The following is a 71215-nucleotide window of genomic DNA, read 5'->3' as shown; positions in this document are numbered from 1 at the left end:
AGGACTGCATTCTAGACTGTCCTTGGATTTCACCGGATTCTCCCATCCCAGATCCAGCCACGGCAGGGACCCAGCTCTAACCACCCAGCAGCATGGCTTGGGCCCCGGCGGGTGCTGGGCCTCTGAGCCCTGATGTGGCAGGACCAAAGCCCCCAGCCCTCCGCCCTGCCCCGGGGGCCCATCTGATTCTGGGTCTGTTCCTGCCATCCACTGCCCCAGGGTCCCCTGGGTGCAGAGTCTGGTGGGAGGTGGGCAGGCGCGACCGAGGCGAGGCACAGGAGGGCAGCCCCCCGAGGTCGGGAAGGTCGAGGCAACAGCGGGCACAGGGACCTGAGTCAGGACAGGCCCCAGACCCCGGCGGGGCCAGAGCAGAGGCAGCGCAGGGAAGGCAGCCTCGGGCCAGGGAGCAGGAGACAGACCAGCTGGTGTGGCTGAGGCACCAGGCGGATGGCAGAAGCAAGTGAGGTGGGCCGGGAGACCGCTGCAGAGGAGGGCACGCGTCCCCTGCAGAGCGGAGGTGGCACATCAGCACTGTCCACAGCACCAGAGCTTTCCATTGCTTTTAGAGAAGCTTGGAATCCATTTTAAAAAGGGACATGGAGCTCGGTGGCGTGGTGGCACACACCTGAAAGCCCCAGAGCTCGGGAGGCTGAGGCAGGAGGATCGAAAGTTCCAGGCAGCCTCAACAACTTAGCAAGGCCCGAAGCAACTCAGTGAGACCCTGTCTCAAAAGATAAAAAGGGCAGGTGGAGTCAAACCTACGGGGTGCGAGGGGTGAGGGGAGTTGAGGCTGGCCCCAGTGGCTGGCCGGGACCCTCTGGGTACACAGAGGTAAAACGTGACAGTGGCCGGGTCTGCAGAGTCTTGGCTTCCTCATTTGTAAAAGGCTCTGTGACACCTGCAGATCTGGGTCTTTGGAACAGGGTGCTCCACAAAAAATCTAGGCATGTAATGACACGGGATCACACAGTTACAGTCTGGGCCCGACAGTGAGAGGTGACATCCAGGCACCTTGAGGCCCCACAGGGTGACACAAACCATCAGCTGCAGGAGGGGTGAGAGTCCAGGAGTGGGTGCGGGGTGGGGATCAAGCACAGACAGCACCGTCCCTCAACCTAGGTCAGGCTCTGGGTCAGAGCAGGTGCCCCAGGGAGCCCTGGTCCTGGGTGCTGGGGGCCTGTGACCCGCCTCCCCGCAGGCTGTCTCTGTGGGAGCCTGGATTGGCGGCCAGCGTCCTGGCAGAACTTCCTCCGGATCCTCCTCTGCCGGTTTCCATGTTGACACTCCTTCCCTCCAGCTGAAAGCAGGGTCCGTGGGGATCCAGGAACCTTCCAGATCTGTTGCCAAGGGCTGGCATGGCCTTCGTGAGGCTGCCCAGCTCATCCTGACTGCGGGGCCACCTGCCACCGGCTGCCACTCTGGGAGCCCCCGGCCCCATGCTTCCGTCACTAGGGCCTCTGTGGCTCCACTTCCACTCGCTGCTGTGGTCACTGGGTCAGGCCAGGCTGGGCCAGAGGGCTCGGGCGGAAGGGGGCTGGCTCTGGGAAGCTGGCCAGCCCAGCCCTGGGGCAGGATTGGACACGCTGGGGCTGCTTAGGGAGAAAGGGGAGGGCTCTGCTCACAGCTGTCAGCGAGCTGGAGGACGTGGGCCCTGGCGGGGAGGCTGCAGGCAGGACAGGCGGGCACCGCCGAGGTACAGAGAGCCCTGAGCCAGGATGGGGAAGTGAGGCCAGCCCCGGGGAAAGCCCTGTGCACTGGCCAGGGCAGTGGCTGCAGCCAAGCCTCAGAGGAGCTGGTTTGAGTCCAGCCCAGCCATTACTGGCTGCGTGACCCTGGCCCCTCCACGCCTGCTCTCTATGAAGGGGGCGTTGTCACAGCCCGTGGCTCCCGGGCTCCTGTGAGCACCAGATGAGACAGTGGGGTGAGGGCAGCAGTCACTTGGTGTGGTGGTTGGTGGTGGCCCCCAGCTGCACCGCCCACGCTCACAGGGCCCAGGGTTCAGCCTTGGAAGCAAAGGCCTTGCATGTCCTGCATCCTCTAGGCCTGAGGGAGCACCATGGGCCTGCAGCCACCCCCAGCCCAGTGCTCAGGGTCCGCAGGGCCTTTGGGTGAGAGAGCCAGGCCAGGCGGGGACCGTGGCTCACTGGATGGTGCATGTTCTATCCAAGGGCCATCTCTCTCCACCCTGCAGGAACGTGGGCCTGCCGTAGCTGAACAGCTCATTTTTTTTTTCTTTAAGAGAAATGGGCACTTTATATCTATCTGAAATACCCCAGTTCTTAGTGTTGGCAATGAACTCAGTTTTAAATGTGTGTGCAGTCAGCTGCTGACCAGGGTCACCAGGCTGAAGGGACATTGGGCCCTGCCGAGGGCTCACCCAGTCCCGCTCAGCGCTAGGCTCGGTGCTGGGCAGCACAGATGCTGGAGCTGGGTGGGCCTGGGGTTCAAATCCCAGCTCTGTCAATTCTTAGGGGGGGGGTTGTGACCAAGTGACTCTCTGTCTCAGTTTCCTCTTTTGCAAGATGGGATTAAGGACTTCCGCCTCTCAGGGCTGGGAGGCTGTGGGTGGTCAGGGATGACCTGGGACCCTCGGGAGCAGGCCTTTGGGCTGCAGTGCAGTCTGTTTCCTTTGGGGCACAGGGTGCTGGGGCCAGTGGCCTGCAGTGTGCACCTCCTGTCTGCTCGGAGTGAGCCCTGACAGGCTGGGCTCACAATGGTGACCCAAGAGCCACCAGCCAAATGAAATCAGGCCCAAGGACACAAGGCAGACCTGGCCGCACACCTGGCAGCCTAGGGCTGGTGGCCAGCTATGCAGTGTCCTCTGTACGGGAAATGTGGGCAAGAGTTTGTCACTTCTGTTTGGGAGGACAGCTTTAGTTCAGAAGTTTGGGGTCAGATCTGGCTGCCGTTATTTGTGTGGATAGTTTTATCTGAATGGCACGTGTCCTCGGTCCATGTGTTGTTCAGGCTGCTCTGGTGCCACCGAGCAGAGCGGGGTAGTCGCAGCAGTCCGAGGGGTCCACAGCCTAGAATATCGACAGTCTGGTTCTTTACAGAGAAGCTACTGACCCTGGTCTGTACCAGTCCAGGGCTGGGATGCGCACGCGGGCTTCGCTGCGGGTAGATCCAGGGAAGGGACAGGACTTGCGAAGGGCCGCGAAGGGCTTCTGCAAGCAGGTGTGGGCGCCGCACAGGGCAATCCAGGCCCCTGACTTCGGTGGGCTTGGCTTCAGGGCAGATGGTGTTCTAACAGGGGCTTCAGAAGAGGGGCTCTAGCCCAGCTGGGGCGTGAGGTTTCACCTTGTGACGTGCTGTGACAGTCATTAGGGGTCTTTGTCAGTAAGAAGCTGCTTGGTGGTGCAGACTGCCAGGGGAGAGGGAGGAGGGGCTCGGACATCTGCCAGAAGCAGCAGGTTACAGACATGGGGAAGGTCTCAGGGCAGCTGTTCCTCAGCGACCTTGGGCCACCAGGGACTATGGGTCCCAAGCTGCCAGATGATTTTCCAGGAGAAATCTGCAGTCTAGTTTTCATGGAAAATCTGATTTTTTTACAGTTGGCAACTGGTTTGACTAGATCACCAGGCAGACTAAGCATGCGTGACCCTGGCTTGCAGCTGCAGACTGGGAGCTGGGGTTTCCAGGGCAGAGGGGGAAGTGACATGGGAATGGCAGAGGGTCCAGCGAGCCTCTTGCAGAAGACGGCAGGCGGGCTTCAGGCCCCTAACAGAGGACAGGAGGGGCTCTGGGCCTGGTGCAGGCTGGGGAGGAGGTCAGGGAGCAGGGCCCAGGCTTCCTGTCTTGACCTCCATCCCTGAGCAGTGGAGCATCCCTGCCTGCAGGCCGGGAGGTGGGGGTGGGGAGCCAGATTCTGGGGTACCTCTGCTTACCTGGCTGACCTCAGGGGGCCTAGTGACCTCTTGGAGGACTCTGAGGGTTCCTCTGAGGTTCTCAGGGGTGCAAAGTGCAGGCAAGACTGTTTGGGGCTGAGTGTGCTGCTCTGTCCTCAAGGAGCCTGTGGGTTGATGGGCAGAGGCTTGGCCTGGAGCTGGGCCCAGCTGCCTAGTCCCCTTGCTCCTGGGACCTCTGAGACACGGAGAGACCTTGTCTTGCAGGTTGCCATGGCATCCAAGAGCAAATGGGCGTGGTTTCCGGTGGCATCTGGTGTGCGAGTGACTGGGGTCTTGCTCCCCACCCCGGGAAGCTGTGTGCACCTCCGCAGCTTCAGAGGGGTCTGCCTGACTTTCAGCCTCACCGTCCTGCCCCACCTGCAGACTCGGGAGGCTGCCCCCGGTCCCCGGCTGGCATCGTTAGGGATGGCTATGGTTGTGGCAGGATTCGAGGTTTCAGTGACGGCAACCTGGTCAACAGGGCCGAAGCGAGGAAGAAGATGCCCTGGCTCCTGAGCAGAAGCCCCGGGTTATTTCAGCCTCAGGCAGCACGGGTGCCCCATCGCCCCTGTGTTGGCTTCGCGCACAGCCGGGGCCCAGGGCGTGGGGGGGGCAGGAAGAGGCCTGGGGCAGGTTCGCGGCCCTTCGCAGGACCCTGGAGGAGAGTGACTTCCACCGCAAAAACTCCCAGGGGCGGTTCTCATTGGCTGCTTGGGTCACGTGCGTGGGCCTGGCCCAATCGTTGTGGGCGGGGGGCGGGCCTTGGCTGGGTGGGTCCTGCTGCTGGCCCTGTAGCGGGGCACCCCCTTCCAGAGCCTCCCCTCGATGTCAGCGCTTGGTCCTGGGTTGAAGGGAGCGGTGCCGGCCTCCGGGGCCTTTCTTGAGTGTTCCAGGCGGCGACCCATTCGAAAAAGGAGACCCAGCTCGTCTGGAGTGGCTTCTCTCCTGGAGGCCCCGTGGGTGCCTCGAGGTCACACCAGAGAAGCGGCTCTGTCATGACCTGACCGGTGCCCCGCGCTCACCTCTCCAGCGTCCCCCTTTCCTGGCTCCCCTCCTTCTCCAGGACAGATGCCTCGGGGACTCTTGCACCAGGCCTCAGGGCCTAGGATTGCATCCTAAGCTCCAGGGCCTCCCCTTCCCCTTGGCTCCTTCATAATCATATTGATTTTCCTCCTGTTTTCAAAGCCGTCTTCTTTAGAAGATCCATTTCCAAAGGAACAGGGGGTTTCCTGGAGAGGCCACTTGGTAGGACTGAGACAGTGGCTCAGGCCTGGCCTGGACACTGACGCTTGATGGACTCTTTGCCATTCCTGGGTCCTAGAGGTTAGGAGGAGATAGGCCATGTCTTTTCAGGATTGCAGAATGCTGTTGGCTCAAGTTCTACACCTGGATGAAGACTGACATACCAGTTACCTTTCCCAGAACCGCCTCGGCCAGGGCCAGGGCCAGGAGGAAGGGGTGCAGACACCCTCAAACTCGGGTCCCCACCGCTGCCCCACTAGGGCTGCACATGGTCCTTGAGGGCTCACTCCCCAGGTGCTGCAGGGATACCTGTGTCCACTGATTCACCAGGGCAGGAAGTAGCCAGGGAAGTTTCTGGGAGAAGAGGGGCAGGTGGAGATGGGCCCTGCCCTCCTACCCACAAGCAGCCCACGAATGGCTGACTGAGGATTGGCTGAATGGAGTGTTCTTTTTGCCTCCTGTGAGGCTGACCCTTGGCCAAGGTGGATGGCTTGTCCTGGTGTTTCAGAGGTCAAGGTGTTGACACAGGCAGATGTGAGGTCCCTAGACACCAGGGTATGTTCTCCCTTCTTTAGAATCCTTGGATGGGTCACGTGCCTGGGCCTGGCCCAATCATTGTGGGCAGGGGGCGGGCCTTGGCTGGGGTGGGTTAGAGGCAGAACCTGGTCACACTCAACTTACAGGACACCTTTGACAGCCTCCTCTCTCCCCTGCTGCCTGTTCTCATTCTTCTCTTTGTAAAACATACCTAAGTGTATACACACACACACACACACACACACACCATCTTGCTTGGTAGCTTCCACCGCTGAGTTATATCCCAGCCCTTGTGTAGTCCTTGCGAAGTCTCCCTGGGGCTCGTGGGTCAAGTTCTCTGCGTGGCCGCCAGGAGCCCGTGTGATCTGCCTGCACGGCCCACTCTAGCCAGAGGGGCCGCCTCCCCTGCCCCCTCCATGCCCCCCTTGCTGCGCTGTTCCCCAGCCTGGAGTGGACCACCCACTGCTCCTGCTACCTTCCTCTAATTCCCGGTGCATTTCTGCTGCTGTCATCCTAGATGACTCAGCCTCAAGGACCCCCAGCCCCTCCAGGGAGCCGTTCTGGCCCCTTTCCTGGTCCCCAGGCCTTTGTGCCTTGTCATGTACTCGTGAGATGGGGGAGGGGATGGGCCTGGATGAGAGGAGACTTGGGTCATCCCGAGTCTGGGTTTGCCTGCTGTCCTGCTGTCTGTGTGGGGCACAGTGAGGGCACAGCCATCGGTCACTGTGGGCTGGCTGCGTCTTTGCCCTGGCATCTCTGGCTGCAGCTGCAGGCTGGAGGGTGCAGAGGTGACCAGGAGCTGGAATGGCCCGGAGCTTTGGGGCAGGGAGAGGGTGGCGAAGGGGTCTGCTGCCTCTGTCCCCCTTGACCTTACATGCCTGCCCGTCTGCTGGGCCCCAGGGAGCAGAGCCTGGTCCCACGAAGACGCTCCTTTCCTTCCTGGCAAGCCTCAGTCATCGGGGTCAGCCTCATTCTTCATGAGAAACACAGGAGCCTCGGACACCCCAAGGCCCAGGCCTCACCCAGATCAGTGGTCCCAGGCGCGGGTGTGGAGCCCAGGCCCCAGGACTTCATGAAACTCCGGGAGAGTCCAGTGTCTGGCCTAGTCTGACCCCCAGTTGGGGGTGGTCCTGCCCGATCCTGGCTTTCCCTGGGTCCCTCCAGCTGGTTGGGGGCAAGTTGCTCAATGGGACCCTCCCTTCCCAGCCTTGGCTCTGCACAAGTGCCCCCCAGGAACCAGGCCATGAGCTCGTGAGAGGCACTGGCATGTCGGCACAAGGTCCAGGTGGTGTGGATGGGCACGGGACTGGCGAGCAGCCCGTCTCCACTGGTTACGCTGCGTGGGCTCTGGGCAGGCCCCGTGGAGCTGTCTCCCTTATGGGCCCACGGGTCCCATGGTCACCACGGCAGCGCTGGCCCACAGCTGCCAGCTTGCTCTCGAGGGTCTTCCCTACAGGGTCTCCTGAGCCTGATCTCAGGACCACAGCGGCCTCTGCTGTGGAGATGGCGCCCCCCTGGTGGACTGGGTCCCCTTCAGGCGGTGGCTTTGGCTGTCACAGGCAGTGCTGCCAGAGGGCAGGGACACCTGGCATGGGAGGCTCCCCTGGGGGGGTGACTGGAGTTCCCAGGTCTCCAGGGATGGCTGCCAGGCGCGACAGAGCCTCTGCGTTTTGTCATTGCAGGCATCACCCGCGCCAGGGCCCCCTGCGTCCGAGCTGCCCACGCTCTACAGGACTGAGGACTATGTTCCCGTGGACGCCCGGGAGGCGGAGCGCCAATCCCGCTGAGCCTGTCACAGTCCCCCCGAGGGGGTGAGGCTGGGTCCCAGCACTTAGGTTTCCTCTGCTTTTGTTGTTATTGATTTTTTGCATTTCTCCCTGAGGGGCCTGGGGCAGCCATGTCTCGGTGGCAAGGGTGTCGCCTGCTGCCTGCTATTTTAAGGGATGAGGTGCTGGGTGGGGCAGGCTGTGCCGGGAACCGTGGGCTGCAGTGCGGGCATGTGGCCTGCAGACCCCATGTCCCTGGCCCTACCCGGCATCCCAGAAAGGTGTGGGCGCTCACTTGTGGTCAGCTGGGAGGACAGTGGGGATGTCAGTTTCTTTGTCGCCCCTGTGAATTTTCTTGGAAGCTGCCCCTGCGCCTCACCCTCGAGGCCTGTCGCAGTCGCTAGCTCTAAGCCCCTGGCTGAGGGGAGGCTGCAGAACCAGAGGCCAGGGGACGGCCAGGCCCCTGAAGCTGCGTTTCTTTTCCTTTCTTCAAAAGACAGCTTCCTGCTGTTGTCTGAGTTCTCCAGGTTCTGAAATCCTCAGGGCCCAGCAGACACCGCACCCCTCACACTGCAGTGCAGAGTCAGAATGCCAAGGAAGTGTGAATCTGACAAGATGGCCCTGGACAAGCAGGAACGAGTTGGGTGGTGCTAATGTTTGGGAAATCTCTGGAATTAAAAGATAGAGGTGGGTCCTGTGTTTCAGGAAGAGTCAACATTTTTCTCTTGGGACCACCTTTATGGAAGCATAACACACATTATAGAAAGGGGCCCCTGTGCCAGGCACTGTGGTGCAGGCCTGTACTCTCAGCGACTTGGGAGGCTGAGGCAGGAGGATCACAAGTTCAAGGCCAGCCTCAGCAAATTATCAAGACCCAGTCTCTAAACAGTCTCTAAATAAAAAAATAAAAAGGGCTGGGGATGTGGCTCAGTGGTTAAGCATCTCTGGGTTGCACACACCCACCCACCCACACACACACACATACACACGAGAAAAAAGAACAAGGCACCTGAGTGTGGAGCACTAGCTGCCCACACGTGGAACACATTTGTGCAGCCCAGCCAATGCTGCCAGCACCCAGAGCCCCCTGGGGCCCCTTCCTGAAAGTGCTCCCTGCAGGCTGGGTGTCCTCCTGTGCTGGCCTGGAGGCTGGAGGGCACATGCACCCAGCAAGTTGGCTTTGTCACTGGACCTGGATCTGCAGGACTGTCCCTGCTGCCCCGGGTGGCTGCAGTGGCCATGTATGCACTCTCCGCACCCCATCTGCCCAGGGACAGTGGATTGGATGGGAAGCTAATGTTTCAGACAAGCAGTTAGACACCACTCTCGAAGGCTAAGTACAGACACCAGCCTTCTTTCCCCTTCCAGGGCCTGACCCAGGGACCAGGGAGGGCTGGAAGGGATGCCATGTGACTGAGCCATAGCAGTAGAAGGTCCTAAAACAGAGACGGGCAGGGCCTGGCAGGAGGGGATCCTGCGGGTGGCGCCTTGCTCTGTGCGCAGCTCAGCGGTTGGCCCGAGCCTGGCTGCTTCCTTCCTGGCCACAGCCTCCTCTTCAGGAAGACCCATGATAGTGGCTCCTGCCCGCTGGCTGTGTGTGCTCGCCCAGCGCCAGCAAGGGTGGCTGTTGTGGTCAGTGGGCGCGGCAGCGAGGACTGTGTGCTGTTTCTCAGGTGAGCAGTGGCACCCAAGGGTCTCAACAGCGAGTGGCTTAGGGACTGCCCTTAAAGGCCACAGAACAAGTAGTGGAAGGGTGAGGTGCTAAGATGCACCAGTTTTCCCGGAGTCCCCGAGGACTTTCCGCAGTCAGCGAGGAGGGTGAGGTCACGTGAGAACGTCTGTGTGGAAGAGGCCACCAATGACCTGAGGTGGCTGTTCCAGTTTCCTGGTGTTGAATGGCAAAAGGACGCCTGGGGAGAGGGAAGCCAGGACATGGAGCCCGCCAGGAATCCCAGCCCAGTCCCTCCAGCTCCAGGGGCCCTGGCCTGGTGCAGGCCCCTGGTGTGTCCACTGTCAAGTGAGTGGAGTCCTTGACTGCCCACTTCCACAGGCCCCCTCCCAGAGCAAGGGCCATTGCAGCCCGGGACAGGTGACTTTGTTTGTGGCTCTTCCTGCACAAGATCACCAGTAGAAAGGTCACTGCAGATTTTCACAAGAGCAAGGCTCCTGGGTCAGCCACCTGTCCACCCTCCTAGGGTGTGGACTTCATGTCCACCCAAGTAAGAGGTGTCCGGAAGGCCGCTCACAGGGTCGGATCTGGTGGACAGAAATGTGGGGTTGGCTCTGAACTGTTTTAGAGTGTTTTTCTGCTGGGACAACTGGATAACCATCTGGAAAAAATAAAGTGAGCTCCGCACCTTACTCAGCACGGCTGGCACAGTTCCAGAATCCCAAATGGATCCAGGAGCTGAATGTATAAAAGGCATCTAATTAGGAAGTAGGCAGATACACTGGAGAGGGGACAAAACCCAGAAGCCATAAAGGAGAAAATCTTGATTATACGTATAAAATCAAAACTTTTGCCTAGCAACACAAAAAGAAAACAACCAAATAAATCCACATAGAAAACAACAAAAATACCCAGTAAAATTTAAGACAAATGACAAATTGGGAAAAATGTTTGCAACTCAGTTGTAAAGGAATAATCTCCCTAATATGTAAATAGCACTTAGAGATAAATAAGAAAAAATGGGCAAAGGGTATGAACAAGCATTTCATAGAAAAGAAAATGTAGGTGTTTAAACATGAAAAGACACTCAACCTCAATGTATTCCAGTAAGTAGGAGAGAATATTGGAACTACTCTGAGGGGATGTGGGTGCAGCTCAGTGGTACAGTGCTTGCCTAGCCCGTGCAAGGCCCCCCATGGGTTTGTTTCCCAGTCCTGCCAAAAAGGAAAAAAAATAATTATTTTTCTGGAAATTTCTTCACATATCAGGTTGCATTAGAATCTTTAATGAATGACACTGCTGGTAAACTTTTAGACAAACATGCTTTCTTAGGCCTCAATGCTGGGACACCATTCTCCTATCAAAATAAGATGTGTACTCAGACCCAGTACCTGCAGCTGTCAGAACCCAGCTTCTACTGAGAAAGACATGATAAAGCATGACGATGGCCCCTGCATTGAAACAGCACACGACTGGGCAGAACTCGAGCATTCCTCAGGCGTTGGCTTTGCATGTCCCCACTGTGGAACAGGAGCAGGTTGTAAAGACGGATCGATCGGGAGTTCTTGTGAGTCGGCATGGAGACGTCACCAAGATATGAAAGCCAAATGCAGAGAAATGTCCATAATATGCTACCATCTGTGCAAAAATGAGAGGCATGAAAATTCTCAGGATAAATAAAAACTGGAGAACAGGGCATGTGGGGCGAGAGTGTCTTTCCACTGTACTTCTTTTTCCCTTTGGTGTTTACCTATTGAGAAAATCCCCTTAAGACCCACTGCCAGCCGCTGGAAATCAGGACAGCCATGGAAACAAGTGGCTCCTCCTCTTCTGACACTTGGGGCGTCTGGCAGCCCTGGGCTCATGTGGCAGCAAGGAGCTGGAGCCTCTGAGGGGCTGAGACCCTGAGAGCCAGAGACCCCGGGCTTGGGGACTTCCAAGGATATGGGTGGCGAGGAGATGCCTGCGGGTGGCATGTCCATGGTGGGGGATGGCAGCTGCACTGCAGCTCCAGCCATTGGCAGTCTAGGCCACCTCTGTGCCCAGCTCCCAAGTCCCCAGGGATAGGTGGGTCCCATCATAGAGGTGCCTGCTGTCAAGGCTCTTCCTCTGGGGGATGGGAACCAAACCAGACCTACAAGAGGGCTCCACAGCAACAGCCCTCAAGACCGGAGGCAAACCGCGCAGCCGCAGAGGCAGCAACCTAGAAAAGGACCATACACCTGACCAGGCAGATTTCTCCCAGGAATGCAAGGTTGGCTGGTTTAACGTTTGAAAAATTAGTATAACAGACAATAAAGGACAGAGCACTTGATCATCTCAGTGGATGAGCATAAAAGCTGACCAAGATCCTGTCTCTAGTCCTGAGAAAGCTCTCCTGGAAAGGGGTTACGTCTGGGCAGACACCTTTCCCCATTCTGTTACAGGGTTCCGCAGGCCCCTGGACATGTTTCGTGGGCCTACGCAGCTCCAGATCTCTCCCTACCCATCTGCAGCAGCAGCCCTTGGCCTGGTCAGGCACGCAGGCATCCTGGGCTGGGGGACCTCAGGGAGTTCTGATTGCAGGCAGCTGTCACAGAACCTCCCTGGGAAAGCACTGAGAGTTGGATGGGCAATTGTCAACTGATGGGTGGAGGCAGTGGGTCTGTGGGTCTCCTAGGTTTGCTGGGACTTCTGGTGCAGGGTGAGACTGGTGGCTTCCTGTGGGGGAGGAGTTAGGGAAAACGTAGGGGACATGTATTTGTCAGGATGAACACACGGTTCCTCTGAAGAACCGAACCAGCAAAGCCTGTCTCACCTTGCCCACTGGGAGGATCTTGCCAATTCTTCTAGAAGACTCTCTGTTATGGATTTTACAGGAAGTCATCTTCCTGGAGCCAGGTCAGGGGCCCAAGAGCAGAGGTGGAAGAGTGGCCCAGGAGCATGGTGGTGTCCCCAGGAGCCCACGGCTGCTGTAGCAGTGACCTCCAGGGGCAGGAGTTCTTGGGGTAGGCCAGAGCATCCAGGACACGTTGGGATGCTACTTTGCACAGCCAACAATGTGTTCTACACAGAAGCACCAGGGCCAGTGCCGTCACGTGGCCCTGTGCTTTAGAATCAGCTGGGCAGCACCCCAGACCAATTATGTCAGACCTCTGGAGGGAGGTGACTTCAAGCTGCAGCTGGGGCTGGGTCCATTTTCAGGGATACCAGTGGAGAGGTTTCCCAGGACCAGCCCCCCTTCCCCTCTGGTTCACCTGGGACACAGGTTCCCTTTAAGAAGTGTCCTGTCCTCACCATCCCTCCCATGCCTTCTTGAGTGCAGCAGGAAGTTGGATTTGAACTGGTTTCTGGTTTGGGTTGAGGGGATCCATCTCAGCTGCTGGGTGTCAGAGCAGCCTTGTGCCTGGCCAAGGAGCTGGTGAAGCGAGCAGGTAACCTCTGCTAAAGAAAGCAGATGTCCCTGGAAAAGCACCTGGCGCCTGAGGCCAGGCTGGGTTAGGAACTGTCTCTCAACTCTCAGGTCAGTGCCCCCAGCATGTGGGAGGTGACAAGAGGCACACCAAGACCAAGCTGCTGATTCAGCTGACGAGTCTCACGTGGCGCTGTGCCCAGGATCCAGCTCCGAGTTTCCCTCAACAAACAGCAAGTCTCAGCCTACAGCTGAGACTGTCCTTAGTTTTATCTTCATTAATGGCAAACTGTGCTGGCTCTCCTCTTCTGTAGCGGGTTTCCGTCATTTAAAAAGCGGGGACAGAGCAGCTGCTGAACTGATGTGGCAGAAATGACAATGCTGGCTGTGGCCTTGGGGATCCTGGTCCCAGACGGCACCAGGTGGCACCTTCCCCAAGCCTTCAGGTCAGCACCTGAACCCTGAGGGGTTAATTCCTCTGCAGGGTCGCCGTCTTCTGTGAGGGCTGGGGCAAGGCAGGCTGTTCCAGTGCCCAGCGAGTCCCAGGCATGGCTGCTGCGAGGTTCTGAAGACGTGTTCAGTACACATGGGTTCTGGTGGGTCTAGGCAGGTGGTGGTCCAGCCCTTGCTCAGAGGCCCTCCCCAGCAACAGGTGCTCTCCTCCTGGAGACGCCAACACAGCTTCGCCTGCCACAGAGCGTCGCCAGGCAGGTCCGCAGCTGTCCTCTTCTTGCTCCCAGACGCTGCCTGGCGCACACAGCGGTCCCAGCCTGCACACTGGGAAAGCCGTTTGTTCCCAACTGCTTTATCAGTCTTCTTTAAAAGGGCTCCAGTCTGCTGTCAGGAGGTCCATTTCACGTCACTTACAGTAACAAGACTAAAGGTACAGCAAGACTTTTATTGCAAAAAAACAGTCGAGGTTTACATGGCCTTAGGCCTTAAGGCCAGATGGTGGCCTGGAGCGGGAAAGGACAGGAACACTGTATTCTGAACACAACACAAACACACAAGGAAACTACAACAGTGGGGAATTCTGCCCGATTCCATTCAGTGCCTCTGTTCTGGCACGGACCACGGACCTTCCTGCTGGGTCCTCGTCTTGGACAGGGCATTTGAAAGCAGGACTTGAGGATTTTCAGGTGGTAATTTTGACTACATGCAACTTTCATCTCAGACATTGACTTCTGAGCACAAGCCCACCGAAGTCGTGGGATTTCAAGTCCCACTGGGTACTCAGTATTCAGGCTGTAGCAGGCTGATGGTGCAGTAGCAGCATGCAGACAATCACCACAAAGCGGCTGTCCTGTGCCACAAGTTTGGATTTGATTTTGAGCCAAACTCCCAGCAGACTGCTTGATGAGCCCAGGGTATCGGCTGCAATGGTCTCTCCTGGTGACCAGTTGGTGATTGTCATGTTGGAAATATCACCTCAGGATAATGAGAGCAGACTTTTCCTTCCTGTGGTCTTTTTAGAGATTTGTCCGGGTGAGATGTCCATGTCAACATTTAGGTGAGCCAATCTTGCAACCAACCCTTACCATCTTGGTGAGCCGCGGGGTGGTTAAGAAACGCGGGGCACAGCAGGTAGAAAACCCAGTGCCTCACTTTGCTTTATAAAGCTGACACAGTGCGTTCTATTTAACTTCATTAGGTATAGATTCTCCATCATGCAGGCTAAGAGGCACAGTCACATGGAAATGACCTTGGGCCCTATCCTGAGAGGTCAGAGCTGGCAGTTTGAGATGTAAGTATAGGAAGACTCCTCAGCACCGCAGCCACCACCTGGCCAGCAGCAGTGGGTGACAACTAGTCAAGTGTTTTAGATGAGGCATTTCAGTCTTTAACAGAGGGGTTTTGAAAAGCAGACCTTTATTTGGTCCATTTCTGAAATGGGCACCTTAGTAAATGGGCAGGCATTTGGATCACATAGGCACAATCACAGGCAGTTAGAGGGACAAGTCCATTTCTACTCAGATCTTAAGAGGGGACCCAAAGATGTTGGATATACTCCTCCCCATACCGGCCCAATGACACAGAACCAAAGATGGGATTTTAAATAAACTGGTTTGTGCTGAAGAGGGAGGGAAACCATAGTCCTGAGTCTGACTCTGGGACTCATTGCTACAAGAAAATTTGAAGTGCAAAAAAGCAAAGCTCTCTGGGATGAGTAATTAGGTTTCTTTATTAGAAATCTGCAGAATTGTTCTGCCTACAGTTCCAGGTATTCTAATTGCAAGGTGGTTTTAAAATTAAATGATTACCAGATTATTCCAAAAACAAACAGCCGCAACAACATTCTTTTAAATGGCTTTTATTGAGACAACTTTTAGGGCTTCTGCAACAATTCCAGTTGGGAGTCTGTTTATTTTCAACTTTTTAAGTGGCTGAAACCATTCTCTCAGTGGCAGAAGCCCCTTCCACCACCAAAGCAAAGAGGCAGCCTCATCTGCTCAATGTCCAACCAGCAGAGACCCTGGGCCACTCACACCCATGCTACTGATCAAGTGTCTAGTTCTGCATGCAGGACACCCACCCAGTATCAGTTCTTCCCACGTTTAAATCAGGCAGATTTAAATCAACATGAGATGGCTTCAATTCAGCTGCTATTTCTGACTTGGTAATCTAAAGCACCTTAAATTTTGGGGCTACCCTGCCCTCAATGTTGGCTGCACACAATTTTCTAACATAGGCGGTAAAACAGATCTAGGAATTCCGTGCTGGCCCCACAAACCCTACATGCTTTAGTTCACTCTTAAACTTCTGCCCGCATTGTTTTTGAGAAGCATTAATAATCTTTAGGGAGCATCTCAGGCAACAAGAATACTTCTTGGGAGAGAGTGTTAGAAAGTTATGGAAGTCATACTTTAGACCTCTTTAAGTCAATGTCCCCAGGGGTGACCGACTTGCCACGATATGGACTAGAGCATCCCATCGTTTTTGCAAGGATGGAAATGCTGAACTAGTCCTGCTCTTAGCCCAAGTTGCTCTGGAGAATCTGCACAGCAAACATACCAGCTCTCTGCACCTCAAGGCCCTGAATGTGGCTCTCCAAAGCCTGTTAAGAGTCAAAGGCCTGTTTAGCACAACTGTTCCCATGATGAAGTGAAAAGTAACACTTCATTCGTTTAGAAGAAAAAACTAATTGGGCATTAAGATTCTGCTTGCAGATTAATGCCAATTTTTGCTTACATCCTTTTGTGACATTCATATATGTGTGTGTATGTGTGTGTGTGTGTGAGCACAGGCTTTGTCCCTTAACAAAAGGGGAACTGAAGAACTAACAGGTGTTTATACTTTTACAGCTAAAAACACAAAACCAAAATAATCTGTAACAAGTGCCTTGAGAGAAAGCATTCTCTGTGTAAATGGCAGATCTCAGTTTTCCACAAGTTTCCCTGGTGAATGTGGCTTCTGTCTCTGATGAAAGAGTGCCATAGCATCAAATGGCACAATATATAATGGACACACAGGTCTGTTGTGGTAATAAAGCAAATATTTACATTAAGCACAATACAGCAATTTATTTAGATGCTTAAAATGAATACAAAGGGAAAAAAAAGATCACAAAATTATACATACTACAACAGTGTGTCATATATTAGATGGTATAAATGAACGCACCAGGGTGGTGCTTAACTAAAGATAAACTAAATATCCAAAAGGCAGCACTCATTGGTCTGCTGCTGTAACACAACACACTTTTATACAGATCTAAAAGGTGTCAAAATTAGTAGCTGCAAAGTCAATTCTTGATGTGATTTTTAGCTTAAAAGGTTTCAGAAACAGATCTGAAATACCAGTTTTTGTTTTTGACAGCTGTAATGTCAAGGATATTCAGAACAAGAAAAATTCTATAATACAAGAGAGTCCAGATATATATCTTACGTGGCTGGCCTCTGTTGCAAGATTGTACAAGGTTATGTGCAAAAACTAAGTCTGTCCAAAGGTCCATACTAGCGCAGGTTCAAGCTTTTGCTAGGTAAACTAGATATAGCATTTATTACACAGCAAGGGCAACACTAAAAAAAAGAAACAAATCTATGATGGGGCACACAATAACAATATCATAAGCATCACTTGAATAGGTCTAAAAGACTGTACAAATATACATTTCAACTATTCAGAATGAATACATGAAAAAAAAAAAAAATCCAATTTCCCCAAGTCTACTGTACACATGAGACTGGTAGCTTGTATGTTGGCCCTACACGACCATGTGAATCAGGTAACGCTTCTCAAGGACATCCAACCAAACATTGTACAGAGGGAAAGGAATATTGAAAGGCAGATAAAAGAAACCTCTGCTTTTCCTCGTGTGCGTTCGTGAGCCACCAGCTTAGGGTTTTTCACATTACCGTGTCTGTCAGAGAAGGTTCCGAAGCCGAGATCAGCCAAACGTGCCATAGACTTAGAAACGACCAGTGGGACTGCAGTGGCCATGTGTCCCCACAGCCTTCTGACCAGTCCTCCCAAAGCAGTACCAGTTAAAGAGCTTTGCAGTCAGACTGAAAGAGAGTTCCTGCCGCTGCAGCGTGTCCCCAATGTGGCCTCCCAGGCGCTCACGCCTGCTGGCTGCTCAGTTTAACTCCGGTTAAGCTGCCGTGCATTGGCTCAGCTACTCCATCAGTCATGTTGTCAAACTGCTCCCCATCCTCACTGTCAATTGTGCTATTCTGCCACTCAATTTGGGGGTTAGGTAAGCGCTCACTGTTCTCTGGTGTGTTCTTCCACTGTGACTGGTCCTTGGACCAAAACCCTTCCACTTTTCCATAGGAACTATTCTTCCACTTCAACTGCTCTCTGTCACCTTGCACGGGAGCCTTTTTTTTGGCAGCTGGCTTACTGCTCCTGGCATCTTCACTCTGGGAAGATTCATCAGACCAGGTTCCTGGTTTCACCTCACAAGTGTTATCCTCAAAGTCCGACAACTGTTGGGAGCCAGGCCCACTCTCAGAGGGCGAGGCCCCGTCCTTCCACTCAACCACGTCGTCTTGGTCAACCTCGCTGTCAGAGGCGTCCTGCATGAGTTTGGCTGGCTCCTCAGTCAAATGAACAGTTTCATATTTTGAACCATCCTCCTCTTTTTGGTCTAGCTTCTCATCAGATTCTAAAGCATCCTCAGGAATTATCTTCGGTACATGCTCCTCTGGGTTATCATTAGGGATTTTAGGCTCAACTTCAAACACAGGATCAAAAGGGCTGCCACTTCTATTGGAGTCTTCTTCTAAATTTTCAAAACTATCTGAGGAACTGTCATCCTCCTTCCCAAGGTTAAGCTTTTTGTCAACAGTCTTACTAACATTGACTCTGGAATCCTTCTCATCATGATTTTCAAACAGCCATTCCGCGTCAAAATCCATCTCATGTTTGACTTTATTTAATTCTTTCATGTTAAATCCAAGCAACACCCCAGGCTTGTACTTTTCACAATCACGAACACACTTCTTCCGTTTGTTACTAAAATGGGACGCAATGTCGCTCTTCCACAACCACAAGCTGGCTGCCAACTTCTCAATTTCTCTCCTGGTGGGATAGGGCTGTTTGTTGAAATACTTTGTTAGAAAGCTTTTTCTGGCTTCATAGGAATCATCTTCGTGACCCTTGGGGTCTAAAGCTAAAACGACAGGCTCTTCAGGCTTCTCTTCAAAGCAGCCGGGTGAATCACTGTCATCATCCAACTTTCGTTTTTTCAGCAAGGGAAACTCCATTTGCTCATAGGTGCGCTTCACAGGTGCCAGGCCTGGAGACTGATTAAGCCGAGAGGGTGCGTTCGTCTTATCCTGGCCGTTCTGGGTCTTTCCGACACCCCTGCAGTGCACCAGATGTAGAGTGATAGTTGAGGCGGTCATGTTGCTGGTATACACACCCAGGCAGTGGATGCATTTGTAGGTGAGCTTTTTCTCCACTGGATGAACCGTCTGAATAACCTGGTGCCTCTCTCGTAAATGATGTGCAAGTGCATCAGATATGGGTCCTTTCAGGATTGAAAAGCAAAGAGGGCAAAGGGTTTTTCCAACATCTTTCTTATAGGGCACTGCAGCTTGAGGTGAACTTTTGACAGGGATATCTGCCTTTTCCTGAACTTTTGGTTGTGGCTTTGGAGGAACTGGAGGGTTATTCTGGGCATGGTAAGCAACAGATTCAGCGGGGGCATCCCTTAGGTTATAGGTGGTTACCAGGAGATGGATGTTAGTGTGACTTCCTTGCTGCAATGTCAAATCAAAACTCAAAGTAGAATCCGTTTTAGGTCCCATCTCTTCGTCTATGTGAACCATTCGCATGTGTGCAGCCATCTTTTCCACATCATTGAAAGTTGACCGGCAGTATGGACAAGATAGACCATGAATTAACATATGGTTGAGCAAGGTGTCTGTGGGCAAATAGCGATTACAGTAGAGGCATTTGCTAGTAAAATTGTGTATCTTCATAATGTAGTTGGCCACTGCTGGGACTTTCTCAGCTTTATGTTCTTTTTCGAAGTGCACACTATAGACATTTTCAGGAAAAAGCTCATTACAGATTGTACAAATTTTCCACTTTTGAGTTGCAGAAGTATTGGCCGGGGGGGGACCTGTGGCAGCTGCAGGAGGTTTGGAACTGGACTGACCTAATACTCTGGAGGCCTGGGACTGGGAGAGGGAAGGAGACTTTAACTGGCCTGATGAGAGAGAAGAGGCATTAGCGGCCTGTAGGGAGTATCTTGCTGGTGCCTGGGACCTCTGCTCTGTCCCAAGGCCATAAGATCTTCCATTTCCACTTGGGAGTAACTGTTTCACAGACTGAGACTGCTGAGGGATGGAAACTGGTGCATTGCCACCTAGACCCAGTCTCATTGATTGACCAACGCCGTAGCCCTGGCCTACAGACTTGACTCCATAGTTATTCTGCTGCAGGTGAACATTGGACATCATGTTGACTCCTGTGGAATTTAAGTTAGGCTTTGGTATTGACAGTCGATTCACCATCTGCTGTGATGGTAAAGACCGGACATTTCCAGAAGCAAGGGCACCAATTCTTGGTGGGAGTCCCATGCCCTTTTTCTCTTGAGGTTTGGGAGCAATTAGCATCAAGGGTTTGGATCGGGGAACCACCACATTTGTGTGTCCGATCATGGCAGTGACCTGATAGCCTATGCGTTCGTGGTCTTCGATGACATGTTGTACCAAAGCTTCATAGGACTTTGGCATAAAAAGGCATCGCTTGCAGTGAATACTACACTCTTCCCGGGCACTTGAGCCTAAGGGGACTGCACCATTGAGAGACTTTTCTCCTGCCTTTGCTATGTACGGTGCTGCCACATGCTGAAAATGTTCCCTGTAAATGTGCTTCCTAACTATTTCATAAAGAGGATCTCGGTAAGTGCACTTCTTACAGTAATAAACAGCTTGCTCTACACTGTCAGCCTGCTTAGGTTTAAGGCCATCGTTTTTGTTTTTATCTTTGAAAGTGCTGAGGCTGCTACTTGGTGCGCTGGCGTTTGGAGCATGAAAAATTTTAATGTGTGTTTCCAAAGTCTTTTTGTCTGCATTGAAGGTACAGTAGGGGCAATTAAGGAGAATTCTATTTTCAAAGTCTTCACTATGAACATTCCGGAAATGACTTTTGTAGGCAGAAAAGAATTTTGAGGAAAAGGGACAAGCACTGCAGCAAAAAGGTTTTGTCCGATAGTCCTAAAGAAAACAGAAACTGGAATCAGAATGCCAGTTCAGGTAGGCAAAAAACAAGATAACTTGCTACTTTTAGAATAACAACTCTTAATGCACCGATTTCAGCATGGTTGATTTCCTCTTGCAGAATAAATTTATGAAAGAGATACTCATATAAAAAAGCTATTTTAAACCAGATATTTTAATTTGTGTCCCTACGTGTAAATTAAAAAACTCAACACCAAGTTCTTCCTCACTGTTTAGAAAAGACCAGAGTCATATTTATTGGTTTCTGACAAAACAAAGACAAATGGCTTCAATATAAACATTTTACAGTTACCAATAATCATGAGTTGAGTGCAGTGGTACATGTAATCCCAGAGGTTACAGACCCAGAGGCTCAGGAGGCTGAGGCTGGAGGATTTCCAAGTTCAAGGCCAGCCTCAGCAATTTAGTGAGGTTTTAACCAATTCAGTGAGATCCTACCTTAACATAATAAAAAATAAAAAGGACTAGGGATGTAGCTCAGTGATAAAGTACTTCAGGGTTCAATTCTTAGTACCAAAATAAACAAACAAATAAATGAACAAAACAAACCATGAAATCATCCTCAGTTTGTAAATCAGGAACTTTTAGGGACTTCAGATTTATGATATAGTAAAATTCAGGGCTCAGAATATTTAATGCAATTAAGACAATTTACAAAAAAATATTTTTAGTTGTAGGTGAACACAATATCTTTATTTATTTATTTTTTAAAAGGTGGTGCTGAGGATCATCTAACCCAATGCCTCACACATGTAGGCAAGCTCCCTACCTCTGAGCCACAACCCAGCCCTGCAATCAGACTTTTCTAAGAGATAAAGATATATCATTTTTAAAGTATACTATAGTATTCACACTTCACTGCTAATTAAAAAAGCTACTGATTTGTAAAGTCAGCTTTTTTCTATAAGTTTTGCTATTCTTTTTCAAGTAGGAGTAGCTTTAAAAGGGTTAACGAAGTGACAGCTGCTTTAACTCAAATTAATTAAATAAAAATGTCCTATAGACTGTGAAGGCTGCCTGATGTTATGCATTAATGCATATGGATCACACTGATATCAAATGATGATATGACTATATCATATAATTCTGATATCATATGACTATTTCAGAATTATGACAGTTAACACTTATATAGTTAAGTGCTCCTAAATGGAGACAGGGAAACATGCTCAAGGAGAGGTTGTTTCTCCCTAGAAACCTGCTTTTTTTCAGAGGCCACCTTGAACCAAAATGAGATTCTCTGGTTTTCCTCAAGACTCAACTCTTCTCTAGAATTAGTCTGTGAAACTCTGATTCATAAAGCTGACGTATGGCGTGCCCACCTAGAAAGCTCTCCACGAGAAGACTACTGGTTAATACCTTTCCCTAGGATATGAGTAAGAAAGAACCACCTAAACACCTGTGTTAGAGTCTGAAAGGATGAACTCCCTGTTGAGTATGTTCCACCAGATGAACAATCACTAGTGCAGGGTTAGAACTTTTAATTTGAATTGACAATCATTTTTTCCTATGGATAAACAAACACCGTCTATAACTCCCTCTTTCTTATTTCTTTCATTTATCTGTGATTGTTGGCACCACAATTATTGTTTTTAATGCCAATTTACAAAAAGTTAAATATCACTGTGTCACTGCCACACTACAGTCACCTACCCCACCCTCTCAGAAACTGGGTGCCACTAACAGACAAATAAGAAAACCTTAATAGAAGAGTATGACCTTCCTTCTCTAGAAAACATAAAGATGGCAACACAGACAAGATAAACAGACTGATAGAGAAAACATTTCAGAAACAAAAGTATCAAGGCACTTGTAAAAGGGCAGTCTGCTACACCTCAGGCCTTCAAACTTTTTAAAAACAAAATCTTCTTTTGTTCTTTCACTTGGAAGTTCAGTCCAGTGACAAAAAGACAAAAAGTTCTTACTTTTCTCTACCACTTAGGAAAATACACAGTTTTGCCATCTTCCATGTTAGGTTATTATCCATCAACACTGCATGACTGTGAAAGGCCTAGAGCCAAAACTGGGGTGTACCAAGGATTACTGCCATTTGGGGAAGTCTTTTGTGCCACTTACCTGGTTTTTTGTAAGTGAAGGGTCCCACAGTCCTACATCTTCCCATGTAGTGTTTTTCAAATAAAAGTCATTAGGTTCAAACTGCTTAAAATCCTAGAAAACAGTGAAAGAAGTTTACAAGAACATAGTGGCATCAACTTTACATTTACATGTAAATCCTACCTCTTAGCCAGGGTTGGGGAGAAGCACAACAGGAAAACCAACCCCAAGACTTAAACCAGGAATCTCTTATGATTTACAGAAAAGCGTATGGCATTAAACATTTTATAGCTACATTCCCCTAGTGGTCAGCCAGGCTTCCAGTGAAACTGATGGAAGTTCTATTTAAGTAAAAAATCCAGTCATATGTCAAAACCAGTAGAGCACCATGGCTCATCAAGGGTAGTACTGGAGGGGGTCTCTGATGGGTCAAAAGGGCCAACAAATGTTCACTAATAGCTCTGCAGGTGCGATATTCTGGTTCTGTGGGGGGAAAAAAAGATATTTTGGGGGATGGAGTGGGAGATCAATCAGGAAGAAAACTCAGGACTTTTAAACCCAAAAAGGAGGAAAGAAAGCTATTCAAAGATAGTAAGCAATGTGATGTTACATTTGTAGTCTTCTGTCAAAAAACTAAATCCCCCCAACCCCTACCCCCCGCCCCCACAAGATAAAAAAATCTTAGGATAAAAATCCCCTTGCTTCTAAATGGTTCACAGTTTGGGGTGGAAAAATCAAGTACATGCAAATTCCAGAGTATATAATGTATATAGTAACAGGAGGAACAAATCAAACATAGGATAGAAAAGGTACCTTAATATTTGCATTATTTATTTCTGTGAAGATGACCCCACGGAGAGCAGAGTTGAATGGACTGTTTTATCTGGGTCGATCTACCTGAACTTGAGCGGTTGAAGAGGGGCTACTTCCACACTGGGGACCACACAACTAGAGAAGCCCACTTTTGAGAAGCTTCAGTCTCCACAATATGCCCCTGGAGTATTATTAGTGGGATTCAGGAAAAGAAAACTTGTTCTGTGAATGAATTGCTTTTATACTCCCAATTTTATTCAAACATGTTCCAAGCACCTCATGTATGCCAAGCACTGTGTAGGTGCTGGGGATAAACCGACTAACAAGGTGGTTATGGCCCCTGGCCAGGTGAAACTTACAGGTTAGTGGGGAAAACAGCTTGAAACATTTCTTTTCAATCAGAGCTTCTGACCAATTAACCATAAGATTTGGAGCAATGAGAACTGGAAAAGGAGGAGACATTATACTGGTATCTCACTGGGCTGTATAAAGCTCACAGAATAAAAAGGCTAGAAAAACAGTTTGTAAAGGCCAAACTGTTAACAAGGGGAAGAAAATAGTCTCTGATGGGTCAAAAGGGCCAACAAATGCTCAAATCCTAAGGAAAGAGACGACAAGCACCCAAACAACCATGCCTCAACAATCAGAAGGTCACCAGAACATTCAGGCCTATCAGAATGAGAACAGGCTCGAGTCTACAGCCCCCTTCCTCAGCTGCTCCCCTCCTCAGACTGCAAACTGTAGATAAGAATTCCTATGCTCCCCCTCTACCAAAGGTGGTGTTTGTTTTGAGGACTAAATTCATAGACAATCTTAAAGTACATAGTGCAACTGTCTGACATGCTCCAGCCCTCCATGACAGCTGTGTCTGCTTCAGGATGCAAAGATCAAAGAGCCCATTTTAGGGACAAAGGAACAAGTTATGCTTAGAGTTTTGGCGAAGCTAATGCTATGGTTAGAATTCAGAATCACACCTAACATTTAGCGATCCTGACCATTGACACAAAGTAATGGATCAGAAGTGGAGTCATGTTAAAATTAAAAAAACGGCATGCTACTTACTTCTATATGTTCTTTACAGTATTCCAACCCAATGTCACTAAGTATTTTTTTCACAGTTTTCCGGGCTTTTCTTAAACTGCCAAGATTGTTGACAGGAAGTTGGAACATAGTTTCTATTGGAAAAAAAAATTTAAGTCAAAGTCAAAACATGTACAACTTGTAATATTTACTAATCCACTGATGATAGACTCCCAAACCCTGGCTCCATCTCACAAAAAAGGTGAGTAGATATCCTTATCTGGTATTGTTTGAATACTTAAAGCAGGCAGGCAAAAATAAGAGCTCTTATTTTTCCTATTTTTAATTTGAGATGGGGCTTTGCAATGCTGCCCAGGCTGGCTCAGAACTCACGCTCCTCCTGCCTCAACCTCCCAAGTAGCTGGGATCATAGGTGTGCGCCACCACACCTGGCAGATGTTCTCTATTTTTTGACAGGATATTTTATGCTACAGATTGACTTCTGAGTCTACTCTGGCACAACTCTGATTAGGCTTTAAAAAACCATTCCAGTGATGATCTTAAAGTTGAGAATTAGGAAAATTATACCAACCAATTATTTTAAAATCAAGTATGAGTGCTTTTCTCCTTGTGATGTTGAACCTCTGAAAATAGAAAGTGCTCAGCATTTCAGCATGATTACCACACAATTGTGTCATGAAAAAAAAGGTTTTTGTGGTTTGGGAACTGTCCTGTAGTTTCTGTGTATTCCCCAAACTAAAGACACCAACAGCTGTGTGACTCACTCCTGAGCTGGCAACACACCTGGACAAAGGCACTCACTATGGCCACTGAATGAATGTTGAGATGGGGAAAGAAAAGGATGAGGGCTGTAGGCTAACTTAGGGCATCCTTTGGAGAAAACCAAAAGCCTGTATGTAAGGGAATTGAGAAATTGTTTGTCCTAGTTCATTTTATCAGAAATCTAGATCCATTTTCCCAAGTTTCTTAAAAACCAAGATTTGTGTTTAATAATAAAATAAAATTAGTAAAATTTAGGCACTTGAAAGTGTGTATATTTTCCAAAGTGACCATAAAACTTTCATAAAGTCTGGCAAGAATTTGTCATCAATTTAATAATCCAAATCCAAAGCAATTTTGCAGAATAAAATAGCTCTAAGAGCAAAACCAGCAAAAACAAATGCCAAGACACCAGAAATTCAAATTTAATATATGCAAATCTGGCCTTCTAATTAATAAAGGCTGTTAGGCTATAATACCACTACCATTTGTAAACTGCAAGTCAACTAATCCAACTGTAATATCATGTTACTTCATTTATTAGTCTACTCCAAAAATCAACATTAAACTATGAAAAATGGAAGGGAGGGGTGGAACCTACCAAAACAACTCCCAGAAATTCTGAATTTGGATATCTTACTAACACTTAGAAGTCTGAAAATATCCTATATACAGCACTAAAAGTTTAACTGAACCCCAAAGAGAAAAGCATTAATTGAAACCACTTCTCAGCCTTATCAAGCTAACTTTAACCAGTGGCTTTGGTGTCCCTGTTTTCTCTGCCATGTCAGTAGAGGAATATAAACAAAGCCGCTTCCCTTCTCATTATCCTCCAGCCAGGAGCTCCTCCTCCCACAAAGGGCTACATGCAAACGTCTTAGTCTTTTCTATGCCTACCACAACACAAACCATTCCTCAAGTCTCACCTGACTCTACCAGTCAATGTCAGAATTATGAGGGGCCATGTGAAACACAACAAGGGTCCTACATTTTTTCATCCTATTACTGTTAAGAAATCTAAGTTCAAATCAATTGTTGGTTTCAGGATTCATTAATGTTATGATTTTACTTTTGTTTAAATTACCACAAGCCTCAAACCCCTTTGAATTAGAAACTTAAGATACTTCAGTGACTGAGGGCTGGGATCAGAATAAGGAATTGTCTTTGAGATCAAGGGCCCTTTCTTCACTTTTGAAGGTAAAGAAAAACAAAATGTTTACAATCATTACTCTTAGGAAGGAAGATGGCTTACAATAATGTCAGTCTCTGTCCTAGAGATGAACTTTTGACAGCAGTTCAGAGGGATAGGTGTATATTTTTCCCTTGGTGGCTAATATACACTCTTTAGCCTTCCTGGTTATCACGATGGTCATTTTTACTATTATCCCAATCCTAATCCCAAGAAGAGCTTTCTTTCATCTTATGGCATTAAAAAAGGCAAAAAAAAAAAAAAAAAAAAAAAAAAAAGGATCATTTAATGGAGCTACACTCACTCATCTTCAGAGCACCTACACTTTGCCAGTCACTTTGTTGGGATGAGAGGTAAATGCTACACAGCCTGCCCCTTTAAAGATGCACTGCTGCTGGAAACGGTCCCAGAGGCATGCAGAAGGCCCTGAAGCAGCAGAGTTCAGACACTTGTGCCAGTCTCCTCTTAAAATCACCCTGCACCACACAGATGTGCTGTCAGCTTAGGAGGTCCCCCTCCACTGGAGCAGAATGTATATAACCAACAAGTCTCCTTAGACACTGATAAAAACAGAGTGGAACATATGCTCCAAACATGACAGTGATGCTAAAGGAGAGTGGGGACCTGCCACCACCTGAAGAAGGCAGAGGGAGAAAAGATGCCTGAAGGACAGCACTCCTCAGTGGCCCTGCCCCCAGGCTTTTCAGATATATGAGCAAGCACGTTATCATTTCTGCTTAAGCTTTGTTCCAACTAAGTCTTGGGAGAACCACCGGGCAGCGGCCATAGGAGAGGGAGTAATCAAGAGGGAAAACGGGGCATTTAATACTGAATAGTCGTACTTGTGACTGGGTCTAGTAGAAGTAGAGTTTGTCAGGAGACGTAGTTATTCTCAAAAATGCCTTTGTTCTATTTCATTAATCCAAAACAAAGAGAGGTATGGAAGGGGTCAAAACACTTCCTAAATTCTAAATTAATAACCTACTAGTAACAGTTATCAGATGCAAATGTTGTGTTTATGACTGAAAGTAGCTTTCTGGTAAGCATCTGCCATCTGATGAACTAGATTAAAACCACTGTTTTTTGAGAATGATTTGAATACATTTTTTTGACTGGACTAACCATAATCTTTCCTATGGATCTCGGCAAATTATACCCAAACCTACAGATGAGGTCCCAGACATTAAAGTGTATTAATCCAGGCCACCTTCTACTCATGGTGCTTTCTTAGAAAGCAAGAGTCAATGGCTGGAGATTCACCTAGGCCCTAAGGTGATGGATAAATGAAAACCACATAAATAATACCCACATTCCAACCTCCCTCCACCCTCCAAATATCAAAAGCAAAAAGCACTTTTTTTAGTTTAAATACCAAGCAGGTAAATATAGGTAAAGAGAACTGGATCAAAGGAAATAATCTCTCGGTAGGCCGACATCAATAACCCACCAAAGAGGCCATTAACTGACAAACCTATTGCAAACAACTACTCTGCCAAAAGCTCTGGGTCTAGTCAGTCTGTACTCAGGGTTGAAGGAGGAAAATCCAACAGATGACAGTGCCAATTTAGGAGCTTAGGTTAAGTTTGCAGGACACAATACAACACCACCTGTAAACCCTTGGCCAGGCACAGAAAAATCAAACCAGGAAGAAAAACAAGCCTCCAAATTAAATGTGTCCATATTACATATTAAGCTATTTCAAATAAAAATCGAATACAGCGTTTTCTAGAACGTTTTCTTATTTTAATGTGCATTCTTACTTATGTTTCCAGAATTTTTTAAGAAGTATTTTTTTAGTTGTAAATGGATGTTTTAATTAATTTATATGCAGTGCTGAGGATCAAACCCAGGGCTTCACACATGCCAGGCAAGTGCTCTACCACTGAGCCACAACTCCGGCCCCTCTAAAATTTCTAACAACAGTATATGGTGCTTATTTAATGTCAGTATACACACAACATCGAATATGACAATGAGTCCAATTATACATTGTAGGTATAATCTGCTCTTACACTGAGAACTACAAGGATGGTTCGTTATTTCTGATAACACCTAAACACAAGCTGCTTAGTCCAAACAAGTGGTTTCCCTTTTTTTTTAAAGAGTATATATTTTTTAAAAAATATGTATTTTTTTTCTTTTTTTAAATGTGGTGCTGAGGATTGAACCCAGGGCCTCGCACGTGCAAGGTGAGTGCTCCACCACTGAGCCCCAGCCCCAGCCCTCAAACCAGTGGTTTTTCAATCCACGACTTTTCTGCAGTGCTGGGAAGGGACCCAGGGTCTCTTTCATGTTAGACAGTGCTCCACTAAGCTACACACCAGTGCACCTTTTTTTCTTAAAGTTGTGAAACCTCATTTTCAAAGAAATCTTAAGTGAAATATTAGAGATTAAAAAGTGGAGAGAGATGGTTACATTTTAAAGGGAGAGGGAAAAATATCTTGCTTCTAAGCCTCAATCTCCTTGAAACACTTAACAGTCAAATCAAGAAAGTGGTATATATTTATGCCAAAGGGACAGTCTACTGAGATGCAGACTCTGGTGCCCAGTGGGCAATTCTATTAAAACAAAATTTTAACAGTTTTCTAAAAAATCTCTATAAATAAAATTAGTCTGATGAGTTTATGAAGTTGCAGGAGTCCACACAGGAAGCTCAAAGGATCAGAACATACATTTATACTGTGATGCTGTCTTTTTAATATTTCTACATTAAAGTTACAAAGAAAAATACAGTGGTAGAAGGGGTTTAAAGGCTGGAAATGATGCTACTTACTACTAGTGAAGAAAAATGGCAGCTGAACAGAAAATTAGTAGGAAACTCAGACCCTTGATACTGAACTAAAAATGAAGTACTCCAATTAATGCTGATGCTAGCTAATATCTACCTAAAGATCTCATAACCCCCATTGAGGTTCCAGAGATTTTTGAAGTTTCTTTAAATCAATGGGCTAACTTAAAATGCTAAGTTATGCTGGCAATCTTCTAAGGGGAGGCATTTATAATAAGATTCTCATAAGGAGAATCAAAGCATCAGTTACTTTACTGCTGCTCATGATAACACTTTCTTCTTCTTCTTGAGAACAGATCTTCTTGTGGCACACCTGAAATCCCAACTACTCGGGAGGCTGAGGCAAGAAGACTCCAAGTCTAAGGCAGTTCTGGCAACTTAGCAAGACCCATTTATCAAAAAGGGGGTGTGTGTGGATGAAGTACCTCTGGGTTCAATCCCCAGTACTGAAAAGGGGGAGGGATGACACAAACCATTATTGCAGAATAAAATACAATTCCCATATTCATGTAGTCTCTTTCCTATGGCCACATGATCAATACCTGTCAACAAAATCACTGAGTCAAAGTGTGGTCATGGTAACCCGTAAGCCCTTATCTTGACTCTACTGGGACTTGCAGCTGAAGCAGCAAGCACAAACACCTATATTTGCTTTAAGAGTGTCACTAAGTGCTACATTTAAACTAAACTATCAGTAAAAAAGTGTATATAGTTATATTTTTATGAATGAACCCTATACAGCCTTGCTAGAACAGTCCTCCAGTGAGTGACCAGTTGAAAGCTTGCATCCAGCCTGAAAGCAATCCTCCATCCCATCTTTTTCTAAAACACAGCCCTGGGCAGCAGAAGCTCCTCTTTCACTCTTCTGCATGCAGGCAGAAGACCTGCAAGATGCCAGCAGTTCTTCACAGAACGGTAGCTCAGGGGTCTCCTCCTTTCACCACCTTCCAATCCTAAAAAGCTAAGTAACAGATCATTTTTTGACTATCTACGGGCAGAATGATAAAACTACAAAAAGTAAGAAAATAAAGTTTGGTCTCCTCTTTCCTTAAGCTAAGCAGATGTACAGTAGAGCTGAGACTAAAACAGAGAGCTTTCTGGAAAGCCAGGAGGACTAAGAAAAACTACTTTGCAAATGATGACACGTTTGTACTGAAAGCTAAAATCTGAATAGTGAACATTAATTATATTGCTAGGATAATCATATCAGAATACTCAATAAAGACAAGATCAGACAGAAAATGTTACTAATTTCCGTTTTCTTCTCTTTTAAATCACTAACGGTATTGGACTTGTACTTTTCTCCCAGTTTAGTAATAAAAGACACTCAATTAATAAAACACCACACAAAATTGCCTACAAACACACACACACACACACACACACACACACACACACTCAAGACCATTTTCTTCACATTTTAAATCTCAATTATTTAATTCTTTACAATTAAGTTTTTATAACTCTTTCTGGAATAGGGAGACTAAGTTTATGCAAGGCAAGATGATAATATGTGTCTAAACACAGCATCCTATACAAAAATATTTATAGGATTTTTGGTGATTTTCTAAAACAGTGAGTGAACCCCTTCCACCAACAACCCGGCTCCAAAGAGCCATCATCTCTTTGCTTGGTCACTGTAAGGGGAATACTCTTATACCCAACAGCTCATTTCAAAAGTTCACTTTTTACAATGTTTTATAAAGTGTATATTGCTTTTAATTCAGCTGTTGAATAATTCTCTAGTCACACGATAGCCTTTCAAAGTTTTAAGACACCCCCTACCCATGCCTTTCCAATTCTTCCCCCTTCTACCAGCTAACCATGCTTTTTTTTTTCACTCCTGTGATTTTTATAGGCCATTCTCCCCCAATGGCTGGGCTCTCATTTATCGATTTTCCTTGTACCTTGCATAAACTGTTACACTGGATGGGACAAATGAAAGAGCGAATTCTGGACATTATTATTTTTAAACTTTTTTTTTATTGTGCATTATAATAACACAGAATAGTGGGATTCATTGACACATTTGTGCATGCACATGACATAATTCAATCAACCTATTATTCTTTAAAGTCGTGCTCCTGAAATAAGCATTTGTGTTGCAAGTGGCTACTTCCCATATGACTATATCCAATTAAAACCTTTATTTGTTTATTTTTTAATATTTATTTTTTAGTTCTTGGTGGACACAACATCTTTATTTTATTTTTATGTGGTGCTGAGGATTGAACCCAGCGCCCGGCGCATTCCAGGCGAGTGCGTTACTGCTTGAGCCACATCCCCAGGCCCCAAATAAACCTTTACACAACAACACTTGAGCTGCCCTTTTCAGTTAGCTTGTTCAGCTAGTAAAGAAAAAAAAGATACTTTTTTGTTGTTGTAGTTTGCAGAGCTGGGGATGGAATCCATGACTTCATCCATGCCAGGCAAACATTCTACCAGGAGCCCCACTCCAGCTCAATACTTTTATTTCAACAATCTCCAGTCTTTCAGTTTCTCAGCTGTAGGGACATGAGCACTCTGTTAAAATGAAAAAGGCGGCAAAAAGATTCATTTTCCTCATGATATTAATTGAAATCTGTTATCAAAAAGTAGCACTGAAAGAAACCTAAAGGTCGCCTAATGTGAATTTTCCTCATTTTAAAGATTAGCACACAAGCAGGTCAATCAACTACTTGTCTTTGAGAGAGCTGGGTCTTGAGGTCATACCCAGGTCCGTGGTGCAGTGGTGCTCCTCCCACTGCCCATGCTGGTTAGGTTCTAATATCTAACATTCATTACAAACAGCATGCTATACACTTACATCTGAGAATACCACAACTTCAACACGCTAAGTTGAAATGGTCTTAAAGTATTGAATAGCTACAGAGCACAAGTGGTGATACAGAGATTAGATGAGATATACATCCAAGGTCAGTTGGATGATCCCATCACATCCAGAAAAGAATGGAAACAACTCAGCTCTGTGAACACTTGTCTTACAATGCTCTTATCACTTTGAATGTCAACAGCTACTAGATAGTCACATATGCAGTACCTTTCTCTGTCCAAATCACAATGGTACTATTTTGAAAAAGGAAAACCACAACCTTGGCATCCTTGACACCACAGTTTTTCAAAAAGCAGATGTCTCTTGCTTGTTCCTCCTTTACCTTCCCATTGCTTATCCTCAGTATGCATGTTCTTCTGAAAGCTGCAGAGGCTCTGACACCCCTTTCCTTTGTTTGGAAGGAGGTATTAGTAGGAGGTTATTCCACTCAACTACCCCAACCTCCTTCTTCCAAATAAAGGTTCTTTTTGTTCCAAATGGATAAGAAAACAAGAACATGCGTCCACACAAGAACTTATACATGTGTGTTCTCAGCAGCATTATTCATAATGCCTCCAAAGTAGAAACAACTTAAAAACTAACTGATGGAGAATATATTCATATAATGGGATATGATTCAGTGACAAAAGGAATAAAGTATTAATATATGCTCCAGCAAAGCTGAACCCTGCAAATAAGTCAACGAACCCAGTGACAAAAGGTCATATATTGTATGGTTGTTTATACAAGATGTCCTGAATGGGCACATGTGCAGACACAGAAAGGAGATTATGGCCAAGAGAGTTGGAAAGGAGATTGCTTTCTAAATGGTACTACTAGGTTTCTTTCTGGGGTGATAATATTGGGATTGAACCCACCAGGGCCTCACACATGCTAGGGCAGGAGGTCTACCACTGAGTTAAATCCCTTGAACTGTATGAATCCCGATAAAGCCGTTACCAAAGCAAACAAATATGCAAAATACAGAAAGCAAAAATAACCTCCACAAAATTTACCTGAAGGCAAGCAATAAGTATTGTTAATATAATTTATCCTTCCAGATTTTTATGCACGCACGCATATATATATATATATATATATATATATATATATATACATACACACACACACACACACATATATATATTTAGTCCTGGACATTGAACACAGAGCCTCACACATGCTAGGCAACAGCTCTAACAGTGAGCACTACTCACAGCTCTGTTTTCCCTTTCCAATATAAATAGAATATATGTATTTTAGTGTTTAAGAAAACCAAAGTAGCTTGAAAATTTTGTAAATTATTTTTTATTAAAAAAACAGTGCTTTTCAGTAAGATACTAGCCATAAGAGGATTAATGAAGCACCTGAAATGTGACTACTCTGAATTGACATGCTTCTTCTTCTTCTTCTTTTTTTAAAGTACTGGGGACTGAACCCAGGGCTACTTCACCTTTGAGCTAAAATCCATCCCTAGCCATTTTTATTTTTTATTTTGAGACAGGGTCTCGATAAGTTGCTGAGGTTGGCTTTGTAATCCTGCCTCAACCTCCTGAGTCACTGGAATTATACGCATGAACCATCATGCCCAGCTGAGATATGCTTTTAAAATATAAAATACCCTCTCAATTTCTAAGACTTATTATGAAAATAAGAACCTGATAAGTCAAAACATTTTAGATTATGCTGAAATAATAATACTTTAGATATATTAGGGTCAAAATATTATTAAAATTAATTTCACTTTTTACTTTAAAAAAAGTGGCTACCAGAAACACTGATGAACCTTGAAGACATCATACTAAGTCAAATAAACCAGTCACAAAAGTATGATTCCACTCATGAGGTATTTAAGAATAGTCCAATCTAAGAGACAGAAAGTAGATTGGTTGTATAGTTTCAATTTTGCAAGATAAAAAATTGTATAACTTAATGCCACCATACTGTGCACTTTAAAGTGGCTAAGAGGAAATTTTGTTATTAAAATTAAAGACATGGGCTGGGATTGTGGCTCAGTGGTAGAGCGCTTGCCTAGCATGTATGAGGCACTGGATTCAATTCTCAGCACCGTATAAAAATAAATAAATAAAATAAAGGTCCATCAACACCCAAAAAATATTAAAAATAAATAAATAAAATTAAAGACAACTTTTTAAAATGTAGCTGTTAAAAAATTTAAGGGAACAGCAATGACTATGAAAGCAGATAAAGTATGCTTCAATTTTAATAGCAGCAGAGCAGCTTGTGTTCAAAACCAGAGGCATTTATCATTGATGGGGATGTGTCAAAGCTATGACTACTATGCATTTGTTAAGATTCCCTGGAACATGACAGATTGTCTAGAGCAAGTCTCTGGATGTAGGACAGAACTGAGGCCTTTACAAATGTCCAGACCATTTTGGATATTGTTAAATGAGTGATTCTATGGAATCTGGGTGGCCCCAAAACTTTAAGTACTAAGACTGACTGACTGACCCACCGACCAACCAGAGTTCACTATCTTGGTAAACACGCTCCTCGTCAAGAAGCCAGAAGAGTGTAACACATCACCCTTGGCAACAAAGGTCCTGATTGGCTCTGCCTTGACTAACAGGTCTAATACAGCTGGAGGCATTTCAATGAGAAGCTCAATGCTTTTCAGCCTAGCGTGGCATCACAAAAAAGCACTTTTCAGAGAAGCTCCTTGTTCAATCAAAAATGAAAAAAGAAATAAAGAAAGAAATAAGCCAGGTGTGGTGGCACATGCCTGTGATTTCAGCAGCTTGGCAGACTGAAGGCCTAAGCAACTTTTGAGACTTTGTCTCAAAAAACAAAACAAAAAAAAAAGGGGGGGGGGGAGACCACTGGAGATGCAGCTCAGTCGTTAGGAGCCCCTGGGTTCAATCCGCTGTAGCAAAAAACAAACAAATAAATAAATAAGATAATTTAAAGTTTCATTTAGTTACAAGAGTAGAATTATAAAAGGATAAAGGTCCTGGGGGAGGGGGAAACAGGAATCCTTACGAAAGGTAGCAGAATGAAAAAAAAATTAATGGTTCTTTAAGCAAGGTTTGTTTTTCTTCATGTTGGTGTAGTTTATTAATAGACCAACAATAAAACGGTAAATAATAGCATGGTTTATAACGTTATCAGTCATTAAACTTATAATCATACTGGGATTTAAAAGCTTTATTTTAAATGCTAATCACAGATTTAGAAAAAATGACTTAAAACTATAAATTATACAGTTAGTAAAGAGGTACTCATGCCTGTATAATATAATTACAATGTATGTTTTTTCAGCAGATTAGTTTTCATGATCTCAATTGATGCACTAAATAGAACTCTTAAAATATGCAGGACAAGGTTGCCATCCCACTATTTAAGAAGGTCCATTAAAAACATACTGTTAATCAAGTGTGGAGGCATCTATCTGTAATCCCAGCTACCTGGGAGGCTGAGGCAAGAGGATCCCAAATTTGAGGCCAACTTCCTCAATTTAGTGAGAAGTCCTAAGCTACTTAGCAAGACCCTGTCTCAAAAAATAAAAAGGGCTGGTAATGTAGCTCAACGGTAAAGCACTGCTGGGTTCAATCCTCATGACAGAACAGAACAAAGACACCGCTTGGATTTTTAGCTCCATCTCTAGTACCCACATCAATGAGGAGTACTTGCCTAGAAAAGGCATGCAGACGTAATGCTCCATAAATACAGTAATGCATCACCAACTAAGTACTAGGAAGCTTCAGAGGAGGGAAAGTTCTTCCTCAACACAGAGAGTGGAAGTAGTTACTGAGTTGAAGTTGCTAAGCTAGGTTGAGTATCTGTTCAATATTATTGCAAAAAACTGGCACAGTGCCACAGGGAGGAAATCAGAAAGTTCTAGGAACTACTGCATAGTCAGAATGGCTGCTGGTCAAGCTTCTGAGTGATCATGACAAGGTTGGAAAGACCAGTTCAAGTTAGAAGGACTTGAATAAGGAGCTGCAGTTCACTGCATGTCTGCAAGGCATCTGAGAGGCTGCAGGTACTGAAATAGAGAAGTGCTGTGACAGGACATTTTCTGGTAGTGGTGCTGGGAACTGAACTCAGGAATGCTGGACAAGGGCTCTACGACCGAGCTACATTCCCAGCCCCAAGAAGTGATATGACTTTAATGGTACCTTCAGAGGATGACTCTGGTTGTGATCAGCAGGTTCCATTAAGAAAGGCTGGAGTGGACACCACACTTAGCCAGAGTCACCCGAGGGATCTGGAAGGTCCATGAAACCATCACTGTCTTAGGTATGACACAGAGGTCACAGAGAAAGGAAAAAAGAACCTTTTCTTTTTTCTTTTTTTTTTTTTTTAAAGAGAGAGTGAGAGAGGAGAGAGAGAGAATTTTTAATATTTATTTTTTAGTTCTCGGCGGACACAACATCTTTGTTGGTATGTGGTGCTGAGGATCGAACCCGGGTCGCACGCATGCCAGGCGAGCGCGCTACCGCTTGAGCCACATCCCCAGCCCAAAAAGAACCTTTTCAAGGATATCTTTATAGCCTAAATTAAAGTTTGTGTTCTCCTAGAAGATTCCTGTTTTCATGGACAAAAATTTACTTGACCTATGAGCCCCGTGTAAAATTTCTTTTACCTTACAGTCTAACTTCTTTAAGTTGACTTAGGGTAACATGGCACATAACACTGTTTTTTGCTAGAAATGATGCTAAGATATGATGATGAAAAATCTACCCTAGAACTGGACAGATGTGTTTATGCTCTGAGACTTATTAGCTTTGTGATCCAAAAGCCTAGAGGTCTGTTTCCTTATGTAAAACCAGAAAGACACTACTCCACTGTTCCAATGTCAGAAAGATTAAATGAAATGATGCAAGTTAATGCTTAAAGCAATAACCATTATTACCTTAAACCAGATCAGATTCTGAAATAATCACTTTGAAAATTCTTAGTATTCTGAGTAAAATACGAGGGTATAAACTTGGACTATTATTTTTCCTGAGAAGCAGATGTACATTTGTATTTACACAAAGCAGTGCTTTTCTGCAGTGTTTTAAATGCATCCCTATGAGGCATTCAAGTTAGTTAGCATATTCTTAACTTTAACAAGCTCAGTGGTATTTAATATGCTTATGCATTAGAACACCAACAACTGCTGTACATAAACCTAGTGACTTGCAGTTATGTAGAAACATCAAGGTGTGATCAAGATTTTGCAAATTATTATTTTTTTCAATACATGTGTTACTCCTTTATTAATTTTTATGTGGTGCTGAGAGTCAATCTCAGTGCCTCACATATGCTAAGCAAGTGCTCTACCGGTGAGTGCTAAGCCACAACCCCAGCCCTGGGTTACTCCCTTTTTAAGACATTCATACCAATAACTGCCAATAACTGGAAATTGCTATTGTACCGCTGCTTCTCCTGCTACTTTGACTAGATTTCAGACAACAAGCCTAACCATGATCACCAGGAATTTCTAGTACACTGATGGAACCTGTGGTTTTCAGGTTATTGTCACGAGGAAGTGTAATATATATATACTGATGGAGGGGAAGATGACCCCTGAAGGAGAAGGTGAAAGCCGAGCAACCTCTAGTCTGACTCCTTAAACCTTCATCAGTTTGAGTTCACATAAAATTTTATATAAAAAGGGTATGTGTGGGCGTGGGGAGAAGAGATGCCTTACTGCTTACAGGGAAAAAAAAAAAAAAAGACTGAAGACACTTTCTTTTTTCTTTGTTTTGGGCACTGGGGAATGAACCCAGGGGCACTTAACAACTGAGTCACATCCGTTTTTGAGATAGAACGTCGCTAAGTTACTGAGTTTGGCCTCAAACTTGCCAATCTCCTGCCTTGGCCTCCCGAGTTACTGGGACTACAGGTGTGAGTCACACGCCTGGATAAGACTGAACACAATTTCCAATGCTCCAATCTAGATTTGGGGAGTGTGTGAGATGGGGAACACTTCTCATTTCACTTTTAAACAGGTATTGCAGCAAGGCAGGGATACATCATCAAGAGTGACTTCAGCACTCTGCTACTTAAGAAAGAATTTCACAGGCTTAAGAGAAACGTGAAAAAGGGAAATAACTCACAAGTGGGCTTAAGAGGACAAGCAGATATGCCCATTTATAATCACTATAGAAACATGCCACATCTTTGCATCTAAATGGTATAAGACAAAAAGTTACTTTGATTCTCTAGTAATAAATTTTTCATGTTCTATCAAAACCACTGAGAAATAATCTCCCCAAATTAATGGGAAATGTATTTTTCATCATTCTTGAATCAGAGTAATTTTTATAAACCATGCTCTCATTTCTAAACTATATCCCAGAGTCTAGGCTTAACCCAAACAGTTTTTCAAAAGCATTTTTTTAAAATTGGAAAAATAGTTGTACTCATATGGTGTTAAGTAACAAAGCAGGTTACCAAACAATACAACCAACAAGTACATTTTAATAATAAGTGAATAAATAAGCGTTTATTCCTAGGGAATAAAAAAAATTTTGATGGGATTTCAAGTTATTTTTAGTTTCTTGTTTTGGCTAATCTGTAATTTTTTAAATTGGTTCTTCTACTTATACATGACAGTAGAATCCATTTTGATGTAATAATTAAGCATGGAACATATCATCTAGTTCAGATCCCAGTACCTCTCTTTTTCTTTCCCATCTCTACTCCCTTCCCTCTATTGATCAGCCATTCACCTACAGTTTTTTAAAAAATTCATTTCTGGGGCTGGGGTTGTGGCTCAAGTGGTAGAGCGTTCGCCTAGGACACGTGAGGCACTCGGTTCGATTCTTAGCACCACGTAAAAATCAAATAATGATGTTTAAAAAAATTCATTTCTGTTGATGTACTCAATGGAAAGGTTCACTGTGGCATATTCATGTATATACACAGGAAAGTTACGTGAGATTCATTCTACCCTCTTTCTTTTTCCCATCCCTCCTCCCTTCCTTTCAATCCCCATTGCCACTGAACTTCTACGCAACCCACTACTGGGGGTTAGCTTCCACATATCAGTGAAAACATTCAACATTTGATTTTTTTGGGGGGATTGGCTTATTTCACTTAGCATGATAGTCTCCAGATCCATTCATTTACCGGCAAATATTATTTTTGTAGCAGGCTTTGCCACTTCATGACTCAATCTTCACTCGTTCCCTGGATAAGTATTTTTCTTATTGTCATTTTTAAGTATAACTGACCTTGAACCAAAATGTTGAGTACTCTTTGCACCGGGACACTCTCAGGCTCAGTTCACCTCTTCATAAGAACAAGAATTTTGTCAACATAAATTTACAATTCTAATTTAATATTTTAATTCTGCCCTGTTTCCAGCAGACAGCTTCTTCATTAAGAAGATCTGACAGGTTTTAAGAAAGAGGCCACTTCCAAGGTTTTCAACTAAGTTACCAGCTCTCACCAAAAAGGGAGAGGTTTATAGATTTTAAAGGGAGGAACAGGTTTCTCAAATGGAGCACAGAGAGTTGAGAGAGTGAGAGAGAAAGAGAGAGTGGGAGAGAGAGAGAGAGATTGACTGATTCATATAAGCAAAAATAACTGTTCCGAGGAGAGAAGGAATAAGAGTGCCCTAAACCAAAACACTGAGAAAGGCAAGAGGCCCTTCATTAGGTTTCTTTTTACACCCGCACACAGGTTAACGTCAAACCAGACATGCTATTTCAACTAAATGCCACTGCACACTCTACACCCATACTTCCCTTTGGGGGCAACCAACTTCTTTAACTGCAGAGCCTACTTGGAATCCTTGAGTGTAAGCTGATATATAAGCAAAAAACGGCATTACAAAAATATGAAGCATTTGTCTGAGTCCTCATTAGCCAAATAGCTCAGAGGAACAGTATAAAGGCCTGTATTCCAAGAACAGGCCTGGGAACCAGCCCAGACATATTCTGTGGCTCAGTTCATTATGGGATGGTGCCTCGATTTCCCTACTTGTCAAACAAGGAGAGTACTGAGAGAATTGAGAATGGTTTAAAAAGTATTTGGAAAGTAAAACTGGCAAACCACCAATGTTGTTTTATAATACCATAAAAGCCAGCCAGCAATGGGCCTTTACACTTAATAGATTCATGCTTATTAAAGGCACATGAGAAATGACACACAAACAACCCACAGCTAAGTGACTCAATTACAAATCTATACCCTTCCTGGAGGAAAGTATTAGAATGTGCAGAGATTTATTTTTCATTCTAAAGGCTGATCAAATAATGTATGATTCTTTTAAAAACTATGCACGTTTTCAAGCTGAATTTTAAACCTTAACAGTTGTTTTTTGTTCAGGAAAGTCTTCCCTTTTGAAAACTATCTTCCATGCTCTCTTATTTTCTAAACCTTATTTCTGAAATGCTGCTGAAATTCTTGATAGGTTCCAGGATTTTTCTAGCAGCTGTCCTGGAACTAAGGAAGAAATCAATAATCCCAAAGAAGCTAGGGGCTACCTCTCAAGAACTCAAGAGAGAACAGTGAATTCATACACTGAGATGAGGGAACTCAGAACTGAAATATTAATAGGAGTTTTTCATTTTCCACTGAAAAGAATAAAACTGTGCATTCTCAAATTGTCACTCTGAATGTTTATATCTCTGTATAATCTAACTGATATATATATTCCCAGTTTGAGAAACAGGATAATATGTGAGAAGAGCCTTTTCCTTCCAGTGAAGCAGAATATGGATTCTCACTTGAGCTAGTCTTAAACTGGCTGACAGCAAAGGTGAACCACCACAAAAAGCAGGTGTAATGAGTACTAAGACACTGAGAAACTGGGAACACAACCATGCTCCCCTCACTATCTAATTAACAGGACAGGCAAACAACAAAAACCATGAGGTCACAAAGGCAGCATAGGCTGGGCACAACAGGACGGCTTATCATACAAAGTGTCTCAAGGATCAGGGTGGAAAGGGCCAATTATGGGATAGAGATAGATATATATACATGTACACTCCTCCTACCAGGCCCTCATGCTATTTTGTTACTCATATATAAAAACGCTTTCACATTCAAATATCAATTCAGTTCATCAGTTCAGTGTGGGGCTTGAGCTTTGGTTTCAAACACCACAAAAGTGTAACTGACAGCAATACGCCTCAGCAAAGCACGGCAACAGCTCCAGAGTGACACCCCAGTTCTCACAAAACTAGGGGAAGAAAACTTTGTAAATTTATGCGACACTGATAACATGTTGAGCGTTCTGAATCTAGTTAAATCATATCCATAGGTGTGTGTGCCCTAACGTATGTGCCTCTCAGGTAAGTATATGAAAGTCTAACTCTCACTGAGGTATTTTACTCCTTCTGTAAGACATAACAGGCTTTATGACATTCCTTTAAAGTTCTCTGCAAGTTCAGGTTGATCTTGTGGCTTATTGCACAACAGACATGGGCACTTTGTTGAAAACCACAAATTAGATTCTAATGTTAAAAAATAAAAATTTAACTCTTGTTCATGATCATATAATTTACAAATGCTTATTCCACTAAGATTTCAATAGTTAATTAAAAAATCTAAGAAAAATCTATCAAGTTTAACTATAACGTTTCACCCCTACATGTATTAACCCCAAATGACCTTCCCTAACGTTTTAGTTGTATATAATAAAATGACAATCACTTCTAACTCTAAATCCCAACTATATTTTTTAGGTATGTCTGTATGTGCACACAATTCCCTCAATTAACGGACTCACCCTTCCAGGCTCTCTCATGCTATTTTGTTACTCATGATTCTCAGAAGAATAAATTCCCAAGTGTTTCACTTTATCATCCTCCCTTTTCTACCAAAATCAGTCCCTGCTTTCTCCTTTAAAACAGCCCTGTCTTCCCTATTAAATCACAATTTTGACAACTAAATATGTAATCAGTAATATATCAATCAATAATGAACCAACATATTTCTGAATATTTTGATTTTCTAAATACAAATATACTTTCAAAATTTGTGAGCTCTAAAGGCAGCAACAATATCATATGTAGTACACCTTACATACCTAAGCTTTTAGTAATCGAATATAAATAATAAATATAAGTTCATTACCATAAAAATCAAACAGCTGTTTTCACTTGATAAAACCCCACTGGTTGATGACTTGGAAGTGGCACTGAAACAATCCATTCGACACTGTGAAGTTTTAGTTAATGTAAATAGTACCAGAAATTTTCTTGCATTCTGGCTTAAAGAGGTAAAGAAATTTAAACAAGGCAATTCATAGTGGATATGTTTAAAAATCAACGACTTCCAGGATTGACAAGACCAGAAGTCATCAGAGATTCATAGCCCAACTCACTATATGTCCTATTATAGGGGCCATAAAACCTAAAAGCCAAAGACTTGGTTAGTTTTAATATACAGCAGACTCTACAGTCAGGAGTCAGGACATTTTTCAGTATGGGTCAAGATAAAGAAGAAATTTTGACTTAAAAAAGTTCGATTACATACAACTTCCATTTTCTAGTTAACTGAGGCTATGTACTAAAATTAATGAATTTTCAGTTTACCTAATGTAAACTCCAGCCTTCAAGCCCAGTTGTTTTACTTTTTTATTTATGAGCTTAAACACCAGGATACCTTTAAAATTGGTAGAATACATGCCAAACCTCACAACAAATTTTCCTGTAAGGGGAAAATAGCTATTACCACCAAGGATATCACTTACCAACTGTATTTTATTTATAATTTGCTAAATCAAACAAAAATATCTTCACAAACTTCACCTCTAACAAGGTGTCTTCAAATTACTTACTTCAAGAACTTATGTTAACCGTATATCAAACACTAAATTCAGGTCAAAATTATGTCTGTTTAACAAATACTAACTACTCTTACACTACAAATAATACTATTTATATTAAGTATTAGATTCTGTAATTACTAAAAATTTACAAAAGCAATGTAGTTTCTAGAGAAATACCTGAACCAAGCTATCTCCTGTTCACTCACCAAAACGTTACTTGGTAGCAATAGTCCAAAGAAAATTTCACTTTAAAACCCAACTGATGAACTATGTATCAAAAACATCCACTGGTTTCCCATAAATGTGTCTTGGCATATCTATTTAAGATACTTGTAACAAAGCCTTAAAGGATCCATAAGTATCAACACCACCATCAATCTTTTGTAGAAAGGAGGAGTTCACAGAAAGGCATATTCTCAACTTTCTACACACCCCAGCCCATCTCATCAGCTTTTAGAAGCTTATTGACTCTTGAGATTGGTTATCAAAGTAGCAGTAATTGAGAACTCAAACATTATACATAAGAATGCATAATGCAATTATTACAATCTTAGCAACTTTAAAATTTTCTTAAACAAGCCATATGTCATTTCTTACATTAAGTGTTTAAAACCCAACTACTGCAACCAGCTCTAACAGATTCCTTGAGGAATCGTGGCTAGGCTGAAATTTTGGAAGTGTTGGCTTTGGTGGTGACCAAGGAGGAAGAAATCTCTGGCTCCCCTGTTGCTGCAGTCCCCACCCTTCAAAATGAATATACCCACCGGTGTGAATTGACAATGTAGTCCAAAGAGCAAGGCAGGAAACGAAGTCCAGATCCTCAAAATGGCAGTACAGGGCATAACCACTAGGCCACCTATCAGTTCAGTACAAAAAGTACAACCCTGTGCATCATGGTGTAAAAGCTGGGGCCTAGGTTTCGCAATGTGCATCTCACACCTATGGAAATAATAAGAGGAGTAAAATCTATAGAAATCAACACACCCTAAGAAAGTGGGTGCTCACAGAAGACTGGTGTCAACACTTGCAAAGGTGGTTGGCTACTGACATAACATGGCAAGCACAAGTACAAAGTTGGAAGGAAGCAAAATTTTACAATCAGCTGTTGAGTCTGACAATGAAGAACTCAACATGGGCTTGATATTTACCAACAAAGCTTTGCAAATCGTGACACCCATCTATCATGCTTATGAAAATTAACACCCCACAAAAACCTAACATCCCTCAAGGATGACTTTTAACTCTCAAAGAGTTGGAAAGATTTGAACTACAAGGATTTGAACCAATCAGCAATGCCCCAAACCTGTTCCTCTCAGATTTAAAATTTTCCCTTTTACCACCTGACCATGGAGAGATATTTTGACAGGGAGAATTCCAGAATCCCAGAGAAAGGGAATCTATGACCCAAGGATGTGCCAAGGTGATTCATCAAGAACAAGTATGGATTGTCTGAGGGTCAACAGTTTTGAAAAAGTAAAGAGAAAACTTTCAAAATGCAGAGTGGATTTCTTAAAAGAAGTAAAATCACTGCTCTTGACTCAATCCTTCGCCATGTTGCTGTCAGCTCACCAACTAAGAGTGCAAATTGTGTGTCTTGCTGGGCCCATTTTCCCATGGTCTGTAGAAGGCGCTGTGAAGCACATCCTGTTCTAGCTCTGGGGCCCTTCCCCCCTCTGCAGCCTTACCCAGTGCAGAGAATGCGCCCCCTACTGACTCCAACACTCATCGCCTTTAGCCGACTTGGCTGCGGTGCATTTTGGGTGGGGGCTGGTATTTTCTTCATGGCCATAAACCAGAAGCAACAATGCAGATTTATAAAGAAACTGTATCAAGCTATCCAAGAGATTTTTCCCCTCTTCCCTCCCAATTTGAAGGTACAAGACACAGGCACAAGAAGCATCAGGGATGGGTACTGGGTGTGAGGGGATGGACAGCATTAAAATGGCAAACACAGGAAACAGTTTGGTTCTTTTCCCTCCTAAGCCTTTGTCTGTGAAATGGGGTTATGGCAAGAACTGTCCAGAGGAACTGGTGAATGCAAGAACATTAAGAAGACTTAGTGTGGGTGTGAGTATGTGGCTAAAAAGGATATTAGACTTTAGACCCCGATCTTGGACAGAAGAGGAAGAGAAGCAATCGCGCCTTTTCCAGTAGACAAGACATCTAGGGTGGGGGGCGGAGGGGAGCAGGGAGGTAGCCCAGAGAAAAACAGGAGAATAAGAGGGTGCTCAAAAAACTTCCCATTCATTTCATTAAAAAAAAAAAAATCTTTTCGTAGCTTTTTGAATTTCCATTTTCTGCCATCTTACTGCAAAGTTGGGGCTCAGAAAGCTTCTAAGAGGCCGTGCTGACCAGGCAGCTGAGATTGAGAAAGCGGGTGGCTGACTGTGGTCAGGACTGGAGGGAAGCTGGCATGTTGGGGAGGCAGGTTTGCTCTGGGGAGGCAAAGACTTTCACTCCTTGCCGTGCATGCTCCCCGCCCCCCAACCTACTCCCCCCTCCCCCAGCTAAGGGTGGGTAGATCTGGCAGAAGGCTCGTTCCGAGCACTGGGGTGTGCGTGGGGGGCTCGTTTGGGGGAGGGGCGGAAGGGATTAGTTCCAGGGATGGGAGAAGCTCGGTCTGGCTGGGGGCGGGGTGCGGGGAGATGCCATTAGCTGCAAAAGCCCCGGGTGGCCAGGTTGGCCGCCGGCCTCGGCGGGCTCGCGGGGCAGAGAAGGGGGTCGGGCTGCAGGAGGAGGCGCCTGGACCCCCGACCTGGGCAGGGGTAGCGGTTCGCGCCTGGACTGGCGGCCCGCGGGCAGCGGAGTATGCAAAGGAGCGTGTGTGTGCGTGGACGGTGGCAACGCGAGCACAATGCGCCCCGCGCCCGGGCCGGGCGGCAGGGCAGGGCAGGGCAGGGCCGCGGGTCCGCGCGCCGGCTTACCTTGACTCGGCCTCGAGGCGCGCGCGGGGCCGGCGTGCTCGGGGGCCGGGCGGCGGCGGCGGGCGGATGGCGGCGGCACGGCGGTGGCGGCGAGGGCGCGCCCCGGGCCTCGTCGCGCTCTGGTTCGGCGGGCACCGGCTCGCGCCGCGGCCGCGGCTGCTGCCGGGGGGCGCGGCGGGCGCAGCAGAGCGGCGGGCGGCGGCGGCGGCGCGAGCGGCTCCCTCCAGTCCCCGCGCGGGCGACGGCGGCGGCGGCAGCGTCGTCGAGCGGTGCAGACAAAGGAGGGGCGGAGGGAGGAGACGGAGGGTGTGGGAGCGGCGGCTTCACCGGCGCGGGCGGGCGGGCGGCGGCCGCGCTCTTCTCGCTCCGCGGCTGCGGGGACCGAGAGAGGGAGCTGTGTCTGAGGAGACGCCAAAATCCCCCTTAGCGCTGCCTGCGGGAGGGGGAGGGGGCACAAGATGGCGGCGGCCGGGGGGCGGGAGTTCAGCTCATGGATCCCGGCGGGCGGCGGAGGGGAGACCGGGGCGGCGGAGGCGGCGGCGGCAACGGGCGGGGGAGGGGGCCGATCCCGCGTCTCCCCTCGGCAGACAATACAAGCGCCTCGGAGCGAGTCCCCGAACCTGCCCTAGCCAAAATGGCGGCCGAGAAAGAGCGGAAGTGACGTAAGTACCTCATTAGCATAAGAGGACTCATTGTCCAGCTAAGTGGGGGGGGGAGTGGGGGACAGTACCCCTTCCCCCTGTGCCCCCCAGGGACAACTCTCCTATCCCCATCTGTGCTTGCACCCAACTTTTTCTGAGGGAGTGTGCCCCAGCACCCCACCCCCGCCTAGGGGAAATTATATAATCCCCACTGAGGGGGAGCTCTCGCGAGAACCAGGAGGATTTGCCACTGACCCACTAGGAGGCGCCGCGGATAATGGCCGCAGTGCGCTCTCGGGGCCCGTGTGCTCCGCGGGCGACTTCCTCTGGCCGCAGCGCCGGCGGCGGAGGCAGAAGCAGCGGGCCGCAGCACGCCCAGCACTCAGTCAGGTGGCCGTGCTGGGGATCCCTGCGCGGGCCCAGCTGGGCCTGGACTACATCTGGCGGGAGGGGTGTGCGGGGCAGCGGGGCGGCTCCACGTGCTGGGAGGCGCGCGCGCTCATGGGCTGGGCCACAGCAGGAAGGGGCAGGGATACCTGCCAGTAGCGACTGACGCCTCCTGCCTTTAAGGAGGTGTGAGGGCCTCGTGCTTCGCACACCCACTGGAGATGAGACAACCCCATGGACGTCTGGACCCGTCTGTGGGTGGGGCACTCGTGGACCGGGCTGAGTTTTACAGAAGGCCTGCTCTTGACATTCTTCCAAGTCAAAGTGATGGACTCTTCTCTTTGGCCTGAAGGAAACAAGTGGGATCCCTAGTGTTTTGAAACCACCGAATGGTGAAGCCCAAGGATGCAAAGTGATGTTGCCTCCGAGTTTCCTCAAGAACCTTAAAAAACACCTTGAAGTCCTAGGGCCAGTGACTTCTAGTGCTCGCATAACAGGACAGCACGTCAACACGGATGCAGTTTGTAATTGTAGGTCAACCCCAACCAATACATTGTCTCAACATTTTAAAACCCATCTTTTATGTGCATCTGAGAATATATAATAGGTTAAAAGTATTTAAAAGTAATAAATATCAATTGTAAAGATACCAAGTCCATTGTTTTCCAATATGTGGTCTGTAAATACTGTAACGTTACAAGCTCAGAGAGTTTCCAGTCATACTTACCATGCCCAAGAATCTGACTTAAAGAAGTATGATGCCTAAGCAAGTTTAACAAACCTTCATTTAACATGGTATTCCATTAATTTCTGCAATTGTGATAAAATACATCTTTAAAAGTGAAATCAGTATTTCAATGGAAAACAACAGCTGGAAAATTTTGTTAAAAGGTGTGGGAAGGAAGCACGTGATTGAGCGGACTAGAGATGAACAATCTAATTACACATTGCACAAGACAGGCAAATACTAATACAAAATAAACTTATCTTTAGTTTTCCTTAGATATGCTTAGATTTCATACAGGGATAATACAAACACAAAGGAAGAACATCTGGATTTCATCCTTGGTTTCATTTATGAAGCAAAAAGGGATGCTAGATTCAGATGTAAATGTTTAAAATGATTTCAGTGTTTAAGTCACCAGATTTACTACAAAAATCATCTAAATAGTTCAAATTCTTTTCTAAATGATATCCAAATGGTGAAAGAATGTTCACTGCTCAACCGTTCTTGGTAAATTCCAATTGATAGTGCTATAATGATTGTGAGAACAAGAATTGAAGATTTTAAAAAATCTACTCTTGTGAGGCATGAAAAGGCAACACTATCTCTATAGTAGGTTCTCTGAGGTTGTTACTTAATTTCTGTTCCATGTACTTGATACTGGAAACTCCATTTAAAAAGAATAGATTCTTAACTCTCCAAGAAAAACAACACAAGAAAAAAAAAAAAATCTTGAGAATATCACAATTGTATTACAGCTTAAAACTTTTTTTTTTTTAAATCAAGAACTGTTGAAGTTCTAAGGAAAGTTGGTCCCTGGTGGGCTAACCAAACAGCTTTGGGCAGAAGAATTAACAGCAGTAGTTCCCACTGGAGTGTGTAGTTTTAGGTTCAACTTATGGGAGTTAGGGAGAGACTAATGTTCAAAATGACACCAAAGGTTTTAGTCTAGGATTTGTTTTTGGTAGGATCTGAGAGTAAGGCAAATGAAAAATCAGACTTTCAGTTTCTTTAGCACAGTTAAATTAAGTCAGTCAATACTATTCACTAGATTCAATTAAGTACACCTCCTCTTCCTTTTATTTGCAAAAGAAAGTCAACTAGATATTAAGCTTATTTGCTCAAAGTATGCCCTTACTCAAATGTTAAGATATTGCATGACCCAAAAGCTATGATACAATTAAATCACCTATGATAGACAAGGTAGGTAAATGGAATATTTGCCCTGGCTTTACAATACAACTTATCCTTCATTTTAACTGGCAGAACACTTTCCTGGTGTTCTGCCACAGAGCTACAGGGAAGAGATTTTTGCCACATTAATAAAAAGACATGAGCTTTGTTGAGGGGTTTGAAATAAAATGTAAACAAAGATTTTGAGATAAAGCGAGGCAAAATGTTTTTCCATACCGACAGGGTTATTACTTAAAAGAGAAAAACAAAAAACAGCTATGCAATCAACTGCTGCCAATTGTTTTCCAATTCACAATATGTACTTCAAATACACTTGCTCTAAGTAGACAAAATGCTTCTTCAATTCAACCCAAATGCTCTAAGTATATAACTTAAGAAATTTGAGACTTTTTGAAGAAAGGGCAGACTTAAACTTCTTCAACTGGTAATGGAAACAGCTTTACTTATCTCATAAATACAGTTAACTTTCCCCTTACTTCTGACATCGCCTAGGTATAAAGAGCTAGGAATCTAGTTTTCATGACAAATACTTGAGATTCTGTTTCATGTCAGAAACTCTGCATTCACATACTGTAATGAAAGCAGCAACATTTTGTGCAAAAAAAATATACATTTATTTATAGATCTTAATACAGCAAAATATAAATGAAAATTGAAACACTGCTCGTTGAACCAATAACTTTCATAATTATTTAAAATGAAATATAAAATGGGAGTTTCTCCAGAAAAAAAGATTTGCATGAAAATTTCCTTACCTCGTGGTTTATGCTTTAAGAGTACGTTTTACAAAAATCAGTAACCAGGCTTCTTTTATGTTTACATTGAAATGACCATGGTAAGCATAAATGAGTAACTTTCTTTTATGTAGTAGCAAAAAGAGTCAACAATCCTTTCAAGAAAGAGACTATTTCATTTCCTCCCAACTTGGATTCACCATAAACACGATCCACAAATGATATTGGAACCTGGTTGAAAAAATATACATTAAAATCAGTTTTCAAAAAATTAGGGACCAGCAGGTATTCAACTGTTATTAATGGAACAGAAAAATTCAGTCCCACAATAAGTCCTTCAACTGAGTTCAGAAGTAAGGGACTCAATTGCATGTACTGCCAAGCCTTTAAATTGAACACACATTTATCATCTAAAAATAAGTCATAAGAATCAAATCTACAACTGTTAGAAAAGCTAAATTTCAAGGAAAAAGTACACTTTAAATGTATAATGGCCCTTCACTGAGCTGCTTCAGTATGTCCAGCTTAGCTGGCACTGTTTGGCATTAAGTTGGAAACCTTATAACTTAAACAAGTGGCATTCTAGTGTAGTACAGAGCTTCCCTAAGAGCTCACTGCTACCCTGAAATATCACAGGACTCTTACTCTGGCCACTTCCACTTGTTCACAGGAATGGGCACATGGGATTCATCATTCAGGACAAAGTATGGTGGCTGCTGGCTCTAAGAGGAAAAGCAGCTAAGGCACTCAAAATGAGGCTGACTGGTCAAAATAAAGGCTTCAGATGGAGGAGGTGCCAGTAACTTTAATTCTCAGTAGGTCACGTGTATTACATATGAAAGGGATTCACCCTTTAGTGCAGAGACATTCTAAACAATTGGAAACCCACAACATTAATTTAGTAGTTATCAAAGTTAAACTTTTTATTACAACATGTTCACACTGTACTGTTCCTTTATGAGGAATATGACATTACTACTTCTCATCAGTTACATACCTCACCAATAGTATAATTCATCTGTCTTGCCCGAACAATCATCTCCATCTGGAAGACATAGCCCTTAGAAACACATTTTTCTATTAATTTCTGTAGAACTTCCTTTCGGTATAATCTGTAAAAAATAAAAATGTACATGAACATCTGGATAAATATCACTTGCCTACATGTATATCTTGAGTTTTCCAAGAGTTCACTGGTATTTATACAGCCTGACTTTCACTAGCCACTGGCACTAAGAAAAATTCTCATACTTGATGACTAATACTTCTGGTCCCAACCAAGAAAGCCATGAAATATGTGCCACATAGAATAATCTGGAAAAATGAATTCTCAGTACTTTTTAGAGAATCATCTTCCTATCAGACACTAACTACTGGGAATTGTTAAAATATGGTAAAATGAAGCATTTGATACAGAACCACCTATTTTTAAATTTCCTAAAAGTTTACATTTAATGTTGAAAGGGAAAAAAAACTATTCCAAATATTGGAAAAACAGAATTGACATTTACAATATATATAAGACCAGAAAGAATACATAACTGATTGGAACTTCACCATACATGTCTATTTCCCGAGATTTACTTAAGACATTTCCTAGGATATTATGATTCCCACTAGGATAAGCATTGCATCTACATTAGGACAGGTACTGAGGCATCACAGGAAAGAGGGGATCCTGGTAGGATTTATCTATTACGAGTGAGGTCACAGACATTTATAGTGGGCTGGCATACAGCCTAACCTTTAGATGGACTGCAGGTCAAACACAGAGCTCAACAGATTTACAAAGCCAAAGAGAGGAACTGTGAAGTCCTGTGGGTAAACCAAATCACTTTCTTCAGTAACTATGAATAGCAGGGAGTTATTTTCAAAGAGATTTTGTTTGTTTGTATCAATGAGTAAGATGCCAGAAATTCCTACCTTTACTAGGAGACACAGTGTGGCATAACTTTATTTCTCACCAAGTTAAGACCACCTGGACCTACAATGCCTATTGTTACCTGGAATCCAGATTTTACTCCAGGATTTTCTAAGATTATCACTACCTTCTGGCTTTTAAGTGTGTATGACACAATAGACAGCAGAGCCCTTGGAAGAACGTAAGAAGAGAGTTTAGTGTGTGCACTCCTTTCCCACAAAGGTCCTGAATGAATTCAAAGGAATTTGAAATAAATATGAAGAGTGAAAATATAATGGTAGTAATACTCATTAACACAATTAACAATATGTCTTACTATGTTTTAGGAGTGAACTAAAAACTAAAGATATATAATGTCACATGATGTTAAGTGAGGGAGGGAGGATATTAGGATGATGGGGTAGGAAGGACTGACAGCGATGGGACTATTCCAGCATTGCCTTTACAAGTAGAGTGGGCTACGATTTCTTTCCCTTTAAGAATCATTTTCATTTTCTTTCTTTCTATTGGTGCTGGGGATTAAACCCAGGGGCACTTAACCACTGAGCCATAACCCCAGACTCTTTAGTCTTTTATTTAGAGACAGGGTCTCACTGAGTTGCTTAGGGCCTCACTAAGTGGCTGAGGCTAGCTTTGAACTTGCAATCCTCCTGCCTCAGCCTTCCAAGATGCTGGGATTACTGGCATGTGCCACCACGCTTGGCTCTTTAAGAATCATTTTCTAAGACACTTCTTTTCAGTACTACCTTCATCTTCCCCATTGTCCCCTCCCATGGTATCTTCAAACATATGGCTAATAAATTAAAAGGACACAAATGTAAGACTTTGTTCTCATACGTATGATCAGCATCCAGCTGGTCTTTGCTATTAAATGGCTTTATATCAGATTGCAGCTTTCTGAGATTCCTTTTTCTAAAAATATTTGTATTCCTTTTTCTTCTAATTCTAGGGACCTAAAGGCAATGAACCCCATTGAATGATAAACTTGCCCCATCACCGCTCTGGCTGTGTAGATCCAGAACTCCTAGGCCATTCTTTAGCTTAAGCCCCATTTGCTCTGAGGCAGTGAGGAAGCCTCATGTCATTGCTGTTTTTCTTCACAACCTCTATCTCCATGACTCATGAGCTACCCTGGGACTTCCCTCAAAACCATCACAATTGTGGCCTGTGAAATCCAGAGAGGGAAGTTCTGTACAGAGATTTTTTGAGTGCCACTATTCTTTGTATTACTGCTACATGGCAACCAGAGATCTTAATCAGATCACACGATTCCTTTGCTTTAAATTTGGAACTGAAAGGATATATTTATAGAACTCCTTTCTTTTATATACCAAGTTTTTTTTTTAAATAATTTTGAGACAGGGTCTCCCTAAGTTGCTGGCTTCACACTTGGGATTTTCCTACTTCAGCCTCCCAAATTGCTGGGATTGATTATAGATATGCACTAACATGTCTGGCACAATGTCTATTTTCTAATCAACTTACTTTTTAGCTATAGAGGTTTATTTTTTCTTTTTATTTCCCTTCAAGAGTCAGCAACTAACAATGAATTCTGACAAACAGCCTAGATTTTTCCATTAAAGTAGAACCTAACATTATTTAATAGAAAACAATAAACAAGTAATATAAATTAAGTAATGCATGGGGTTTGGGACCTTAAAAGAGCACGCATTTTCTAGTTTCAGAAACTGGAGGAAAAAAATCTGGCAATCTTTAATTGTAATTTGGCCCAGTCATACAAAGCAATTCACACGCTGGGCACAGGGCTTGGTGGTAGAGTGCTTACCTTGCTCATTTGAGGCCCTGGGTTCAAAATTCCTAACATGTGTACACACACACACACACACACACACACACACACACAGCCAAACTAAAAAAAAACACATTATGTGTATAGATTATGTGTGCATGCACGCATGTGTGTGTATATGCCTGGAGAGTAGCTCAGTGTAGACCACTTGCCTAGCGTGCCTGAGGCCCTGGGTTCGATCACCAGCACTGACACCACATTCCCCCCCTAAATCTACATGGAGAACAAAGTAACTAAAAACTCTACCTAAATAGTAAAGATTCTAAGTTTTTTTTTTTTTTTTCCTGTAGGTAATGCTGTAAGTACTCATAAAACTATAGAAAATTACTAGACTATGTGTTGTTGTTCTCAGGAGCATATTCCCAGTCACTTAACAGCAATGTTCCACGTGAGCAATTGAGCCCAATACTAAGGTAAGCACCACACTGACGTAACTCCTGCTCTCAACTTTTAAAGAAAAAGTATGATATTTCTCCTTCAGAGATATTTAGGCTACATAAGCAACTTCTGTCCTTCTAGCATTCCAGGACAGAAACAGGGTAGAATATAAAGCATTTCTTTAAAATAGCTATTGTAACACAAGAAATTTAGGCAGAAGTTATAAATAGTAGAAAATTTCACTGTACCTGAAACTTCCTGTTAAATCAGATGCGCCTGGTCTCAGCAAAACCTGAGTTATAAAATTGGCCCCACGGCTGCCAAATAAAACAACCATTTTCTTAATTAAATACAATTGATATACAAGAGAAACACATCCAAGAGCACAATGCTAAAAGTGCTAATTTCATAAATGCAGCATTAATTACACAAAAATGTTAATTCTCTACAACAAAGAGAAATTTTTAGTGAAATGAAACCTGATACCCATTTTTCAGAAAATAGGGACTCGTTCTTTCAAAGTGAACTTAAGACCCATAAAGCAATCATCCTTTCAAACTTTAGCTAAGAACAAAAACAGAAAATAGAACTGATATTTACCAATGGCTACCACTTAGAATTATAAATGTCAGTAAGAAAAAGAGATCAGGGATTGGATAAAGAATTTAACAGATGGAAAAAGACAGGGATCTGGTAAGGGGTTTCCTTTTCAGATTCTAATCTGCACAGAGATTGAATTTTTGTTGGGAATGTATTAAAATGGTACTTTTATTTAAAGATAGTATGCAGGTAGAAGATGTTGGCTTTTAATGATCTCTGGAAATTGATTCACTTTCTTAGCCTTAAATCTGCTTTGCCACTTTAACAAATGCCTTATACTAGGTTGCTTAAACAATAGAAATTTCTCAGTTTTAGAGGCTGGGAAATCCTAGATCAAGATGTTGGCTTTCTGTATTCTCACACAAAGGGAAGGAGAGTAAGCTCTCTAGCCTCTTCTTATGAAGGCACCAGTCCTACCATGGAGCTTACCCTCTAGATACCTCCCAAACTAATTACTTCCTAAAGGCTTTTTCTCCAAATACCAATGTATTGAGAATTCTGGATTCAACCAAGAACTTTGGTAAAACACACTCAAGTCAATAACAATGACTTCAAACATAAGAAGAGTATTATCAATTATAAGATAGTAGTGATTAATAACTATTATTAATCTTTCAAAAAGATGCCAAGTGTCGAAAGAAAGTGACTTTTGTATTGCCCCTATTTTAGCATGTATAGATTTAGAAAGTTTTCTGGGACAATCTGGAGTGGCTTTCTTCCTAAGCCCAAGCCTCCCTAGCTAAGACTGTATGCAAATCACCAAGATTAGGGTATATGGGATGATGACTAACAAAAACATTTTGCCTTCAATTTGCTTCTAATACCTATAAAAATATTATATAGTTTATCCCTTTATCCCAAATGGGTATAAACAAAGGGATATGTGTATGTGTGTATACTTTTGTACATCTACACAAGATAGTATATTTATTTTTGAGAGAGGGTCTTGTATGTTGCCCAGGCTGAGCTCAAAACAATCCTCTTACCTTAGCTCCCAAGTAGCCATGAATACAGGTGTGTCCCACCATGCTGGGAAATATGTATTTTTAAACTGGCGTCTTTTAATTAATTAAAATGTTGTAAGAGCCACTCAAGTCTTGAGGGTTCTTTCCTCACTTTTATTGGTGAATTATAGTTATACATAATGTTCATAAATGCACACAATGTAACAATATAATCTGTCAGCTTTGGGTTTGAATTCTAGATTTGAATCATACTGATAAGAACTAAAGTTTATACTCTAGGACACTGCAGATCATATTAACAGCTACTAACAGGTACAACTAAAAGGTGTAACGTATCTGTGATTGGGAGTCCTTAATTTTAAATAATAGGTAAATGACCTGAGTGCCTTTAGAGATCAAGTTCACTTGTTTTCAACACTGGCTCACAACATTCATCTAGGAAGTCTGTGAAAAACGCTGAAGCCTTTGGCCCACTTTTGTAGATTCTCAAATGGTCTGCAGTGTGTGTGAGGAAAGGATGACAAATAGGTGTAGTTTTATGAGATTTTTCTCTCTACATGATTCTAATATTTAGCAGGACTGAAAAGCACTGCTTTATCCAACTCCGTGTTACAGAAGACAAGATTCTTAAATGTTCTACAAGGCAGGTCCTAGGTTCTAGTAGAGGCAAAACTGAGATGAACTTAAATGAATCTTTAATAGGAGTGAAATGGGTGGTAAAAGATATCAGTGACAAGAAATATATCTCATCTTCCTGCTACCCTGAAAAAGTACGTTAGATAGGTAAAATATGAAAAATATTTTTTTTGTGGTCTTCCCATCAAAAAAGGGAATTCTCCCACCCCCATCTCTTGTTCATGAAATGGTTTGACAAAAAAAACTGACCCTGTGTGAACCCCAGAGGAGCCTAGAATTCAAGTGGTCTTGCAGCTTCCACTGCTGTACTCTTGGGTGTTCCCTGAGGGCGCCTGGCGAAGAAGCTGCTCCAGCTTTCTGGAGATGAGAGCCCTGCAGAGAACTGAGACCTGCAACAACTGCCAAATGTTGCAAAAAACCCAACAGAAGCCTGCCGAGACGCCAACAGCCAATCCACAGAGTTGTGAGAAATGATGGATACTTTGACATTGAAGTTTGGGATGGTTTGTTAAGACAGTAATAGAAAATTGGAATAGTAGGTTTTGTTTCCATCTTAAGATGAGGGAGGTAAAGGTCAGAAAAAGTAAAATTGGAAGTAAATGACAAAGAGGATATCCCAGGCATATCTGACTCCAGGGCCCTATATTCCCCCAAAATGGAATATACTAGTTTATGTTGCTTAGTAAAAGTTGGCATATTTTTTTTTTTACTTAAAGTAATAAAAATATAAACATGAGGGGAGGGACCTACCTATCCAGCCTCAAAATATAGGTCCAGTAGAGTAACTTTTACTGAACCAGACCATTACTACCAAAAGTTCGTAAGTTTTTGATAATTGAAAAACATCCAAAATAAAACACACTGAGCAAAGGAAAAAGTGTAGGTAAGAAGCTACACCTGGGAATATTTATTGGCACAAATGAAGGCAGCATGTAATTTCATCAAAATAATATATTTCCAGTAGTTACATTGAGAGAAATTACAGTACACGTATATACCTGATTATTTTTCTTTTCAAATCCCAGCCATATACACCACCATTTCCTTTGTAGCGAGTTCCAGAGACAATATCAAAATTACCCTCTTTTTGCTTCCTACAGGGGGAAAAAAATGTCAATGAGAAAAAGCTACTGAGCTCAGTAGGCATTTCCATAAGCTACACAAACAGAACTTTTAACAGAAAAAGAGAAAAAAAAACAACGCTAAGGAAACAGACGAATTATTTACCGAAAGACCTTACAGAATGAGGAATTCAACCCTGTTTTTCTTTTATTTATCTTAAATAAATGAAGGAAAAACTATAACATAGTACTATTTGCTGACTATACCATGTAAAACTATCCTTAAAAGTGTTAGTAAAATTATAAACTAGTCCTTCCACCACCAAAAGTGAACACAATGCTACAACAGTCTGGTCCCTCTAGATCTTTCTCTTTACATATAAAAAAATAATCAAAGGGGTGCCTCAAAGTTTTTGGTTACATTAAAAAGATGAAATCCAAAAAAAGTCCACCTTCTGACTTGCTTTTTGTCAGCTAATAATATACATCGCAGAATCACAGATACCTCCACAGGTCAACAGAAAACTCCCCTTTTTAAAAAATAGTTCCAATCATTCAAGTCAGACATCTGTGATTATTTTCACGGTGGGTTCCCCACCCCCAGTGACCAAAAAAACCCCATAATGAACAATGCCACAATAATCATTCTTAAAAACATTTACCATGATGCTTAAGAGTCCCCCAAAATGGAATATACTAGAATTACCAAACAAAAGCTTATTCATATTTCTGATACTGCAGAAATCATTTTCCAAAAGTTACAACTCATACTTTATTCAGCAATATTTGAATGTGCCCATTTTTTAAAAACCTATAAGTACTAGATGTAACTGCTCTAAAAGTTTTAAATTTTGAGAAACTAATGGCTAATAGTTACTTCATTTTGCATTTCTTTGCATCCTATGGTGAATATTTTCTCTTAAGTTTATTAGCTGCCAGGCGCAGTGGCACACACTTGTAATCCTAGTGGCTTAGAGGCTGAGATGGGAGGATGTCGAGTTCAAAGCCAGCCTCAGCAACAGTGAGGCACTATCAGTGAGATGCTGCCTCTAAATAAAATACAAAACAGGGCTGGGGATGTGGCTCAGTGGTCGAGTGCCCCAGAGTTCAATCCCCAGTCCCCCCTCCCCCAAAAAAAGTTTATTAGCCATCTGAATTTCTTCTACATGTGGCCAGTTTGAGTCCAAAATACAATAGAAAATCTATTCCCAGGGTTCCATTTCCTTAGTAGGTCAAAGGCGGCTTTGAGTGTTAGAGAGATAAGCAGAAAACGTCTAACCAATTTTATGTAGAGATCAAAGGATGAGCAGTAGTTGGCCATTAAGGTGCAGTGAGACAGCTTTTCAGCTCTGTGTATATTGAGAAACAAGAAGACTATGCCCAAGGTCTGAGAGCATGGGGTAGTGGCACAAGATCAGGTCAGAAAGAGGCAGGAGCCACTTATATAGGAGTTGGAAGGATGAAGGAGTTTGGATTTTTTCCCTCAGGTGTTGAGGGTAACTCTGTGAAGTATTCTAAACAGGGAGTGATATGATCTGATAGTCATGTCAGAAGTTTATTCACAGAGGTTTTGTCATCTCTTGGGTTTTTAAAGATTATATCACCTGCAAACAAATACAATTTTGTATCCTTTACCAATATCTAACTAAATTCTTACTGTATTACCTAAATCCATGTTTAATGTGAATTGGCCTACCTATTTTAATAAACTTATTGGAAATGATTGATAATTTCACTATTGGGCATAACATTTGTGTTAGGACTAGGTCATTTTAATCATGCTTAAGTATTTTCCTTTTATTTCTACTTCAGTTCTTATTAGAAAATGTAACAAATAAAATACCTTTTAGTATCTATACACAATCATGCTACTTTCTCTGTTAACATGAGGAATGATTTATACTCCTAGAGTAAACCCTATTTGCTGACAGCGTCTTACTCTAATGGTTCAAGGCTTCCTTTAATCTTTCTCTGTGCTCTAAAAGAATTTAGATAACAAAGGAATGATCTGTCCATTCATTTCTCAGGGCTCCTAATTTATATCAGTCACACATCTACCTACATTTGTGAGTCTCAAATCTATATGTTGGTTATATTTTAAAAGAAAAGTTAAAATAACATGTACATTTTTAATTCATGAAAAAAAGTCCAAAATCAATGTAAGAAAAATGATTTCAATTGTAACTCTTTTCAAATATTAGAAACAGTACCTACCTAATGAATTCAGGAATAAATTTTGGCTGAAATTTAGAAAAAATAAACAGTAAGTCAGTAAAATAGGCTGAAAGTATCATAAACAGCTAATAAAGAAATATGCCCCTTACATGGTGAGAGAGATCAGCATCCATAATAACTATGTAGTTCCCTGTGGCATGTTCCATTCCATGAATATACGCAGTTCCTAAAAATGAAAGCATTTATATCCATTAAAGAATATCAGTAGACACGCATTGGTATACTTTTGAATAGGGAGGAAATTGTTTAGCACTTGAAAAGCAGTATCAGTTTTCTAAAAGTATTACTAATAAGTTGCTCAGTTTCCATCTTAAGTATATAGCTGGGTATCTACTCCATATTCAGATGTCAATTTACTAGATCCCATCTATATTTTAGTTTAGCAAAGAAATAATAAGATGGTCTCAGAATATATAAAAATTATCATATTCTCATGGTTTAAAAGTCATATTTATGTTGATACTTCCAAGACACTGACAAGGCCAGATACTTCTCAGAGCTCCATATATTCATAGAGCCGGTCTCCACTTGCATATTAAGAAACCTTACATGTAACATTCCAAAATCACCCCTAAATACCCACCGCTTTAATAGGCCACCTTTCAGGAAATTACCAACTATTTGTTTGTTCCACCCACAGGTCTAGGGGTGATCTTTGATTCCCTACCTTACCCAAAACTTTAATTTCTAAACTATTTTTAAGTCCTAATGATTCTATAGCCAAACCCTCTCCCAATTCCCTTCTTTCCATGCACTACCTTCTGATGCCTGGGTCACTACCTAACGTGCTTCTCTGCTTCTGCTCTTCCCAGCAGTCCAAGTCCATTTTCACAAAGTGGGAAGAAGCGACTATAGTCAGTAATTTCTTGGCAGCTTTCATGGAAGTTTCCAGATTATTTCAATCCCAAAATGTTGAGAGTATGTTTTGAAAAATATTTTTAATTGTAGATGGACACAATAACTTTATTTTTTATGTGGTGCTGAGGATAGAAACCAGACTTTCACATGTGCTAGGCAAGTGTTGCATCACTGAGCCACAATCCCAGCCCAATACTGAGAATGTTTGATGATGCCAGGGAACAAAAGGTCTTCTGAACAGCAGCGTTAGAACTATGTTTTCTCCATAATCCCCTGGTTTTTCATTATGTATACCAATTCTCAACATGAGTAACTGCGGGCAGTGGCAGAAATAAAGGCATTCAGGGTTTCATCTCAATTACTGAGTTCATTTGAGATATTCCATAATGCCCTATATTTAACTGGAAAATCTTTCTATTTTAGAAATAAAAAATAACTTTTAAACTTATGTCCAAAGGTGCAGCTAAAGCAATATGCTGGTCCATGATGTGTGTTCCCAGACTCATTTTCTGGCCCTTCTCTATGCTATATTGTAGAAACCACATTTTCCAGGTTCCCTTATCATCTGCTTACAGACAATTAGTGAGGTACAGGTGCAGACTGTGAAGAGGGAGAAGGACAGTCTACGTGTCCTCCATTGACAGGTTATTTGGCAGGACCACCTCATCATTCTAGCTCCCTCTGGGCAGACCAGGTTTTGGGCTCTAACCTGCCCCCACTCCCCTTCATTGCTCCATCTACAGGGACAGCAGTAAGGAGCCTCCAGTTGTTATTGACTTCTTAGGAACCTCACTGTTCCCTTTGGCTTCTCAGCAATTCCTTCATCTGTGCAACCAAATTCTTTGTATTAAATTCCCTATACTCAAAGAGCAGCTTGTTTTTCTGAGTGGGTCCTGACTGACAAAGGTGACCCAAGTTAAACTACTTAAATGTCATAAAGATCACATTAAAATCCACCACGTTGCTATATCTGGTCCTGTTCCAAATTGGGAAATTACACACTGGATGATTTTACCAAGGCAAGTCGCAGGTAGGAGGGGGTTAGAGGGTCTACTTACCTAATCCCAGTTTTTTCTCCCGTGGTCTTAGAAGCTGTAGGAAAAAGAAACAATACTTCAATAAAAAATTTGACTAAATTTTATCTTACCCCTTCTTGTAAGTGCACGTTCATTTTCACAGAAATAATGCATTTATTAGCCTTAAAGTAGCGTATGCTTAACATTTTTTGCCAAAGTAAAAAAAAAAAAAAAAAAGGTGGTAACAAACCAAATACATTAACACAGCTTTTTAGAAAGGCAACATTCTTTATCTCCAACCCTATAGGCAAAGCATTTTTTTCTGGCACTATCCACCATATTTTAAACAATATTAATTTTACATCCATTACTACATCTGTCATTTAAAACAATGATGCCTTTTGATGCCTTCCTACAAAATTGATGCTATAACGCATTGTTCCATACCTTTTCAGAATAGCTGATAGCCACATTACTCTCCTGATTCCCTGTGATTTTCAATGCTGACATCACCCTTCCTCCATGAACTTAATCTTAACTTCACACTTGGATGACTTCATCTCATTCTCTACTGCTCCAATAACAAATTATGTTCCTAACAAGAGGTGAAGTTTTCCTCCTTCTTAACAGTTTTCCAATTACTTAGTCTTGTAAACTTTTTGCTCCGTATCTGGCCCCTGATTTCGTTGTTTAGCATTTTCCTCTGGCTGGAAACTAGTGAGCATATCTTGTCCCCTTCTGAATTTGGCTGTGAATGAGCAGGTCACCGCAGACTGCCAAATCTCTAACAAAGCCTTCCCAGTTCAATTCAAGCAGGACAGATTTCTTTTCTTTTTGACAACATGCAAAGGTCTTGGGGAAGAAAAAGATGGATACAATTATTCTTGTCCAATAAGAGCTTACAGGGAGGAGAAATAGACACCCACAAGTCATTGAACAGAATCAGACAAGACATGTCAGATCTCAAATTTTGATTCTGTGATTGATAGTTACTGACAAAATACGAGTACCTGCTCTAAATAAGCAAAACTTTTAAAGCTCATGACATTTTCTATAACCTTGTTTCAGCTGGAAATTCTTTTTAAAAAAGATCACTTTATTACTTATAATTTTTAGAATGCCCAAAGGTTTATATCTATCATTAAACAATATTATGAAATAGTTAAAGGTAATATGGGAATATAGTAACCTCTTCAAGATATCATTAGAAGTACTAATGATTATATTTGTGTTTATAAAAGAAAACTTACTACCTAGTTCTACAGGCATATGCACAAAAATACAAACTGTTGACCTGAGTCTTTTCTGGGGGAAGAGACTGGAATGCACATTAAAAAATGCTTATCAAAGGCAACTTCAATTTTACAGGTAATATTTACATTTTATAATATGTTTAAGCTCAAATTGTTTCCACCTAGCGTGCTTTACTTTCAACCTTAACCAACCCTACCTCTCCACACTCTCCGGATCCTTTTCTGCCTCCTCACGTCAATCTGACAGCTCCTTTTTATGCAAGGCAAAATACAGTGGCAGATAGGACCTGGACTCTTGAGCCATGAGACTTTGATTTGAATCTCAGCTTCATTGCTCACTAGCCACGATCCTGGGCACATATAGTGGCACGACGAAACTCTATCACGGGGCTGGAATGAGGAATAAGCAGTGAATTCCTGTAAAGTGCTTGCAAGAGTGCCAGGGATATATTCTGTGAAATATGCTTACTTATAAAATACTTCATGAGGGGGCTGGGGTTGTGGCTCAGCGGTAGCGCACTTGTCTAGCACGTGTGAGGCCCTGGGTTTGATCCTCAGCACCACATAAAAATAAATGAATAAAGTACAGATACTGTGTCCAACTACTTCTAAATAAAATAAAATACTTCATGAAATACAATAAATAATTTGAGCAACAAGAAACCTTTGCAAGATATTCTTATGAGGAAATCTTGAAAAAAAATTAGTAAAAAATATTCTAAGTAAGCTATGTGACTGTATTTAAAAACACATGCAGTTTTAAAACCCACTGTACACTTTAATACCATCAAAAGTAAAGTATGAATATTTTGAGGGTTATGACATTATTGCCAGCTGAGATTTCAGAAAACTATGTCAACCTATTCTAGGATCAATAGATTTGAATCCAACCATTTACCATACTTTCAAAAACACTGGTTTAAGGGCTGGGGCTGGGGCTGAGCAATAGTGTACTTGCCTGGCATGTGTGAAGCACTGGGTTCGATTCTTAGCACCACATATAAATAAATAAAATAAAGGTCTATCAACAACTAAAACAAAAAACAAAAAACACTAGTTTAAAAAAAAAAGAAAATAAACCTTCCACTAAGAAAGGCTAATTATACTCTTCTATTGTGAAATTCTTAGTGAGGCTCATTTTTTCCCCCACATTGACTGGTCATTTATAGCTCTTAGTTTATGAATTATCTGGTTAGGTAATTATTTGGTTAGGGTACTAATCTTGTTAAATATTTTTGTATTTGAGGATAAAGTTTAATTATTTTAAAGTAACCAAATCTCTTGAATGTACAGTTATTTGATGTTTTAAAATATAAAAATATATTACATTTTATTACCAGAACATTTTCTAAAAATACAAAATTACAAAACATGTTAAAATATAAAAATTAAAATGCTAAGTGTTCTGAAAAGTTATTTATGTTCCACACATAAATAGTCACCTTTCTAACCTATAATCACCTACCTGCAAATACCATTCTCTACTAAAGGATGAGTATCCAGCGAAAGGGCAAAGAAAGACTCACACAAATTGCAACTTGATTCTTTGATATTACTTGTCAATTCAACAACATGTTTTAATTTTGCCAAAGAAAACTCATTGCAGTAATCAGTCACAAAAACAGCATTCATTCAGGGGCTGGGGCTGTAGCTCAGTGGCAGAGCACTTGCCTACCATATGTGAGGCACATAAAAAATGAATGAATGAATAAATAAATAAATAAAATAAAGGCATTCTGTTCACCTACAACTATTAAAAAGATGGAAAAAAGAAGTATTCATCCTAAAGCTCACTCTTTTGCTATAAAATTATCACTAACCCAACACACCAATGATATGTAAAATTTTAAGCAGAATGAAAAAGCATTTCATTCTCAAGGGCATGAGTTGTTCTTTTTCTTTTCAGTTCTAGGCAAAGAGACCATATTTGAGCATTGTTCATTTGTCATCTTTTCCATATACAAACACAATTCATATGACAGAAAAATGCTCATGTAACTTACAATTTTGTCGGATCCATAGATCTTTTCCAACTGTTCAGCAACATCCTTTGTTCCATCTGGGCTTCCATCATCTATGATTATAATTTCATAGTTGATTCCACTAAAATTTAAAAATTTGAATTTGTATTAATGTTTGGAGACTTTTTCAAATTTAAAAATAATTTAATAATTGATTTCTCACTAGTATAAGTGAAGACTTACTGTCATATTAGTCACTAAAGAAAACTTCAAGTATCAAATTAAATAAATGCCAAACATTTAATACTTCACCTCCAAACCTAGTAAATTGCTGGAAAATGCTATTATGATGACCCAAGATACCAAAAAATTCTTACATAGAAAAAATACACTTTAGTTAGAAAATCTTATATTCATGTATCACATATGATATCCTATGAAATTTTATTTACCTACTTTCCAAGTGAAAACTTGGAATCTTAATATCAAATCTTAGGTATGTAAAATATTTCAAAAGTACTTTTAAGTGGCAACTCAAAACAAATTGAGTATTTTGAATGATTATCCTTTTTAGTTTAATTAAAAAAGCAGATTTAAATATCAGGAATAAATCTGACTTAATTTCACTCTTAAAAAATATTTAGAATAGTGTTCACAATCTTTTAAATGCCTGCTTCAAACAGTAGGGCCCATTAACTCACACTACAAAATTTTAAAAAAAAAAGCACAGTAGATTTATAAGAGATTTTATTGTGCTTCAACATTAATATCTGTTACTTTCTATTAACTTCACATGATAGTTTCTTTTCTATTTAAAAAAAGAGCCAACACAAAGTATTTATTTGGTGAATAAATAGTTTATGAATGCATACTTAATCACCACCCTGCTTCCCTCTATCTCCACCTTCCCCTTTAATAAAGATATTGCAAAGTTAAAGGGGAAAGGAAGAACACACAACATTGCTACCTCTTGATTTTGCTGTAAGCAATATATGCAAAGAAATGAAACAGACAACACATCCCACTGCTAAAGGCCTAAAAAAGCCAGCCCCAGCAAACTTAAAATATAAAACAGCCAATCTATTCCCCTATAGTTGGCTACTTTGCTTTCCCACTGAGCTCTTAACTTTGGGAACAACTTTTAACACCCCAAACAGTAAGATGAGCATTCTAGTAGAATGCTAAAAGAAGTCTCTCTCTCAAACAAAATGGAGTTATTCATAAGCAAAATTCTCCGTGTTCAAATCAGCCAAGTCACCTTAAGGTGAGGCAGCTTAAATAAAGCTGAGGTGACAATGTAATCTGCACCTACAAAAGTATTAATGGTTTCCTTCACTAAACTACATTTTGATTTTTAAAAGCATGCCCAGAAACCATTAAAAAAATAATAATAAATAAACTGTGCAGGGTCGACAGTAATCTCAACTGCTCTGCTGGGGAGGTTGAGGAGGAGGATTGCCAGTTCCAAGCCAGCCTCAGCAAAAGCAAGGTGCTAAGCAACTCAATGAGCCCTATAAAATACAATAAGGCTGGCGATGTGGCTCAGTAGTGGAGTGTTCCTGAGTTCAATTCCCAGCACCCCCATTTAAAAAAAATTAGAATAAATTGAACTTCACAATATACCCACTGACATGTATGCACATATACCTGTATGTGTGATGAAAATCAGACTATAAACCTAGAACAAGATTGGCTACATGACTAATTTTTAATTTGGAAAGAGCGTCAGAATAGAATTAAAAAGACATACATCTAAAGTGGAAAAGAGATACGAGTTAAACTTTGAGGAGCCTTAAACGTGCAGATAGTTATTCCAAGAAATACGATCAAATCAGCAATGGTTTCCACCAAGTGTTTACAACAACGTAAATCTAGTAATGCTCAGGTTGGCTGATTGTAAAGCAAAAGCCAAAACAAAACCAAACCTCTGGAAATAATTTGGTTACTGACATGACCCGGGTAAATAAATGATAACATAGCCATATGTGCTATCGCCTAACTTTTCAAAAATAATTTGCTACGATCGTACGTGTTGCTATGGAAAAACGCTTACAGATTTTCGCAGCATGACCGCATTTGTCCAACCGTCACACAAATTACTCTGAGCCGCCAAGATTCTCTGATTATTTTTTTTAAAATCGCACAACACTTCGAAATTCAAACTCCAAAATTCTCCTTTCTAGAAACCCCACCAAACACCCCACAGGGCTCGCCGAGGCCGCCCTGCTGGCTCCTCGGCGGAAAGGCGATCCCGCCCGCGGCGGTTCCCTACTCCACGGGCCCAACCTCACGCTTACATAAGCCCTCGGCGCCGGGGCGGGGAGGAGCGCGCCCGCTCGGGCTCGGGCTCTGGCGGCCGGCCGTGACCGCCGAGGGGGCGGCTCAGGCTTTCAGCTGCGCCCCAGGTAAAAGTGGGGGGTCAGCCTTTTAAGAAAAAAGCGGCGAGCGGGGGCAGAAGGCGTTCGTCACCAGGACCGCGAGCGTCTCACAACACCCGGGAGCTGGACCGAGAACCCAGGACACGAGAACACCCGGCAAGTGTCCGTCTTTCCTTCCTCGCGGGGTGGCCTCCTCCTCGAGGCTGCCTGCGTGAGCCCGGGGAAGACTGGCAGGGCCGCCTCGCGCAGCCAACCGCCGCCACCCAGGCCGGCGGAGCCAGCTCATCCCATTCCTCGGGGAGGAAGGTCGGGCGCGCTACCTCTCGGAGAAGCTCTTCACCAGCAGCCACACGATGAGCGGCAGGTTCTCGCGCTCGTTGTAGGTGGGTAAAAGCACCGAGTACTTGTCCTGGCGTCGGGAGCGCCCCTCCGGCTCCTGCCGAGAGCTGGCAGGACTCCGACGCGACTCCTCGGAGGCCATGGCGGAACAGCGCAGGACGCCGGAGGCGGAATTACGTCACGCGGCGCGGAACGTACCAAATCCCGGAAGAGGGGGGTGGCCTGTATGACTGAATTGCACTTCTTCCAGGCCCTGTGCGTGATTCAGTTGGAAGTAGGCAGGATTTGTGAACCTTTTAAATTGAGTCGGAAGACTTCTTCAGGAAATGCCTACCTATTTGTCTCCTTTACTCAAGTTTATGAAGTTGTTTTAGTTTATTCCAGTCGCTAGGAGACAGTAAGCCGGATACGGAAGTGCTTCTTAGGACCATATCCGGAGGGGGTCGCCATGGCTGCCAGGGAGCAGGTGCTCGCCTTACAGGCCGAAGTTGCCCGGCGTGAGGAGGAGCTGAGTTCTCTGAAGCAGCGGCTGGCGGCAGCTCTTTTGGCAGAACAAGAACCTGAGCCAGAACGGCTGGTTCCGGTGTCGCCGCTGCCGCCCAGGGCCGCCCTGTCCCGAGAAGAGATTCTGCGCTATAGCCGGCAGCTAGTACTGCCTGAGCTGGGCGTGCACGGACAGCTGCGCCTGGCTGCCGCGTCGGTGCTCATCGTGGGCTGCGGTGGACTCGGCTGCCCGCTGGCGCAGTACCTGGCTGCAGCCGGCGTGGGCCGCCTTGGCCTGGTGGACTACGACGTGGTAGAGATGAGCAACCTAGCCCGCCAAGTGCTGCATGGCGAGGCACTGGCCGGACAGGCCAAAGCCTTTTCTGCCGCCGCCTCGCTGCGCCGCCTCAATTCGGCGGTGGAGTGCGTGCCCTATGCTCAAGCGCTTACCCCAGACACGGCGCTGGACCTAGTCCGCCGGTACGACGTGGTGGCCGACTGCTCCGACAACGTGCCCACTCGTTATCTGGTTAATGACGCCTGCGTGCTGGCGGGCCGTCCTCTTGTGTCGGCCAGCGCCCTGCGCTTCGAAGGTCAAATCACAGTTTACCACTATGACGGTGGGCCTTGCTATCGCTGCGTGTTCCCCCAGCCACCCCCAGCAGAGACGGTGACCAACTGTGCAGATGGTGGGGTGCTCGGTGTGGTAACTGGGGTCCTGGGCTGTCTGCAGGCGCTGGAGGTGCTGAAGATCGCTGCAGGCCTGGGTCCCTCTTACAGTGGCAGTCTGTTGCTCTTTGACGCTCTCGGAGGGCATTTCCGCTGTATTCGGCTGCGGAGGCGCAGGCCCGACTGTGCAGCTTGCGGGGAGCGCCCTACTGTTACCGACCTGCAGGACTATGAGGCCTTCTGTGGCTCTTCAGCTACCGATAAGTGCCGTTCCCTGCGGGTTCTGAGCCCAGAGGAGCGTGTTTCTGTCACTGACTATAAGCGACTTCTGGATTCTGGGGCACCCCATCTATTGCTGGATGTCAGGCCTAAAGTGGAGGTGGACATCTGTCGTTTGCCTCATGCCCTTCACATCCCTTTGAAACATTTAGAACGGAGGGATGCGGAAAGCCTGAAACTCCTGGGAGAAGCAATCCAGGAAGGGAAGAAGCGTATTCAGGAAGGGGCTGCACTCTCCATTTATGTGATTTGCAAACTAGGAAATGACTCCCAGAAAGCCGTGAGGATCCTGCAGTCCTTAACAGCAGCCCAGGAGTTAGACTCTTTAATGGTTCAGGATGTTGTGGGGGGACTCATGGCCTGGGCTGCCAAAATCGATGGGTCATTTCCACAGTACTGAAGTGACTGTTGTCATACCTCAAAGATATATTTATTTACATCCTTCCCATAATATGGAGAAGAATATCTGACTACACGACCTCCTTTTTATAAGGAGCTTTTTGGTTGTAATGTAATATTAATGGATTATAATACCTTCTCTGAGAACCTTCTTGAGTTTTCAGCATTTAGAGGGTGCCTTGAACATCAGATATAATGTGATAGGATTTTGTGTTTTACTTTTTCCTCAATTGCACTTTTCCACCTCTTTAAATCAAAACTCTAAATCATGTCTAGAATTAAAATATATACTTAGTCTTACTGAGTTGATCACAGATGATATATTTGGTGTCAGTTTATTGTTAATAAGTCATTTCTTATTTGGGTCTTATTTCTACTTCAAATAATAGAATATATCCTACAGAAATAAATGTTTGATAAAAATATATTATTGTTTGGTTTGCTTTGAAATCTTCTAGTCTAGGCCCTCTTTTCACCCGTCCTCCTCTTATCTGCCTTTTCTGTTTAGATTTACTCTATTCTAGTATTTTGTAACAGTGTACAATGTAGGTGTTTTATGTTTGTTTACTTATTAAAATTTTTAAAATGAAATGGCAGATCATATACCCAGCTTACAATGTATACAACAAAATTAAAAGTAAAAATTTGGTATACTCTTGTATATCAGTGGCCAGCTGAAGAACACATGGCCTGTCAAAGGGGGGCTTTGACCCTCCATCTGCTTGTTGAAGGCAGGCCATAATCATCAGATTTTTTTTTTTCTATTTTAAGAGCAGAAATCACAGATGTAATGTGAACTCTCTGTATCTCTGGCAATAAATATACTTTAAAAAAAAAGTTTAAAAACATTGTTGCAGGACAAAAGTCTTATACACTTAACACAGGCCAGGTTTATACACCAATTTGCAACCTCTGGTACAAAGTCTTGTTATTATGAAACGGTGATATTGTTTGAGAATCACATTCAGAATTAGAATAGTCATCACTTTAACTGTGGAACATTCTTTGAACTCATTCTTTGAACAGGTGTAGTCTTTGTCAAGAGATTGAAACAGGTCACTTTTGACTGCTTCTCTGGAGACCTCATTGAGACCTGGAGTGGAGCACAAAGGTGGCCAGCTTTTGCCCCTTACCTGTTGTTCAGGGGAAGCCGACTAATGCAGATCTGGAAACAGACTCCTGTCCTAACTTGGGCCGTTGTGGCTGTTCAGCAACAGAAGCTGTTAAGCTAATTAAGTGGGGAAAGGGTTTTTAAGGTGTTGGGAGATGCTTTTGAGACTTTTGGGGACAGACTTGAGGCTGTACTTCCAGGAATGATGATCAAAACTATGTGTAGAACTGGGCCCAGAAGAACAAACTGCACTGCCCCATCGAGCACTAGAGGAAATTGCGTCCAGGCCATTGTTAATCTTCCTAGAACCAGCCCCTCCTCTCTCAGAAGACTCAGCATCTTTCTGCCACAGACCTTTTCAATGAGAGTTGCTCCGTGTTTTTCTTTTCTGAATCACCCTGTCAGCAGAGCCAAGTCACATTCCTAATCCCAGCTGATTTGAGCCCCAATGTCTACGGTGGGGAGGCAGAGCTCCAGATCTGTGAAGACTGTGACAAGCAGGGTGCAGTGGCGCACCTATAATCCCTGCCACTCGGGAAGCTGAGGCAGGAGGATCACAAGTTCAGGTTCAGCCTCAGCAACAATGATGCCCTAAGCAACTTAGTGAGACCCTGTCTCAATATTTAAGAAAGGGTTGGAAATGTGGCTCAGTGGTAAGACACCCCTGGGTTCAGCTCACGGTACAAAACAAAAACCCATTTGTATGATCATAATGTTCATATAATATGGATACTTTGACAGCATTTTGTTAGAAATAAATGTTTAAAAGGATAAAATTATTTTTAAAGATAATCATGAAAAAAATATATATATATATTTACTTGTAGATGGACACGATACTTTACAATATTTTGATTTTATTTCTTTATTTTTATGTGGTTCCAGGGATCGAACCTGGTGCCTCATGCAAGCTAGGCAAGCGCTCTACCACTGAGCCACAATTCCGGTCCATGAGTCATCTTTTAGTATTTTTTTTTAACTTAATCCACTCCCTCCTACCCCCGCTGTTGTTAAGGGTTAATTTATGGGTTTAATTCAGCCTGAAACACTACAGGTACAAATTTCCAAAAGTAACCATTTGTAAGCTTGTTTCTTTTACCCACTCCCATCTTCATTCTGATTATCATGAAGGTACACTCCAAGAAATTACATGTAATCACCAATTCATCAAAATACTACGAAAGGCAAAAAAAAATATAGATTAATTAAAAATGGAAAACACAAGATGCATGTGTTAAATTGTTGAAGCAGCTTTAGACCTCCCCCTGACCCTCCAGGGCCACCCAAATAAAAAAGACCTAAATCAGTTTGTGGTGGTTTCATTTTGCCGTGTGTTTGTTTGTTTTTCTATTTAAGCCTAAGTGTTTCTTCCAGCCTATGGCTGTGTTTTTGGCCTTTAAAAACTAGGAGATATGAGCCAGGTGCAATGACACACATCTATAATTCCATTGACTTGGGGGGTTGAGGCAGGAGGACCACAAGTTCAAGGTCAGCCTCAACAGCAAGATCCTCAGCAACTTAGACTCTGTCAAAATAACTTATGATCCTTCTGCCTCAGCCTCCTGAGCTGCTGGGCTCACAGGAATCCTCCACTGCACCCATGCACATTTAGTTTTTAAAAAATGTTTAGGCTTTTAAAAGTAACTCATGCTCAGGAAAAATGATTAGATTTTCATGCTCCGGATAAAATTTAAGCAGTTGGAAAGTATGTTCATTAAGTGCTCTGAGACATCCAGGCTATATCCTGGGGCACAAGATCCATAGGAACAGTCCTCAACTGAATCAAGTCTGTAGTTTCATATATAATATTGCACCAGTGTTCATTTCTTAGTTCTTACAGACGTTATCAGGGATTTAAAAGATGTTAAACTGGGT

At 43.5% G+C, this 71215-nt stretch overlaps 3 protein-coding genes across 6 annotated transcripts; 1 reads left to right on the top strand and 2 right to left on the bottom strand.

The window, feature by feature from the left end:
- Positions 1-14709: 14709 nt before the first annotated feature.
- Adnp (activity dependent neuroprotector homeobox) lies at positions 14710-45375 on the bottom strand. Of its 4 annotated transcripts, none has more exons than XM_026390938.2 (4): positions 45309-45375; positions 43149-43323; positions 22263-22355; positions 14710-20162 (listed from the first exon to the last, which is right to left on the bottom strand). In XM_026390938.2, the coding sequence occupies exons 2-4, from the start codon at positions 43314-43316 to the stop codon at positions 17052-17054; spliced, it is 3372 nt and encodes a 1123-aa protein (XP_026246723.1). In that variant the 5' UTR covers positions 43317-43323; positions 45309-45375; the 3' UTR covers positions 14710-17051. The 4 variants fall into 4 exon arrangements, with proteins under 4 accessions (XP_026246723.1, XP_026246725.1, XP_077655746.1 ...); XM_026390940.2 differs by lacking the exon at positions 43149-43323 and adding an exon at positions 24117-24229 and having other exon boundaries at positions 14711-20162; positions 45309-45365; XM_077799620.1 differs by lacking the exon at positions 45309-45375 and adding an exon at positions 24117-24229 and having other exon boundaries at positions 14711-20162; positions 43149-43229.
- A 3398-nt stretch (positions 45376-48773) lies between these two features.
- On the bottom strand, positions 48774-66573 carry Dpm1 (dolichyl-phosphate mannosyltransferase subunit 1, catalytic). The gene is made up of 9 exons (XM_077799749.1): positions 66381-66573; positions 63725-63824; positions 60511-60544; positions 58684-58760; positions 58574-58599; positions 56297-56392; positions 53346-53414; positions 49986-50100; positions 48774-49219 (listed from the first exon to the last, which is right to left on the bottom strand). Exons 1-9 carry the CDS (start codon positions 66539-66541, stop codon positions 49115-49117), a joined length of 783 nt encoding a protein of 260 aa, XP_077655875.1. The 5' UTR covers positions 66542-66573; the 3' UTR covers positions 48774-49114.
- A 36-nt stretch (positions 66574-66609) lies between these two features.
- On the top strand, positions 66610-70070 carry Mocs3 (molybdenum cofactor synthesis 3). The gene has a single exon (XM_026390985.2). The coding sequence runs from the start codon at positions 66848-66850 to the stop codon at positions 68228-68230; it is 1383 nt and encodes a 460-aa protein (XP_026246770.2). The 5' UTR covers positions 66610-66847; the 3' UTR covers positions 68231-70070.
- The last annotated feature ends 1145 nt before the right edge of the window (positions 70071-71215 follow it).

The sequence above is a fragment of the Urocitellus parryii genome, chromosome 6 (genome assembly GCF_045843805.1).
Source record: "Urocitellus parryii isolate mUroPar1 chromosome 6, mUroPar1.hap1, whole genome shotgun sequence".
NCBI lineage: Eukaryota > Metazoa > Chordata > Mammalia > Rodentia > Sciuridae > Urocitellus > Urocitellus parryii.
Note: the sequence above shows the minus strand (reverse complement) of the source record. Positions and strands in the feature narration are given on the sequence as shown.

Coding starts and splice junctions, on each gene's coding strand:
- Adnp (XM_026390938.2), bottom strand. CDS start 43,316: ATGCACATTGCGAAACCTAGGCCCCAGCTTTTACACCATGATGCACAG. Junction 22,356..43,148: donor TACATTGTCAATTCACACCG/GTGGGTATATTC, acceptor ACTGTTTTCTAG/GATTTTAAGCAGTTTGAACC. Junction 20,163..22,262: donor CTTCACTTACAAAAAACCAG/GTAAGTGGCACA, acceptor TGTTTTCTTTAG/GACTATCGGACAAAACCTTT.
- Dpm1 (XM_077799749.1), bottom strand. CDS start 66,541: ATGGCCTCCGAGGAGTCGCGTCGGAGTCCTGCCAGCTCTCGGCAGGAG. Junction 58,600..58,683: donor ATGCTGATCTCTCTCACCAT/GTAAGGGGCATA, acceptor TCTAAATTTCAG/CCAAAATTTATTCCTGAATT. Junction 56,393..58,573: donor TTTATTCCTGAATTCATTAG/GTAGGTACTGTT, acceptor TTCCCCCTGTAG/GAAGCAAAAAGAGGGTAATT.
- Mocs3 (XM_026390985.2), top strand. CDS start 66,848: ATGGCTGCCAGGGAGCAGGTGCTCGCCTTACAGGCCGAAGTTGCCCGG.